This window comes from Vulpes lagopus, chromosome 21 (genome assembly GCF_018345385.1).
Source record: "Vulpes lagopus strain Blue_001 chromosome 21, ASM1834538v1, whole genome shotgun sequence".
Taxonomy (NCBI): domain Eukaryota; kingdom Metazoa; phylum Chordata; class Mammalia; order Carnivora; family Canidae; genus Vulpes; species Vulpes lagopus.
In genome coordinates, this window is record NC_054844.1 from 9,381,863 (window position 1) to 9,433,050 (window position 51,188).

General features: G+C 37.5%; 1 protein-coding gene and 1 pseudogene across 1 annotated transcript; both read right to left on the bottom strand.

Moving 5' to 3' along the window:
- Positions 1–1,801: 1,801 nt before the first annotated feature.
- On the bottom strand, positions 1,802–41,478 carry LOC121480112 (annotated as a pseudogene).
- Positions 41,479–48,239: 6,761 nt separating this feature from the next.
- Positions 48,240–49,158, bottom strand: LOC121479675 (ferritin light chain). Its single transcript, XM_041735400.1, has one exon. The coding sequence runs from the start codon at positions 48,948–48,950 to the stop codon at positions 48,423–48,425; it is 528 nt and encodes a 175-aa protein (XP_041591334.1). The 5' UTR covers positions 48,951–49,158; the 3' UTR covers positions 48,240–48,422.
- Between the last annotated feature and the right edge of the window lie 2,030 nt (positions 49,159–51,188).

Consider the following 51,188-nt stretch of genomic DNA (forward strand, 5'->3'; position numbering starts at 1 on the left):
CCTTTTATGAACTGAGTATAACACTGATACCCAGATCTGGCAAAGATAGCGTAGTGAGGAATCTCACGCAGGAATATTGATAACATGTCTTAAGTGAAAAGTTAGTAAACGTGATCCAACAGCACATCAAACAAGTACTGATTTTATATCATGATCAAGTTGATTTCATTTCCACAGATGTAGGAAGAGATTGAAAGATATCCATTCTTTGTAAAAACTCAGTAAAAGAATAATGAATGATTAATTCCACAACTACATATATATATATATATATATATATATATATATATATATATATATATATGTCTTTTCCTGAAAGCAGATATCATGCTTAATAAGAAAAGATTAATGTATTTGCAATAAGGAAGAAAGAAGACAAAAATCCTATCTCTACTACTCTAAGTTTGTTCTACACATTTCAGCAAATACAACAGAGATATTAAGTATTAAAGGAAAAGGTGAAATGATTATTTGCATATGAGATAATTTATACCTCAAATATATAAGAGAACCAATTAAGAAACTACATCAAACAATAGAAGAATCAGTAAATTATCTGGACATAAAATTAGTGGCAATATTTGTCAATATAGAAAGCATCTATCTATCAAAACTAAATCACAAAAAAACCCTATAACTGCACAATTCATTTGAATCAGCAATTCTATTTCTAGGAATTCAGTCTGCTGTTTTATTAGCACTCTTGCAAAATGTTGTATGTTCAAGATTATTCATTGCAGTACTGTTTGTAGTGGTAAAAGACTGGAAACAGCCCAAATTGACATCAATAGGCAGCAGGTTAATAAGATGTGGGACATGCATACAATATAATGCTGTGAAGCTGTGAAAAAATCTCTATTGATACGGAAACATGTCTAAGATATATTGTGTGAAAACAAAAAGTGAGTTTATGCTACCTTTTTATGTTAACAAGGTGGAAAGAAGAATGAATAAGCATATTGGTTTGTGTATTGACCATTTTTTAATGAAGTTGTTTTCTTGTTAGTGAGTTTTAAGAGATTTTTAAGAAAATATTTTGGATAAGTCCTTTATCAGATACGTCTTTTACACATATTTTCTCCCAGTCCATAGCTTGTCTTCTCATTCTGTTGACAACATCTTTTACAGAGCAGATTTTTAATTTTAATGAAGTCCAGCTTTTCAATTATTTCTTTCATAGATTGTGAGTTTGCTGTTGTGTCTTAAGTCACCGCCATATCCAAGGTCACCCAGATTTTCTACTGTGTTATCTTCTAGGTTTTTATAGTTTTGTATTTTACATTTAGGTCTATGATACACTTTCAGTTAATTTTCGTGAAGAGTATAAGACCCGTGTCTAGATCCTTTCCTTTCTATTCTCCTCCTTTTTCCCTCCTTCTCCTTCCCCCAGATCCATTCTTCCTTCCTTCCTTCCTTCCTTCCTTCCTTCCTTCCTTCCTTCCTTCCTTCCTTCCTCCCTTCTTCCCTCCTTCCCTCCTAGTCTTCCTCTTTCTTTCTTTTGTTCATTCATTCGTTCATTCTTTCGTTCGTTCTTCTTTCGATTTTATTTTTTTTTATTTATTTATGATAGTCACAGAGAGAGAGAGAGAGAGAGGCAGAGACACAGGCAGAGGGAGAAGCAGGCTCCATGCACCGGGAGCCCGATGTGGGATTCGATCCCGGGTCTCCAGGATCGCGCCCTGAGCCAAAGGCAGGCGCCAAGCCGCTGGGCCACCCAGGGATCCCTCGATTTTGGATTAAGTAATTTTTAGATGTCAGTTATATCCAGTTAACTGATGGTGCTGTTGAGTTGAACTACATCCTAACCGATTTTCTGTCGGCTGTAACTGTCCATTTCTGATAAACGGTTGTTAATGTCTTCAACTATTGTAAAGCCTGAACAGACAAAGCAATCTTGAGCAAGAAGAATAAAGCAGGAGGCATCACCCTTTCTGATTTCAAACTATATTACAGAGCTACAGAGTTTTAGTAGCTCATCTTCCTCTTTCTGTGTCTCTCTTGAATAAATAAATAAAATCTTAAAAAAAAAAAGACATTCTGCTAAAGGAAATAAGCCAGACACAGAACAAATAATCTATTGTCTTATCAGAAATCAGAAACAGTGAAATTCATAGAGGTAGAGCGTAGAATAGTGCTTACCAAGGGTTAGGGGCATGAAGAATCAGAAAGATGTTGGTTAAAGAGTTTATAGTTTAGGGACGCCTGGGTGGCTTAGAGGTTGAACGTCTGCCTTTGGCTCAGGTCATGATCCTGAGGTCCTGGCATCAAGTCCCGTATCTGGCTCCCTACAGGGAGCCTGCTTCTCCCTCTGCCTATGTCTCTGATTCTCTCTCTGTGTCTCTCATGAATAAATAAATATAATCTTTTAAAAAAGAGTATATAGTTTTACTTACCCAAGGTGAATAAACTTTAGAAATCTGTATAGTATAGCGCATATAGTTAACAATATTGTATTGTATGTTTAAAGTTTCTTTTTATTTTATTTTAATTCAATCAAGTAACTTACAGTGTATTATTAGTTTCAGAGGTAGAGTTCAGTGATTCATCAGTTGCATATAATACCCAGTACTCACTATATCACATGCCTCCTTAATGCCCATTACCCAGTTACCCCATCCCGCACCCATCTCCACTGCAGCAACCCTGTTTGTTTCCTGTAGTTAAGTGTCTCTTATAGTTTATCTCCCTCTCTGATTTCATCTTATTTTACTTTTTCCTCCCTTCCCCTATGATCCTCTGTTTTATTTCTTAAATTTCACATATGAGTGAAATGATATGATAATTTTCCTTCTCTCATTGATTTATTTTGCTTAGCACAATACACTCTAGTTCCATCCACATCATTGCAAATGGTAAGACTTCATTTTTTGATGGCTGAGTAATATTTCATTGTATGTGTGTATACCATATCTTCTTTATCTATTCATCTGTTGATGGACATCTGGGCTTTTTCCATAGTTTGGCTATTGTGGACGTTACCACTATAAACACTGGGGTGCAGGTGTCCCTTTGGATCACTACATTTGTATCTTTTGGGTAAATACCTAGTAGTGCAATTGCTCGGTTGTAAGGTAGCTCTATTTTTAATTTTTTGAGGGACCCCCATACTGTTGTCATGTCTGCACCAGCTTACATTCCCACCAATAGTGTAAGAGAGTTTCCCTTTCTCCACATCCTTGCCAACATCTGTCATTTCCTGGCTTGTTAATTTTAGCCATTCTGATTGGTGTGAGGTGGTATCTCACTGTGGTTTTGATTTGTATTTTTTTTTAAAGATTTTTTTTATTTATTCATGAGACACACACACACAGAGAGAGAGAGAGAGAGAGAGAGAGAGAGAGAGAGGCAGAGACACAGGCAGAGGGAGAAGCAGGCTCCACGCAGGGAGCCCGATGTGGGACTCGATCCCGGGTCCCCAGGATCATGCCCTGAGCTGAAGGCAGCGCTAAACCGCTGAGCCTTTGGGCTGCCCTTGATTTGTATTTCCCTGATGCCCAATGATATTGAGCATTTTTTCATGTGTCTGTTGGCCATTTGTATATCTTCTATGGAGAAATGTCTATTTTATCTTCTGCCCATTTCTTGATTGGATTATTTGTTCGTTGGGCATATGTTTGATGAATTCTTTATAGATTTTGAATACTAGCCCTTTATCAGATATGTCATTTGCAAATATCTTCTCTCATTCTGTCAGTTGTCTTTTGGTTTTGTTGACTGTTTCCTTTGCTGTGCAGAAGCTTTTTATCTTGATGAAGTTCTAATAGTTCATTTTTGTCTTTGTTTCCCTTGCCTTTGGAGATGTGTCTAGGAAGAAGTTGCTGTGGCTGAGACCACAGAGATTGCTACCTGTGTCCTCCTCTAGGATTTTGATGGATTCCTGTCTCAGATTTAGGTCTTTCATCCATATTGAATTTATCTTTGTGTATGGTGTAAGAAAATGGTCCAGTTTCATTCTTCTACATGTGGCTGTCTGTAAAAAGTTTCTTAAAAGAGTATCTTATGTTAAATGTTCTTATCAAAAAAGAGGGAAGGAAGAAACTGATGACAGTTACATTTATAGCATTTATAGCATTGTATATGGCAACTCTTTCCTTCTTGCAAGAGACTTCTTTCTCTTCTTCAGGAGCACCTAGAGTAAGTAATTTGCTCAGTAGTCAGGGCTTTCACAAAGTTATCTTTAAGTAACCTCTGCTTCTGACCCTGACAATTCTTAAGGCAAAGGAACACAAGAGTCTGGCTATACTTTTGAAATAGCGGAGGGATAAACAAGGGATTATAATCAGCATAGATCACATTTTTCCTAAATCCTTTTTAGGAGTGAAAACAAAACACTAGTTGATATTTCAGTAAGTTATCTTTCCATGTTATTCAGGAAAGGAAGCAGGGAAACTGAGAAATATTTCACATATTTTGGGAAAAGAGAAATGAGCACGTATAGTTTCAGTTCAGGTATGTGTATATATGTGTGTGTGTATATATATATATATATGTTTTTTTTTGAAAAAAGATAAAGGAAAAGATAAAGGAAGGGGAGAACAGTGTAGTTATTATTTTGGTAATTTCCATTTTAATATATATACCTCCATAACCTCACATTGTTGGGTAAAAACATGCAAAGACTTTTGGTGCTAAACTCCCATGTATGATTTTCTTATACAGGAGTGGATAATTTACCCTCCCCCCCAATTTCTTCTTTAGCCTATATTTGATAATGCCATTACCGCCCACTCATATATTCTTCTTGCTTGTGCAAGCAGAAATATGATTCTAGAAATATGGAGTTTTAATCCCAGGATTTAATAAAGAGCACTAACATTAAAAGACTTAACCTCTTTTTCTGGGAATAGTGAAATGTTGGGAAAATGTGTTAATCTCTTTTTATTACCTCTCCCATTCGTTATGTATAAATGGATCAGCAATACTTGGCCTCATAAGAAAGGGATCAAAATTCATAGTGACAAATAGCACTGTCTGCATCATTTGAAAGAAGGGACTAATGCAGTTTATTCTCTTCTCTTTGGAAAACCTACGGTGAAATCAAAAAGTGGTCTGGATTAAGGAGAGGATTTTTTAGACTCCTAGTTGACCTGCCTTCCTGTCTTTCCTCTTGTTTTCCCTTCTAATCCCTGTGATTGAGAAACTTCTTGTTTCTGACAAAATTCCCACATTCATTTGGGATCATATCTTTTGGGTCATCTTTAAAGATTTCTTCTAAATTTTCCATTTTGAAATATGTTTTTGATTCTGAAGAAGACCAAGGAGAATGATTTTTCATACAGCTTCTTAGCTTTTACTCAGGAATAGAGAATTAGATTTGATTATTTGGGAGTGCTACTTCCTAGGAAATATTATATGCATCCCCCAATATGCACCTAATATCTAATTATTTCTCTCTTTGTGATGTTAGCAATTGTTGGTGTTCAAGACCTAGATAGGTTATTTTATTATGAGTTGCAAACTGGTTTAGATAATATGAGATATATAGAAAAGTCTCTGAGATGTTTAAAATGCTATGCAAATATAGAATTACATCATATTAGATTTTCTTGAGAAAAAGGAGGAGGAGGAAGATTAGTGGAAGAAGAGGGGTAGAAGGGGAGAAGGAGGAGCAGGGGGAGGTGGAGACCTTGGAGAAGGAGGAGCAGGAGGGGAAGAATGCAGGGCAGGGGAGAAAGAGAGGAGAGGTGGGGAAGGGAAGGAGGAAGAGAAGACTCATATAAATTAAAAATAAAAAGTAAATAAATTTTCTCCACAAAAATGTTTGTAGATTGAGAATTCTTTCACCAATGGGACAGCAACTGCAAGATAATTTGGCTTCTGAATAAAATGTAGGTCCATTTACCTCCTTTCCTCTTCCCAGTCACCCATTTAAAGGATGTTGAAGACAGCAAGAAACCTGCAGTAGGGCTGAAAATGAGAGGGGACATCATCAGGTAAGAATTCTGCACCATCACCCTACACAAAAATTGATTTTAGTAGTTATGGATGAGAGTACCCTGGGGGAGTTGGGGAGTCCAGTGGGGAAATCACAACACACTTGGGGGGATAATTCAAGAATAGATGCACCGAAGAGTGTAAGAGAAATACCTTTTTTTTTTTTTTTTTTTTTTAATGATAGTCACAGAGAGAGAGAGAGGCAGAGACACAGGCAGAGGGAGAAGCAGGCTCCATGCACCGGGAGTCCGATGCGGGACTCGATCCCGGGTGTCCAGGATCGCGCCCTGGGCCAAAGGCAGGCGCCAAACCACTGCGCCACCCAGGGATCCTGAGAAATATCTTTACTTTGCTTTCATCACCTTCCCCCAAGGTGGCACAGTTTGATGCCAGGACAGACCCTCATGGCCTGTGATTTTTTTCCCTGAGGGAAAGTGAGAATATACTGAGTGAGTGCCCCGTTAAAGTTTGGCTTGGTCATATGACTTGCTTTAACCAGTGGAATGCAAATGGAAGTTATATACTTTTCATTTTAGTCAAAACTAAAAGTCACTCTATTATTCCCGTTTCTTTGTGAGGAATCTGAAGCAGAGAGGTTAACTGTCCTCCTTATTCAGTTGGTGAGACATGGATGGAACTGAATTTGTCTCTAGGCAATCTGGCTTCAGTGTCTAGACTTTAACCATTGCACAATATTGCCTTTCTCCAGCACATTTTAGTCTCTTATGAAGTCTGTTTTTGATGTCTTAGCTTAGGGACAAAGACAAATGTTTTCAATATTTCAAATAATCAGTACTACTTACTTATCTGTCTCTAAGCAAAGGCTTCCTAGACTAATGGATGAGTTTTTTTCCTGAGGCCTCTCAGAATATAAACTATCACCATTTAATCCCTGTTTGACTTTATATGTAACATCCACAGCTGAACTATAAGCAGATTTGTTACACATTTGTTCTTCACATTATTTAAAATAATACAACTCTTTATGTGAACATGTAATTAACATTTTATAAGTGAACGACTGGACAAATGATAGCTTGACCAGAAACATATATTTATTCAACAACATGAGACTCGATCCCGAGTCTCTAGGATCAGGCCCTGGGCTGAAGGCAGCGCTAAATTGCTGAGCTGCCTGGGCTGCCCTTCATTTCTTTTAAATAGAAGTACAGGACAGGCAATCCAGCAAAATATGTAGCCTACATATGGTTCTCCAACATTGCCATGCTCTGCATCTATAGAGAAAAGAGAAAAATAGGAAGATTACGGGGTTTCCTCAGGAATACTCCCTCAGTTGAGCCTGGGCAGCAAGCCGGCTAGAGCAGAGTTTGGCATATGGCATTAGAGGCCATATGGTAAGTATTTTGGATGTTGCAGGCCATGTGACTTACGTCATAGCTACTCAACTTATGAAAGAAGCCATAGAAAAGAATTTAATGAGTATGGCTCTGTTTCAATAAAAGCTGCATTTACAAAAATAGAGGTTGGCTACATTTGGCAAGAGTATTAAAATTAGCTGACCCTTGGGTTGAAGGAAACGAATTAGTTGTGATGTAAAATGTTGCCTATTTGCGATAGCTATCCTACCAACAAACAAGCAAAACTTATTGACTTTACTCGTAAAGGTGTGAACATCTGAGGTCAGAGTCCACCTACAGAATAAGTGCTCTTCGCCATAGCTTTCTCTTTGTGTGAGAACGTGTCCTATGAACTGTCTTGGATCTAGGAAAAGACTTATAGGGAATTTTAAATTTAGGAGAAAGTTTCAGGAGCGTAGTTAATGTGGAATGATGATTGTCCTGGCATGTGATCTCTTACCTACGCTGCAGGGAGTGATGTACTCAGCAATGGCAGGCTCATCTGAAAGAATTGTTGAATGAAAGGAGACAAAAAAATTAATAAATCTATAAATTGGAGCCCATATTAAGTTTGTTTACTTTACTTTTGAAGAAATGTACATCATATTAGGATTGTCAAAACTGTGTAAATACACAAGTGCTGAACAGGATAGTTAAAATATCTCTTAACATTCATTTTTCATAAACTGCTTTTCCTCCTTATCTTTTTAAGTGTATTACATTCTCTATGTCTCTAAACTATTTGAGAGCTGGACTCAATATCTTTTTCAATTTCTCAATTTCTGACTCAGTAGATATTGATAAATCTGTTCTGTTAATAGTTTCTACAATATGTATCTCTGAGCAAAGAGACAAACAGATGTACTACTGACTGATGGATTAAAGCTAGGATCTACTGTAACAATAGAATCCACTTCTTGGCTCTGGGTTGAGATTCTTTAGCTGTTTCAGTTTCCTTTGACTTATCTGTCTCATAGTAATTGTAGACTTGAACAGTTGCTGGCTTGAGGTCTCTTACTGGGATGTCTCGCAGAACCATGAAGGAAAAGCTGAGTGTCTAATTTGTTACCTAAAAGACAAAGTGGGAGTAATGAAGAGGCTTGAAAACCTTCCTTCTTCCTTGAGTAAATTATACTCTTTATTGTTCTCTGATTCTTATGCACCTGGTGTCTTTTAGGTGAGCATTTATAAATGACAAGATGGGTTTTATTTTTTATTTTTTAAAAATATTTATTTATTTGGGAGAGAGAGCTCGCCAGCACATGAGCAAGGGAAGGGGCAGATGAAGAGGGACAATCCCAAGCAGACTCCCCACTGAGCACAGAGCCTGATGTGGAGCTCAATTTCAACCCTGATATCATGTCTTAAGCCAAAATCAAGGGTTGGGTTCTTAACCATCTGAGCCACCCAGGGGCCCCCAGGATGGGTTTCATTTATTTTTACTTTATTTTTAAAAAAGGATTTTATTTATTTATTCATGAGAGACACACAGAGAGAGGCAGAGTCATAGGCATAGGGAGAAGCAAGCTCCTGTGGGGAGCCTGATGTGGGCTCAATCCCAGAACCCTGGGTTTGCAGCCTAAGCCAAAGGCAGATAGATGCTCAACCACTGAGCCAACCAGGTGCCCCCAAGATGGGTTTTAAATACAACTTTGGAAACACTTTACCATGAACAAAATTCCCCAGATTTTCTCCTAAACAACTGAGACAATCCATATTTTCTTGTAGTCTTCTGTATGAGATTAACTCTCTGGGTCCATCTGAACATTTTCTAAGATGCAGAGACTTGTCTTTGTACCTTTTGTAATTATCAAACTATTCTTTTTGTGTGCTTATGTAAAACATTCTCTTTGCTTTCTAGTCAGATTTGAAGATACTCATGAGGTCTATATTTTATTTTATCTTATATAGTGATATATTAGAATGTTTACACTATCATTAACTAACCACTGTGGTATATTCATTATTTTGGGGAAGGTTTTTAAAATTAACAGATACAATCAACCTTTTGTTCTATTGTTTTCTACTTGAAATTTATGGAAATACATTCCAATTTCAACATAATTAAAGAGAGCAGAACATTCCATGGATCTAAAATGCGATTTTTTATTCTCTTAGAATAAAGGAATTTTCTGGAAGGATGCTATTAGTTACAGGTTTCCTCATATTACTCATTTTCTAGTGAAGAGACCCCATTAAGAGACCACCAATATGTATAGTGTCAGCCAAAATGTCAGAGCTCTTACCTGTTCTACATAAATGAGGATATGGTTGTTGCTTACCTCTGTCCTGCTCATATGGCTAGATCTTTCAAGCCGAGGAAAATCAGAAAAATTGAAAGCTAGAAAATGAGAGCAGATTGTAGTAAGAGTTGCAATGATGTCAGAGGTAAGACTCCTATAAATCATTTTCATGATTAAATAACTAGGGTACATTAAAGATATAAAAGATGAGAGAGAGGGAGGAATCATATTTGGATACAGTCTTCAGAATTGTCATGTTTTGACTGTGAAAAAAAATCACCTGACTTTCTATGAAGAGAAGGAAGCCAGGTATTTTCAGATCAGGATTTCTACCATGCTTCAATATCCAGGTAACACACTGCACCCTCTGGCATCTGTGATGATTCTAGTTCATACTGATTTTATCATTGTCAAATTTTTTAGGATATATCAGTCAATTTGGTACTTAATCATAGTCTGTCTTTCTAGTATTTTTTTTAAAAAGATTTTATTTATTTATTCATGAGAGACACACCGAGAGAGGCAGAGACATAGGCAGAGGGCTCCGCAGGGACCCCGGGATCATGACTCAAGCTCTCAAGCTGAAGGCAGATGCTCAACCACAGAGCCACCCAGGTGTCCCAGTCTTTCTAGTATTGTTATAGTAAACTAAAGTTACATGCCTGTGTGCTTTAAGTCCCCAGCTAGACTGTGAATGTCTCAAGGACAGGGACTCCTCTTGTGTTTCTCTGGTATCACACAAGTCCCTCAGCTTAGAGACAAACAATTATTGAATTTAATTTTCTTGGTTTGGGAAAAATATTTTTTGAGGCAGGCTGATATTGATAAGGCTTTGATATTGGTATGGTCTCAGTTGGAATATACAGAGCATCCTTTTATATGAGATCTGTTAGGCTTAAAATACACCTACCATTTTTACTGGTTTCAAGGGGATAAAACCAGACAGCATCAACAATCACCATACTGGAAGTGGGACAGCTCCCCATGTAACTGTAGTGTCAAAGGAAAAGGGAGTAAGGGCTTTGTATGTGAAACTAAGCCAGGCCCCTCCTCAAGACCAACCATAAATCTGCCTATCTTCATGAAGTTTTCTGTAACATTATAACTCCTAGAAATCTGTGTTACCTGGACATGTAGGACATTGATGTTTGGAACCCTGAATATACATCAGATCTATGGCTTATTACAATCACAGATATTTAAGTCCCAAAAATCAGAATCTTTGGGAATGGAGCTTGGCAATCTGCATTCATTAACACACTCCCAGTTTGGGGACACTCCATTTATACTATACATTTGTTATTTTGTAGGTATTACTTTTCTATTTTGAGTTAACTTGAATGTAGCATGTCTCCAGAGAGTCTCCAAAGTGTTGTGAGATCAGATAGGCTCTTAACACTTTATACTTTGAATAAATTGATGTTTACTAATTTGGTTGGTTGTCTGAAATACCATTTGTTTTACAATATCAATATCATTAGTAGTAGATACATAGTATCATATGCGGCTATGTTTTCTTAGGATTCCTATAAGTGTTTTTTTTTTTAAAGATTTTTATTTATTTGTTTGAGAGAGAGAGAGTGTGCAAGCAAGGGGGAGGGGTAGAGGGAGAAGCAGACTCCCAGCTGAGCAGGGAGTCACATTTGGGACTCAATCCCAGGACTCTGGAATCATGACCTGAGCTGAAGGCAGACACTTAACTGACTGAGCCACCCAAGTGCCCTGTGTTTTGTTTTGTTTTGTTTTTATTAAAGATTTTATTTATTTATGTATGTATGTATGTATTTATTTATTATTTTAGAGGGAGAGAGAGCACATGTGTGAGCAGGGGGAGGGGCAGAGGGAGAGAGAATTTGAAATGGTCCCTGTGCTGAGTGCAGAGCCTGACGCAGGGCTGGATCTCACACCTGCAAGATCATGACCTGAACCAAGAGTCTAATGCTCATCTGATTGAGCCACCCAGATGCCCAAAAATCCTATAAGTTTTTGATGGGTTATTATAAGGCAATTCTATATTTTTATATTTAATTTATACTTCTATTTATGATTAACATTTGCTATTTATGTATTTGATTAGAAAAATAATAAAAGAGAATTTAATTATTCAGAAAAGGTAAGGAAGACTTACTTCAACCTAAAGCATAAATCTCTGTGGAAAGTAATTTATTCTTCAGCAGTGAGTTGAACAAAAAGTAGTGTAAAAGTAGGAATTTATTAGAACGTTTGAATAATATACATTTTTTTTGAACAGTATACATTTTTATTTGACAGTTTGAGACCAGACTTTGCTTTTAAATGCTTCAAAAGTATTACTGAGGGGCACCTGGGTGGCTCAGTGGTTGAGCATCTACCTTTGGCTCAAGTCATGATCCCAGGGTCCTGGGATTGAGACCCCATGGGGAACTTGCTTCTCCCTCTGCCTATGTCTCTGATTTTCTCTGTGTTTCTCATGAATAAATAAACAAAATCTTAAAAAAAAGCATTACTGAAACTTTAAAACAAAAAAAATTGCTAGAGAAAAGGATCACTTTGTAATGATACAAGGGCCAACTTCATTAGTAGATATATCAATTTTAAATTATATTTGCCAAATAGCGTAGCTTCCAAATATATTATTAATTACTGAAGGTTCCAGGTAACATTTAAACTGAGGATTAGATGATTCAATCAGAAGTCTTACCTGACATTCAGTGAGATCTGGAAGCTGGTGTGAACTTTGGGTCCATCACAAGTATGGGGTACAGTCTGCATCTTTGAGGCAAATGGGTAGTCCTCCTTCTCTGGAAAAATATTGTATTTCATGGTGTCTGTGGAACACCAAGCACATCATCAGTTTCTCTCTTTACCTGGGACTCCTCACTGTTCCATCATTCAAGTTCTCTTGATTTGCCCTTCACGTGTCCAGGACGGAGAGATCAGAGCTCCCCTTTCATTTGGTGAGGTTAAAATTTCCAACATAACTGGAGTCTCACCTGAAGATACACACACCTGTCCCCAGCCACTGTTGCAACATATTCCCCAGGCAGCTCTGGCAATGAGACCTGATGCAATAATAAGGGGTTGTTGTCATCCACTTGAAAATTTGTAACAAATGTCAGGAATTCTGAATGGTTACCTGTGCAGCTTTCCCAGTCCTGGTGAATGTGGGTGTTCCATATCGGGACAAGGCCTGGAAAGCCACTACTGTGGCTCAGGAAGAGATGAGTGGAGGGCCCACCCACCCCCACAGAGTAAGTTTTGGAAGCAGGGATTTCCCCCCAAAGTCTGTGTTGGTTACCACAAGGGGACACTGGCTTTTTTTCCCCCTGAATTATACCCCTTTCATAGTTTTTCCTTTTTCTCTGCCTTTCAGGCATCATCAAAGTTATGCTACAGTTTCTGAAAATGAAATACAAGAGTATTGATGCCAATTAGCTTCACCATTTATTTTCCCTTATATTGGTTTTGTCCTAAGGGACAATTCTATCTATTGAGAAGTTGCAGCCTGATCTTTCTCATCAACAGTCCTCTTCATTACATCTTTCACAGATTGGGTTGAGAATTAGCAAGTTGGGAAAAAGAGTACTGTTGTTAATGTATACAGAAGAGTGAGATAAACTGGCTATGAGTGGTGATACATCTTAAAGGTCCAGGACAGCCCCATAAGAACAGTAATTATCTGGCCCAAAATGTCAAGAGCACTGATATTCAAAGACCCTAGAGTGTGGCCAATGACCTATGTGTATAAGCTTTATAGAGGAATGATGCTTATGGTAAGTAGCCAAATGTATATGATGTTAACATAGTGCTTAGGGAAAAATTTTGGGGAATGTCTTAGATCTTTTCATATTTCCACGGTCCTCAAATATCCCTAAATAATTCTCCCAAGATTTAACGGTCTTTTCTCTTTTCCTTGTTAACGATTGTATTTTCAAGCTTCCTGTGTGCTAAGTGAATCTGGAGGAGACCTAGGTGAAGGAGAAGCCCTCCTGGGAATTCTGTTGTTTGGTGATCCACTTCATGATGCGCGAGGCAGAAGTCAGCTCCTCTGAGGTCAGGGCAGGCTGGGCCATGAGGTAAGCCAGGAGCACATAGGACATCATCTCCACCTCAGCTGAGGGAGCCCAGGGTTGGTAAAAATGCTCCACTGGTGCCCTGGGTTTCTGAGGGCACTCCCACTCCCAGTGGACTGAATTATCTTAAGAGTGAGAAAAAGGAGAGAATCCTAATTATAAGTAGGTGATACTGAATACACATTTGTATCATATAGAGTTGAATATAATACAGAGATGAAGTAATGTCCTCTCTGTCATAAGCCCTGCAAATTCAGTAACATTTCCATGCTAATGTTGGTTTACTCCTATGGGGATAAGTTGAAGAATGTTCAATGCTTGGAGGCGGAAGCCTAGAGCATCCTTATCAGTCTCTCAAATTTTATTTTAATTGAATCAGGAAGAGAAAGCAACAGAGAGTTCCCTTATTGCTTGAGATATTTCCTGGAAACTGAAGGATAAATTGGAATATAAAATCCATCTATTGATCTCAGAGGACTTTTATGATAATCTCTGGCAAATAGAGATAAAAACACTTTGAGAATGTTATTGCACTTCCTTTAGTATGATTTTTGATTGTGCCTCTTTTTATCCAAGTAGGGAGACAGATATGTGAGATATATATATATGTAGTAGTTAGGAATATAATTCCATAATTTACTTGCAGCATTGTCTATTATGTTACACTCTGCATAACATATGAAATCACACAGAAGATATTTAAAAAAAAAGATTTTATTTATTTGAGAGAGTGAGAGCATTAGGGGGGAAGGGGCAAAGGGAGAAGGAGAATCTCAAGCTGACTCGCTGCTGAGCAGAGTATCCAACATGGGGCTTCATTCCACAAACCTGAACTGAAATCAAGAGTTGGAGGCTTAAATGACTAAGCTACCCAGGCACTCAAGGAGACATTTTTATAAGAGGTGCTCTGATTTCACAATATATGAGCTGGCTAAGGAATTCGGATGACGCTTGTTACTTTCAGTAGGAATATAGCTCCTCTCGTTTTGTAGTATCAGTGTAAGTGAAAGGGGAAATTTTTTGACCATTTGCTCTCACCTTCTTTCACAGCTTCCTCATCAAGAGACTTCAGTATTTCTCTTTTCTTATCTTGGTTTCCTACTAGGGCAAAAGCATAGGCCAACAGCGTCTTGGTAGAGCTATGGCTCCCATGTGTCCCCTCTTTTGCTGTGTTCTAGGTGGTCTCTAGGCAGAACAGGGCATTGTGGATAACAGTGTGCTGCAAAGAGTAAGTAGAGGATGGAGCAAACCTTGCGTTGGATATTGCTCGGCAGATGTTATTCATGGTTGCCAACCAGCCAGGGAGACAGCCAGATATCCACAATATTGAAATCGAAAAAATATTTTACAACTCTTAGTTTTATAGTTAAGCCTTAAAAGAATAAGGCTAGTGAGCCTGTGTTTTTAGGATTAGTTTTGGTACCTAGTCCAAGGGCATGGCCAGGCAAGTATAAGTTCCCCTTATTCAATTAACCAAAGAGCTCATCTAGCTGAGAAATGCCTCAGCATTGAGCAAAAGGAAAGTTGAGACTTGACTTTTAGTAGGGTGTGTTCCAGACATCAGGCCTGTGGTTTCCATGGTAGGAATTGGGGCTGAGATGAACCTTACACTGACAGCGAACCTTACAGTGTCCGGAAGAGGAATCTTCAGAAAAGCAATGGTAATATAGGCAGAGAGGGCCACTTCGTCTTCTACTTTTCCTTGTGGAGAGAGAGATAAGAAGAAATTTTTATTCACTCTACTCTCAGATTTTAATATATTCTCTTCTGTTGTTTCATGGAGACCCTCCTCAGTATCTGTCCCTATCAAGCAAAATAACATCCTCATGCAAAGCACCATTTCTTTCTCCTCTATGATTTTTGGGTTTAATATTATAGTCTTTCCCCAATGCCCTCTCACACTACTGGACTTCATCTTTGCAATTTCTCTGTGCCTTCTTTCTCTCCTCACTTTTGGAGGAACGTTAGAATCGGTGTATCACGAGGTTCAGGATAAGTACTCAGAACACCTAAACTTAATGGCATTGTTGAGCAGACACCCAGAACTCCTGAAACAGCCATTGTCCTTCAGCCTTTGGGAGAGCCTTTGGGCAATGTGTGCTTCATCAATAAAGATGTAGGTTCAAGCCTGGGCAAAAGTTTTCAGTACAAAGGCTGTGAGCCTGAAGGGTGAGGAAGCGTGGCGTGCTGTTTTCCATGCAGCACTCTAACACTCTGTTTTGCACACATAGATTCCTTCTCCCCCCAGTGTACCCTCATGACAGTCAGTGAGCTATTACTAAGAGTTTGGAGACTTTTTCTGTTAACCTGGCAGGTTCCATATCTGTTTTGTTTAGCTACATGCATTACCAGTAGGTAATACATTCTAAAGCATTTCTGTGTCACTTTAGAGATTCACGTGTCTCCCAGTGTTCTAGGTGGTTATGATATTTGCTCTCCCATCTTGCGCTTCCTGTCTTTCTTCTTTTCACAGGTTTCTTATCTTCTCTTTTGCAGCTAATGCTGTAATGAACTAACTCTTTTTAATGTCTTGCTTCAGTAAATATTTCCTCCACATCACCTAGCTCCTCCACCACTTCCTGGATCACTGATTTCCTCTTTTTAAAATTTTTTTTTTAAAGATTTTATTTATTTATTCATGAGACACACACACACACACACACACACACACACACACACACAGAGGCAGAGACACAGGCAGAGGGAGAGGCAGGCTCCATGCAGGGAGCCCGATGTGAGACTTGATCCTGGGACTCCAGGATCATGCCCTGAGCTGGAAGTCAGATGCTTAACTGCTGAGCCACCCAGGTGTCCCACTGATTTCCTCTTGTTTTCCTGTGTGGTCAGACTTATTCAGACAGATAGATAAACAGAGAGGTAGATGAGCAGATGGGTGGTCAGGCAGATAGATGGGATAGATGGGTGGACAAACAGAAACCAGACAGATGGACAGACGGATGGATAAACAGAGAGAGACAGACACACACATTGTCATTTAGTAGAAGGTAATAAAGTACACTCAGTTTTTCTAGCCTGTTTTTTAGCACTTTCAAGTGCTTGAGAGGGAAAATCACAAACTTACAATGGTCTCTTAGCAACATGAGACAGAAAAGATGCTTGGTGTATTAGATATAAAATGAATCAACTTCCAAGTTGATTATTAGTTGTTTATACCAGAGACGTAAATATTAATCCATGCTGAATGTGGTTTTCTCCTTTGTAAAATGAAGTGAATAGCTCTCACTTCACAGGATTGTTTAAAGAAGTAAAAAGACTAATATATGTACATGCTGTGAACTCATGGTCAAATCTCAGAATAGATTTTCTTTTCTCACCAAGTGTTACCCTGATTCCTGCCGTATTGCTCCCCAAAGGTGCTATAGGAACTATCTTGGTGTTTGTAGTTCAGCTGTCTCTGGTAACCTGGAATGAAAGATTCAACTAGTCAAGAAATGTTATATAGAAAGGCAGGCCACCCATAGGTGCAGGCTGATGCATCCAGAAGCCACAGACATTGTATGGTCTTCTGTGCATAGGATCTGACATAGTTTGAGGAATATTACAGATATGTCACAATATAACATCTATTAAATGGTTGGAAAATTGTCATTTCCACAAAAATCGCCATTATTAGCTTAATATCTGGTAATACAATTCAAGTTAAACCGGGAAAAGTCTCATTAGAGTAACAAAGTAAACTTTTGTCTCACCACTGATAAGATAACCAAGGGCCTTGGACTTGATCTCTGGAGTCAACTGTTGGGTTTCATTCAGATAGTTCAAGACATACATATTAGGAGAAAGCAGGACCATGTTTTGTTCTCCACAGCCACAGGGCACCTGGAGGAGATTCTGTATATTTTGCATAGCAGACATATTATGTCACCTGGGGAATATGAAAGATTAGATGTCAGAGTAATTAGATGTCAGCTCCTAAGTAGCCAACATTATTAAAGGCAAATTATTTTCATATTTAGAGTCACAGGCACTATCATTTAGGCAAGAGGAAATTTACATTTAGACAGTGAGACTTCCAGAATCCTGAAAGAAATAGATGCTATCGATAAGTGGAGATTTAAAACACAAGTATTGGGGTGCTTGGGTGGCTCAGTCAGTTGTACGTCTGACTTTTGGTGTCAGCTCAGGTCATAATCTCAGGGTCGTGAAGTGGAGCCCAGAGTCAGGCTCCGTGCTCAGCGAGGAGTCTGCTTGAAGATTGTCTCTCTCTGCCCCTCCCCCTACTTGCACACACACACACACACACACACACACACACACACACTCTCTCTCTCTCTCTCTCCCTGTCAAATAAATAAATAAATCTTAACCCCCTCAGATATGTAGATATATGTATATAGATATAGATGTATGATGACTGCTCTTTTGTCCAAAGTTTCCTGGTGCAAGATGACTTACCCGAAGCTGAGAAAGAGGCTCTGGCAGATTCTTTGACCACATTTGGTGGGAGCTTCAGGGATAATTGCTCAGATATTTCAGTACCTTTGAAAACAGACAACCCATATCAAAGTGCAACATCTCTTATAGCAACGTACTGTAGTGAGCCCTCCTGCCTGGGTCCAGCCCTGCCACTTACTAGCTATGTACTTTGGACACGTTACTTAACTTCCTCATAGTCTAACTTGCTCATGTGATGATTCAGTGGAAGAATGCATGTAAAATAAATGTGCTTTAGAACAGCATCTGCAACATCTTAAATCTCAATACATGTGAGCAGTTATTATTGTTGTTATGATTTTTTTTTAAAGATTTTATTTATTTATTCATGAGAGACAGAGAGAGAGAAAGAGGCTGAGACACAGGCAGAGGGAGAAGCAGGCTCCATGCAGGGAGCCCGATGTGGGACTCGATCCAGAGTCCCCAGGATCACGCCCTGGGCCAAAGGCAGGTGCCAAACCGCTGAGCTACCCAGGGATCCCCCTGTTGTTATGATTATATTTAGCAATATTATTATGTCCTCTAAATATGAAGGAGTTCAGGAATGCAGGGTCTGAGGAATAAGGACTTTGGCTTATGATGAGATTACTTTTTTTTAATAAATTAATTTTTATTGGTGTTCAATTTACCAACATACAGAATAACACCCAGTGCTCATCCCGTCAAGTGTCCCCCTCAGTGCCCGTCACCCATTCACCCCCACCCCCCGCCCTCCTCCCCTTCCATCACCCCTAGTTCATTTCCCAGAGTTAGGAGTCTTTATGTTGTGTCTCCCTTCCTGATATTTCCCAACATTTCTTCTCCCTTCCTTTATATTCCCTTTCACTATTATTTATATTCCCCAAATGAATGAGAACATACACTGTTTGTCCTTCTCTGATTGACTTACTTCACTCAGCATAATACCCTCCAGTTCCATCCACGTTGAAGCAAATGGTGGGTATTTGTCGTTTCTAATTGCTGAGTAATATTCCATTGTATACATAAACCACATCTTCTTTATCTATTCATCTTTCAATGGACACCAAGCTCCTTCCACAGTTTGGCTATTGTGGACATTGCTGCTAGAAACATCGGGGTGCAGGTGTCCCGGCGTTTCATTGCATCTGAATCTTTGGGGTAAATCCCCAGCAGTGCAATTGCTGGGTCGTAGGGCAGGTCTATTTTTAACTCTTTGAGGAACCTCCACACAGTTTTCCAGAGTGGCTGCACCAGTTCACATTCCCACCAACAGTGTAAGAGGGTTCCCTTTTCTCCGCATCCTCTCCAACATTTGTTGTTTCCTGCCTTGTTAATTTTCCCCATTCTCACTGGTGTGAGGTGGTATCTCATTGTGGTTTTGATTTGTATTTCCCTGATGGCAAGTGATGCAGAGCATTTTCTCATGTGCATGTTGGCCATGTCCATGTCTTCCTCTGTGAGATTTCTCTTCATGTCTTTTGCCCATTTCATGATTGGATTGTTTGTTTCTTTGGTGTTGAGTTTAATAAGTTCTTTATAGATTTTGGAAACTAGCCCTTTATCTGATACGTCATTTGCAAATATCTTCTCCCATTCTGTAGGTTGTCTTTGAGTTTTGTTGACTGTATCCTTTGCTGTGCAAAAGCTTCTTATCTTGATGAAGTCCCAATAGTTCATTTTTGCTTTTGTTTCTTTTGCCTTCGTGGATGTATCTTGCAAGAAGTTACTGTGGCCGAGTTCAAAAAGGGTGTTGCCTGTGTTCTCCTCTAGGATTTTGATGGACTCTTGTCTCACATTTAGATCTCTCATCCATTTTGAGTTTATCTTTGTGTGTGGTGAAAGAGAGTGGTCCAGTTTCATTCTTCTGCATGTGGATGTCCAATTTTCCCAACACCATTTATTGAAGAGACTGTCTTTCTTCCAGTGCATAGTCTTTCCTCCTTTATCAAATATTAGTTGATCATAAAGTTCAGGGTCCACTTCTGGGTTCTCTATTCTGTTCCGTTGATCTATGTGTCTGTTTTTGTGCCAGTACCACACTGTCTTGATGACCACAGCTTTGTAGTACAACCTGAAATCTGGCATTGTGATGCCCCCAGCTATGGTTTTCTTTTTTAAAATTCCCCAGGCTATTCGGGGTCTTTCTGATTCCACACAAATCTTAAAATAATTTGTTCTAACTCTCTGAAGAAAGTCCATGGTATTTTGATAGGGATTGCATTGAACGTGTAAATTGCCCTGGGTAACATGGACATTTTCACAATATTAATTCTGCCAATCCATGAGCATGGAATATTTTTCCATCTCTTTGTGTCTTCCTCAATTTCTTTCAGAAGTGTTCTATAGTTTTTAGGGCATAGATCCTTTACCTCTTTGGTTAGGTTTATTCCTAGGTATCTTATGCTTTTGGGTGCAATTGTAAATGGGATTGACTCCTTAATTTCTCTTTCTTCAGTCTCATTGTTAGTGTATAGAAATGCCACTGACCTCTGGGCATTGATTTTGTATCCTGCCACACTACCAAATTGCTGTATGAGTTCTAGCAATGTTGGGGTGGAGGCTTTTGGGTTTTCTATGTAGAGTATCATGTCATCGGTGAAGAGGGAGAGTTTGACTTCTTCTTTGCCAATTTGAATGCCTTTAATGTCTTTTTGTTGTCTGATTGCTGAGGAGAGGACTTCCAGTACTATGTTGAATAGCAGTGGTGAGAGTGGACATCCCTGTCTGGTTCCTGATGTTAGGGGAAAGGCTCCCAGTGCTTCCCTATTGAGAATGATATTTGCTGTGGGCTTTTCGTAGATGGCTTTTAAGATGTCTGATGAGATTACTTTTAATTGTCCAGCTCTTCTTGGTACTGTATGGCTTCTAAAGTCCTTTCCCCTCTCACTTTATTATGTTCTGTGAAGCTGTACATGGTGGCTTTCTAAAAGAGGCCTGGGAACTGGTGGGGGGCATATAGATCTTTAATTTGTTTATATAATTCTCCCATTATTTGTTCTCTGATTTTATACTCTAAATTGGTCCTTCTCAAGTGACAAAAACAGTGTCATATACACTATGGAGGTAGAACTAATACTAATGTGGTAATGTAATTTAGAAGCAACAGCTATTTCTTTCTTTCTTTTTTTTTTTTTTTTTTGCAAGAGCTATTTCTTAATGATATGATAAAATCCTAATGTAAAGTGGTAAGTTTTTTTTTTTTTGTTGCCATGAAACATTTTTGCAGGAAGATGAGTACAAAATGCCCCATGTTTTATCATTCTTTTAGAGAATATTACGGTCATTCAAACTTATCAATGATTCTGCTCTCTTTCTACCTAAACTATGACACTCTAAGCTACTATGTCCTGACTGATTCATGAGCAGCCACTGGGCTGTGGAGATAAAAGCTAAATGTGAACTGAGCAAGCCCCAGCACTAGTCTTGTCTGCACCCCTAAGCCACATTAATGCACTCTCTTGTGCTCAGTGTCCTCTTCTGTAAAATGCATATAAAGAAATACTTATTTCAATGCCAAGTTTAAGGGAACATTCTAAAAATAAGGGAGGCAAAATGTATGGACATGTATTGTAACTTGACATATATATCCCTGTGGGGCATTATTCTCACTATGATTATGAAGATGAACTCTTACCTGAAGTGCAGGTCATAGAGTTGAAAGTCTTTTCTTGCTCAATACCTTCAGGCTCTGCTGAAAAAAAAAAAAGGAGAAAAGGGATAAATGTCCAGGTTTTTGAAGGACAATCACAGATTCATTTGAAGGGTGGGGTTTACACTAAACGACCTTAACACCCTACTTACTATCAAATTATTATAAATCCATAAAACTGAAGAACCATGGAGATCAGCAGAGGAGAAAATGAGGGATAATAAAGAAAGAGAATCAATGGTAAACGGTGTAAGAAATAAATGGATCTTAGAAGAGATGGAGAGGTCAGGAAAAGGGAATAGCTCTGAAATAATTTGTGAGAAAAAGTATTTATGATAAGCTAAAAAGGTTAGCTAAAAAAGTTTACTATAATACTTTTAGGACAAGAAATTCCATCTGTCTTATCGGGTGGATTGTGGGAGTATGGTATTAATTATTCTTTTTTATCTCAGGAATATGGTCATACTGCTTTTCATTGTTACTATTCTTAGAGTCTCAGAAAAATAGTGAAGTGGTCTTGACCGACTTACCTCCACCAACTTACCTCCACAGCATGTCTTTTCTCCCAATCTCAGGGACCTCAGCAACCTCATTTCCACACAGTGCTAGGAACTGCACTGCCTCTGCACTTACTGAAAAGTTCACATTCCCTAAAACAGAGAATGTAGAAAAAAATGAGCATCCATGTTGATAGCAATCTAAGCCATCCCTAATAGTTGAAAATGGCTTTGTGCTCTGTAGTCATCCGAAGGGCTGCACTTTAACCTTACTGCTGGATAGAATAGGAAATAAAGCTGAAAAAGACCCTCAAGGCTAATGTACACTGAGTAATCGGTGTCCAAGCACAGTGATTGTGGGGCCCAGGTGCAGTGGGAGTAGTGGGAGGAGACCATTGTGCATAGAAATCAAAAGAAGAAAAAAAACCCCCTCACTTTATGAACTATATTTGTGGGAAGCAAAAAAGTGAATATGATGTAACACTAGTTCAGATATCAACCACCCCTGTTAATCCGAGAACCTTTTGCAGGGGATGTCACTCACCCAGAGCTTTAGGAGTTATCGTCCAAGACAGGGTTTCCTGCTCATTTGCACAGATGCAATAAGACTCTCTTCTCTTTTCATTTTGGGATTGTGGGAAGGCTAAAGAAGCTTTCAGTTCCACTGACCTATCATTCGCAAGTGAGGCATGGGGAGAGAGATTATCAGGATAGGGAGAGACAATGCATGCGCAGAATTGGGGCCACATATGAGATGCTACACTAAATTGGAATTTGGAAAATGATGTCACCTTAAGTTCATGCATGCTTTGTGGAAGTATGAGTGTGGTGATTATACAAATCAAAGATGATTAACTTACTGGGAGGATCTAGTCTTTTCTTCAGGGTAAATTGGAGAAACCTGCACATGTGGCAGCAGTGGGTAGGAGAGAAAAGCAGCAATGGTATATTGCCCTTGGGGGCACTAGCTACTGGTTTCTGCTTGTTGGCTCCTACCCTTCTTGTGGATTTTCTTCCTTCTTACCTTTTCCCACTTCCTGCAACATATATCACATGTCTACTATGTATAAGGCATAGCAAATTATGAAGAGTATGTGGGAATTTCTTGACCTCGAGGATTTTGTGTTACAAAGGGGATAATCTATATACAAAACTCTGGGGCACCCGGGTGGCTCAGTGGTTGAGCGTCTGCCTTTGGCTCAGGTTGTGATCCCGGGATCTGGAGATCAAGTCCCACATTGGGCTCCCTGCAGGGAGCCTGCTTCTCCCTCCGTCTATGTCTCTGTCTCTGTCTCTCTCTCTCTCTCTCTGTGTCTCTCATGAATAAATAAAATCTTTAACCCCCCCCAAACCCCTCTGCCATTATTTACAAAAAAAGAGAGAAATTATAAGCATATTGTGGGAGTTTAAAGATGGGAGAACTTTAAGAATGGCACTCATGGAATTAAGAAAACTTAGTTTGTGTTGGCATCAAGATTTTTCCTGGTAAAAAGCCTATCCCATGCTAGAGGATTCAGGAAATTTTTTTTAAAAAAGCATGTGATTTGGAGATCCATGATTTCAGTACCTGTGGCTTAAACGTCATTGTGTGATCTTTCTGATCCTGTCCTGCCTTGCTTAGCACAAGCAGGGCTAACGCAGAATTCCCAGAATTATCCACAGTCTTGAAAACAATCAGGAGCTGCCTGACCAAAGAAGTCTTGATTCTATCCACTCTTTCAAACCTCCCTTGTTTTCTTTACCCGGATGCATTTGGAAAGGTAGTGGAAGATGGTGGCCTTAAGTGTGAAGGCTTCTCTGAGGATCGCAGAGTAGGGCATTGTGAGCTCCAGAAGAAGGGCTGGAAGGCTTGGAGGGAGGTGGGGAGAGAGAGACCACGTCCAGTGTCATTGGACAGGCAGAGGGCGGCCGCCTTCCACTCTGTGATGGTGTCAGGGACTGTCACTTCCACTTCAGCCACCCCTGATGAGCTGGGGAGGATAGAGATGTGAAGAACAGAGAGGAAGCAAATGAAACATCTTTTCTCCGTCTTTTTTTTTTTTTTAAGATTTTATTTATTCATGAGAGGCACACAGAGAGAGAGAGAGAGAGAGAGAGAGGAGAGAGAGAGAGAGAGAGAGAGAGAGAGAGAGAGAGGCAGAGACACAGGCAGAGGGAGAAGCAGTCTCCATGCAGGGAGCCCCACGTGGGACTCGATCCCGGGTCTCCAGGATCACACCCTGGGCTGAAGTCGGCGCTAAACCGCTGAGCCACCGGGGCTGCCCGAAACGTCTTTTCTCAAGTGAGAATCAATATATGCACTTATGGACATTAGAGTATTACTGGGAAACCGAGTTGAGAAAACAAAAGGTACTAAATGCTGCCTCTTTTTCTTATCAGCATGTCTGTACCTTAAAGAAAAATATTTAAATGTGATTTGATTTGGTCCTTAAACTTCCCTCACTGTTGTAACGATCCCATAAACCAGCATACTTAAGAATCATGATCCAACAAGCAGACCATTACATTTACGTGGCCTGATGTGTTTATGTGCACTTTTTTTTTTAATGCAGATGCATTCCACTTTTTTTAAAAAAGATTTTATTTATTTATTCATGAGACAGAGAGAGAGAGAGAGGCAGAGACACAGGCAGAGGGAGAAGCAGACTGCCCACTGAGCAGGGAGCCCGACGTGGGACTCGATTCCGGGTCTCCAGGATCACACCCTGGGTTGAAGGCGGCGCTAAACCGCTGAGCCACCAGGGCTGCCTTATGTGTACATTCTAATCTTGTTTATGGAAGGTTTCCCAATGGCATTAGGCAATCTATCATTTGGATACATTTATTTATTTATTATATTTTTTTTATTGGAGTTCGATTTGCCAACATATAGTGTAACACCCAGTGCTCATCCTGTCAAGTGCCTCCCTCAGTGCCTGTCACCCAGTCATCCCCCGCCCACCTCCCCTTCCACCACCCCTTGTTCGTTTCCCAGAGTTAGGAGTCTCTCATGTTCTGTCACCCTCTCTGATTTTTCCCACTCATTTTCTCTCCTTTCCCCTTTATTCCCTTTCACTATTTTTTCTATTCCTCATTTGGATAATTTTAGCACCCATATCTGTTTTCTGGCAGTCTCAGGAATAATTCTTTTAGAATTGCTCATCTCTGAGACAACTTTACTAATAATAAGCATATATAATAAAAGCATTTTCTTAGGCCCATTCTGAAAGGATGAGAGGTTGAGCTTCTCAGAAAGATTATCTTGGAGTTGAAAATGCTGGAGGATCCATATTCCCTCACCCAAGGCAAATTGGAGGAGAGTGAAGGTACTTACTTCACCACCAACTCCTAGATCCAGGTCTCAGTGTTTCAGAGATTGGCTCTAGACTTTGCATATTATTTTTGGACATTATATTAGATGAGTGAAATTGAGGAATATATGGACTTGCTGCCATTCCTGCTATTAAAATAAGGTAAAATTACAATTTAGTTAAAGAAAAAGCATCCATTCATTTCATGGTGCACGTGCAAGGCTTAGAAGAGCAAATTTTCAGTTTTCCTGCTCAGATAGTCTCCTAAGAGTTGCAGAATTTTGGAAATAACTTGTTAAGCCCTTATTCTTTGAGCAGACAGGAGTCTTTGTTAAAGGTAGAAATTCCATGTATCCTAGAGACAGCATAGTTCTATGTTGAGTGAGGCTTGTAGGACAAGATAACTTGGAGATGCATTTATGGTTTGTGGGAGAGATAGTGGGTTTTCTAGGTCGCAGAGTATTGTTTCCTCCATAAGAAGGATTGAACAGAAAATGTAAAACTCTCTTTAGGCAACATGTGTTCAGTTGTTTGAATTACCAATGTGGTGAACAGAATTTAATAATATCAACTCTTTGCAGTGTATTGAAACTTTTAAACTCATTGTTCTCTTGATAACAAGGCTAGAGCATTAGATCTTATTCTCTTTATATCTTGGGAAGGAGGAATGAAAAATTCAAGATGCCAAAGAGAGACATTTCCATTTGGTATAGCTCTATGATGGAGATAGAAATTATTTACAAAAGTGAGGGGGGTAGAGATCTAAACATGAAGCCTTTTTGGTTATATGTTGTGCCTGAAATCATGCTTATAAATTAAGTTTGAGTGAGGGTTTCCATCCAAGTACCCCATCTGATATTTCAGAATTGCCTTTGTGACAGTATATTTATAAGGAAAAATATTGCCAGACATTTTCCCTCAATACCTTGCTCAACTGTGAAAAGCATCAGTACTAATCTTTTTAAATAAATATCATACAACTTCTTTCCCTCTTGTCCTTCCAAGTGGTAGCCATCTCTATCTCTGACTTTGGTTTTACAGTGATATTGCTCTATTGTCTCTGTCTTTACTCTTATGTTGAATATGTAAGTGGATCATTACTACTCAAGTTTATCTAATTGATGCATCTAAATAAACCATTTTCTCTTTCCTGCTCCAGATGTCAAAACCCTTCAACTTCTCTAGCTATTGCAGTTAATGATGGCTTAATGTGTTATTTTTAACTCCATTTATTGGATGATAACTATATTTTCCTTATCATCTCATTGTCAAGGTCAACTTGACTTTCTACTGATCCTTTCACAGTGTTGACATTAAAATTCGATTCTTCCTTATGTCACAACTCATAAACTCTACTGTAAATGCCTTTAGAATAATTTTCCAAGACAAAATGTTATTATAATTTTGCTTCTTTTTCCCATCTGACTTCATCAAAATTGTATTGATCACTGGCCACTCCCACTAATATTTTATTTCCTTGCTGATCACAAAATACTTTCTACTGGACATTCTGTTCATGGCTATTAAAGGGCCACTCAACCCAGCTTTGTAATACTTGTATACATTTTTTTTTTGGCCATTGCTACTTTCAAGCAAAAAAGTATAAAAACTCAAAGTTTAATTTTCTTCTAAATGCAGTATTTAGTGTGATCCTTATAAGATCCTTAGAGATCACCTCACCACCCCTTCTGAAAGTCTTCCCATCTCATGTAGAGTAAGAGTTCAAATTCTTACAATGACTGAGAAAGCCCTCCACAATTTGGCCTCAATTATTCCATTGATCTCTCTCTCCAATTGCTCTCCCTTTATTCACTGTTCCAACCACACTGGTTTCCTTATTCTTAGAACATTCCAGCCAAGCTCTCATGTAGAGCCTTTGAGAGACAGAATAGCATAGAGGTTAGAAAACATGGATCTGGAGTCAAACAGCCAGGATTGAGTCCATCTTCATTCCATATCTTACTGGCTATGGCATCTTAATGGCCTGAGTTACTTAGCCTTTTTGAGTTCAGTTTTTCCATTTGAAAAGTGGTGATAACCATAAAAAAGAAATGGATTGACTTATTTTGCTTAGCACTTATTCTCTAGCTCCATCCATGTTGTTGCAAATGGCAAGATTTCATTTTTTTTAATGGATGAATAATATTCCTAAGGCAGTCAGACAAAGATGAATTTCACTCATATGTGGAATTTAAGAAACAGAACAAACAAGCAAAAGAAAAAAAAAAGAGAGAGAGAGAGAGAGACAAACTAAGAAACAGACTTAACTGTAGGGAACAAACTGATGGTTGCCAGAGGGGAGGTGGTTGGGGGGATGGGTGAAATAAATAATGGGGAGTAAGGAGGGCACTTGTGATGAGTGCAGAGTGATGTATGGAAGTGATGAAATCACTGAATTCTACACCTGAAACTAATATAACTGTATGTTGTATTAGTTAACTGTATGTTAACTAACTGGAATTAAAATAAAAACTTAAATGGAAATTTTGAGGTGATGGAAATTTTAGTTAATGCTGCGGTGATACTCATTTTGCAATATACAAGTGCATCAAGGTGCACCTAGATGGCTCAGTGGTTAAGTGTCTGACTCTTGGTTTTGGCTCAGATCATTATCTCAGGGTGGGGAGACTGAGTTCTGCATTGGGCTCTGTGCTCAGTGGGGAGTCTGCTTGAAATTCTCTCCCTCTCCCTCTGCCCCCCCCTTAAAAATAAGTGTATCAGATAAGCACCTTGTACACCTTAAACTTATATATAAAATGTTATATGTCAGTTACATCTCAATAAGGCCATCTATCATCTGTCTACATCTCATTGGTTTCCAAGACAGAGTAAGCACTCCACAGGCATTTTCTGTTATTGGTGTTGCTGTCTAAGACTGAAATACTCTTCTTCCAGAGGAGTCTCTTAGTTGTCTCCCTTCAAGTCTTAGCTCAAATTTCACTCTCTTGGTGGGATAGTCACTGAGCACTTTATTGAAACTTACAACTACTTTAATCTCAATATTCTATTTTCTCTTTTAATGTTTCCCATAGCTTTTATCATCTTCTAATAGACTATATAATATACTTGCTTATTTTGCTTATATTCCTTCTGTGCCCATTAGGACATAACCTTCAAAAAGGTGAAGATTTTTGTTCTCAATATTTGTTATATGTCCGGAAAGTAGGTCAGTAAGTGTTCAGCGAATATTCATGGAACACATGAATGAATAATAACTCAAATTTTTATAATTTCTTAATTTTTGCAGTTTCAGGCTCTAATCATTTCTATCATTGTCTAACATGATTTTAGTGTCTTTTTTTAGATGAACCATGCTCTCCCTCTCTCTCTCAGTGATATTTACAAAGGAAAGTAGTTTTACTGGTTTCATGGTTTGGGTCATAGTAATTAATTGATATCACTAACTAGATGTAGGTTATATCATTGTGCCCTGAAGGTAGGTACAACTGGATACTTCCTTTTTTGTGAATTGCAATGTACTCTACCTGTCCAAAGAAGGGAATTCCTCGTCTAAAGTGCGAATCCACTTTCACGAACCTGAGTCTGGTTACAATGTTTGTGATTTCACTGGTCTCATAACCAGTAAATACTGGTTCTAAAAATATGTAGAGAAGAGTAAGTATTCTTGGAAGTTACTTTAGTCTTAAAATTAATTTCCTTCCACCTTCCTGTGACCCTTATTTTGTTATGGAAAACAAACAAATGTTTATTGTTTCACTCCATATATTAATTTAGAGTTCAAACCTGTTCTCTCTTCTCTGGTCTTGGCTTCCACTCTAAGTTGCATTTCATAACCCATATTTTTAATCTGGAGTAAGTTTGATTTTACTTGTTGGGTGATGCAGCCATTGCTGTTAAGCTGAGAGAAATTAAAAAAAAATTGATAAATACCATACTGATTAAGACAATAGTCACCAAATCTATTATTTTCTTTCCGATGCCGAGATGACTTCTTTGGGTTAAACATGTTAATTTATCTTCAGAAGTTTAATATTCACATCTGCTTTATAATCTCTAAGGGTTAGTCATCAAAATGAGAATTTTATTGATAAAAAATAGAAATTCTTTTTCCTTTTTGGTGGGAAATATTTTGGGACAAGCTTACTCCAATGTCTTCTTTCCATTTAGTAAAATGGGGTAGCTCAATGGTTGTCAACAATGATAGTGCCTAGAGAGAACACTAAACTAAACTGTTGACTGAATTTTTCGCAGAATCTTGTTTTTGACAGTAAGCAGAATGAAATAATTTTCTGCACATGCTTACAGTCGCAAGTCCTGGGACAGGTTTCCCATAGGTGTATCTGTCACGTAAGAAATAAATCAGGAACTGAGGAAAGGTATCTACATTTTCCACTACTAATCCACCACAGCCCAAACAATTTCTTTCTGCAGTTCCTTGCACTTTTTTATTATTTTGGGCTCATATCAGTTGAAATATATCTGGAAAATATCTTTATCAAGAGGTACTACTCATTAAGGCATTTTTGCTTCAATGTACAATCAAATTTCCTTCATGATTAAAAAAAATTCTTCCTCTTAAACTATTTATTTTTTATTCTTATTATCAGTCTTTTTATTCTGTCATTATAAAATAAAAACTTGTTGTTTATACCAGGTGAGAAAACTTAGGTAATAAATTGAACATAGATAAATAAATAATAGAAATAATAAACCCAACATAATAACATGCACACGCACAGAAAGAGAGAGAGAGAGAGACAGAGAGAGAGAGTCCTGATAAAACCTAACAACCATAAGGCATATAAAAAATTGTGTGTGTGTGTATACTCCATATTTCTCTTAGTTCTTTCTCTTAAGAGAACAATTAATAATTGGTTTGCTTTGGGCATTACTTTTCTCTTTGTAAATGCATCCAATATCACTTCAAATAAAAAACATAATCAGAGCAACTTATTCTGAAACCCTTTTCTAAGATACAGATATCAGTACTCAGATGCCATTAAATTAGACAAATAATTCCTTGGTCATTACTTCAAGACAGAATTGAGGCAGAGGTCCAGATGCTTTGATGCTTTCAGTATATAATATTTAGATGGGCATATTTTTTGTTTTGTTTTGCTTTGTTTTCTGTTTTTTTTTTCCCCTGATGATTTGTAGGAAATGAGTTTTAATTCTCAAAGCTGAAACGAACTATATAAGAGTTATTTGCAATTGCAAAAGGTTAAAGAAGGGAATGCTACAAGACAGAAAACATTTTCAAAACTAACATTAGTAAGTCTTTCACTATCAATAATTACTTTAAATGTAGCAGATTAAGTTATCCAGTAAAAAAATAGGGTAAATGGATAAAAATACAAGATCCAACAATATGCTACATACAAGAGAAACACTTTAGATTTAAGGACACACAGAAGATGAAAGTGAAGGGATAGAAAAAGATGTTCCATAAAAATGATAACCAAAAAAGATCAGGGGTGGTTATACTAACATCACACAAAATTGACTTTAAGTTAAGAACTATCACAAGAGACAGAGAAGAAATTATACAATGATAAAAGGGTCAATTCGCCAAAAAGATGTAGCAATTATAAATATATATGCACCCAGCATCAAAGCACTTAAATATATGAAGCAAACACTGCGGAACATAAAGGAGAAACAGGCAACAATACAATAATACTGCAGTATTTCAATAATAGACAAGACTATCCAGATAGGAATTCAATAAGGAAACAGTGAGACTGAACAACCTTAGAGACTGTATGGTTTTAAGAGAGATATTTAGAATATTATACCCCAGTGTTGGCAGAGATTTGGAGAAAAGGAATACTTGTGCACTCTTGGTGGAAATGCAAATTGGTACAACCACTGTGGAAAACTATGGAGGTTTTCAAAAAAATTAAAAATGGAATTACCATGTGACCCAATAATTCCACTACTGGATATTTATCCAAAGAAAATGAAAATACTAATTTGAAAAGGTATATGCATCACCATGTTTATTGCAGCATTTTCTTAAATAACCAAGGTATGGAAGCAACCCAAGTGTCCATCGAGAGATGAATGGATAAAGAAGATGTATGTATATACACAGTAGAATATGACTCAGCCATAAAAAAGATGAAGTTTTTTCATTTGCAATAGCATGTTTGAACCTGGAGGGTATTATGCTAAATGAAATATGTCAGACAGAGAAAGAGAGATTCTGTATAATTTCATTTATAAATGGAATCTAAAAAACAAAACAAATGAATAAACAAACAAAAGGCAGAATCAGACTTACAAAACGCAGAGAACAAATTAATTATTGCCAGACGGGATGGACAAAATGGGTGAAAGGAAATGCAAAATGCAGTCTTCCAGTTATGGAATGAATAAGTCATGGGAATAAAAGGCACAGCACAGGGAATATAGTCAATGGTATTGTAATAGTATTGAATGGTGACGAATGGTAGCTGCACTGGGAGTGAGCACAGCATAACATATCAATGTTGAATTCCTGTGTTGTACACTTGAAACTAATGTTACATTATGTGTCCACTCAACTCAACTCAAATAAAAAAAGAAACACATACCAAAAAACAAGTCATCCAAATCAGAAAAGAAGTAAAACTTATCACTCTTTGCAGAGGACATATTATATATAGAAACCCCTCTAATGACTTCATAAAAAAACTATTAAACTAATAAACAAATCCAATAAAATTTCAGCATACAAAATCAACATACAAATCCAAATATGTTTTTGTACACTAACAATGAGCTACATGAAAAAGAATGAAGAAAACAATCCTATTTATAATAGCAACAAGAAGAAGACTTAGTAACATACTTAACCAAGGAGGTGAAAGACTTGTTCACTGAAAACTACAAAACATCAATGAAAGTAATCACAAATAAATGAAAAGACATCCTATGTTCATAGTTTGGAAGACAATATTAAAATATCCATATTATGCCAAAGCAATCTCTATATTCGATACAATCTCTATCAGAATCCTAATAGCATTCTTTACAGGAATTGAAGACATCACACTTCCTGGTTTAATACAGTATGGTCCTGGCATGAAGATGGATATGTAGATCAATGGAACAAAGCCAAGAAATAAATTCATTTCTATAAATTAAATTGTTTTTTTTTAAATTGGTTTTTGATAAAGATGCCAAGAATACACAGTAAGGAGGAAAGGATAGTACCTTCAACAAAAGTATTGGGAAGACTGGATATCCACATGCAAAAGAATGAAATTAAACCCTTATGTTACACCATACACAAAAGTTGGTTCAAAATAAAGACTTAAATGTAAGATCTGAAATGATAGCATTTCTATCAAAGCTATGGGGGGAAAGCTTTATGGGGTACATATGAGTCATAGTAATCAAAAGCCAAATGAGTAAACACTATTCTTAGAAATATTGAGGGAACTTGAGTGTAAAATAAGGATTAGTATTGGAAAATTACTTTTAATTTTGTAAGGTGTGATAATGGCATCATGACTATGTAGGAAAATGTTAGCAATTTTTAGAGGTACATAGTACTGCATCTAGGGCCCACAATTCATGATCTTTGTAGTTTATCCTGAAATGTTAAAGCAAAAAAAAAAAAAAAAAGATACAGCAAATATAGACAGATGTTAATTGTTAAATCATGATTAGGATGCCTCTATTCTTTTGTGTATTTGAAATTTTTAATAATAGGCGGTCAAGATAAGTCATTGAAATAATTTTTAAAATTCTGTGGAAAATTGATTTGTATTATGTACCTGGCCAAGTAATCTCTCAAAATTGAGGCAAAATATGAAATTTCAGACAAAAGCAATTTAACTCACATCCTATGTACTGATACATTCACTTTTTCATCCAGGATATTGATTATCTTTGGCATCTGAACTTTGACCTCAAACTTGGGAAGTACTGTTGATAGAGATAATGGAAATAGGGAGGCTGGTAAACATTTAATGGAAATACAAATATCTCATGTCTATAACATTTCCCAAAATAATACCCTGAAATGCTGGATGCTTTTTTCAAGTGCCAACTTTAAGATGGTAAATTTTAACAATTCATGCAAAATTATCTGACTTTGTGGTCACAGCAGATCTTGATGACACTAACAAAAGATGCTGGCTCCACTGAAATAAGAATTTTGATACTTGGCAAAGTGTAACTCGCTACTGAAAATCAAGCTCTTGTGAGCTTCTGGTTATGAATTTCAATGGCTTTACAAACAGCTCAAGCTGATTCTAAGGGTCACCTGGGTGTCTCAATGGTTAAGCGGCTGCCTTCAGCTCAGGGTGTGATCCTAGAGTCCTGGGATCAAGTCCCACATCAGGCTCCCTGCATGGAGCCTGCTTCTCTCTCTGCCTCTCTCTTTGTGTTACTCATGAATAAATAAATAAAATCTTTACATAAAAATAAACCATGCTTAATATACCTATGGGAGATAGAGAAAGTCTAAGTGAGTGCATGGTATGAACCAAAAAGTTATGGCCTTTTCATTTTTCAGTATCCATACCAAATTCTACGGTAAAGGGGTGCTCTGTCCTTTCGTCTGATTCCTTCTGTACCACCACCTTATAAAAGCCCTGAATGGGCTCACATGAGAGGGTAAAGACCAGCTGTTGGAGGCCACTCTCCAACCTGAGACTCTGCAGTTGTCCAACTCAATTTCTCTTTTGGGTCCTGGAGGTAAACAAGGAGCATGGGGAATAGTTATGCAGCCATAATAATCCTTAAAGCAAACAAATGACTTTGGGGTTGGTAACTGGCATTGTCTTCAGAAGAGATAAACACAGAAAAAAGATAAAACAGAATAAACCTGACACCTGGGAGTTGGAAATTTTAGATCTGAAAGATTTTTTTAATAGTGATTCATCTGTAAGGAATGTCAGAACTTGTAACCTTATATGTGCTGATTTCCATTACAAGACTCTCCATTGCTTACCTCAAGGTATATCAATGGAATCTATCTGAAAAAAGGAAAGAAGAGATGTGATTAGAATTTCACCAAAGGCTATGATTTCAGACTTATGATCCAATAGCGTACTCAGGAAAAATAGTATCTGTAGTAAGATATAACAGAATTTAGCCTGAAATATTGAAGAAATAAAATTGCTTAGGGAAACCAGTAAATAGTTCTAAGAAAAGCATAAATAATGTATTTCCACAGCAATCATTGTGTTGCTATTTCTCTGGAAAATATTATTGGCGAATAACTTGTATTAATTTCATAATATTTATTAGCTTATTAATATTATTTACCAGTAATATATAGTAAAGAACATGACTATATTGTTTACTTATATAAATTAGGAAATTGATGTTAATAGATATTAATAGAGTGATATGTCATTATAATTTAGACCAAATAGGGATAGAATTCCAGAATGACTTGGTTAACAGTTAACTAAGCATATTTTATCTAACTTAAAAATTGCTTTTTAATTTAATTTAATTTAATTTAATTTAATTTAATTTAATTTATTAAAAATTTTTATTAATTAGAGAGAGAGAAAGAGCAAAGAGCACAAGCAGGGGGAATGGCAGGGGGACAGGAAGAAGCAGACTCTTCACTAAGCAGGGAGCCCAATGTGGGGCTTGATTCCAGGATCCCGGGATTATGACGTGAGCCAAAGGCAGATGCTTAACCAATTGAGCCACCAGGTGGCCCCTAAAATTGCATTTTTAAAGAAGCTTTGTTTCCTTGCTTTGTTGAAAGCTAACTAGAAGAAGGGACACTTGATCAGCAAAACCAAGATATTTATACATAATATATATTCTATACTATATCTATGTTACATTATATATTAATATACTTTATACAATCTGTTATGATATTGTCTATTGTATGTGTATATCTATATATCTATATATATTCAGAATCAGTGAAACTCTTTGTGCTTTAGTCATAAACTTCTTGAGAGTATGGGTATGGATAATCTAACTTTTTATTGTGTCTCTTCATTATGTTTAATGTATTGTGCTCATGGCAATAAATGTAGCTATTGTTGAATGATTAGTTAGTATTATAAGAGAAACAGCTTCCGCATCTCTCACCCTTCAATTATGCCTTACACAAGAATCTAATTCTGTGGTGCGGCTGGAGCCCAGGTTCCTAAAGGAATGTCTTGCTTTTCCTGGACCTTCCTGCACCCTTTTGGATGAGTACTCCCATCCTACCCCCCACCAAAACCATAACTCTTGAGATACTTACCAGTTCATTTAGGGGATGAAAGTTCTCATCCACAGAGACAATACAGAATTTTGCTGAAAAACAAATTCCCTAGTCAGACTCATACATGATAAAGCAGGTAATGTGAGTAATAAGGCAGGAGGCTCAGAGATAGGGATTTTGATGACTGGTTGCAAAACCTGCTGAGAGGTGGCCTTTCTTCCTCAGTGTTGCCCCAAATAGTGGAATGTCCCTACATACCTTTCTGTCCTAGTTCATAGATGGGTTTGTCTGTCTGGACAAAGATCAGATTTGAGTATTCTTTACCAACACTGTGCTCCTCTTCCTTAAATATTGTGTTGGTCCCTTTATCTGGACAGTGAGGAATGCCACCTCTGAAGAGGACAAGATCCTTGGGAGCTAACAAACGAAGAATATTGCTGAGGAATTACACAGTCTTCTCCCTCCAAATCTTTTATTCATTACTGTTTTTAAACTCTCTTTCAGCTTCACAAAGGGCTAGATTAGTAAAAATGTTTCTACAATATGACTGAAGATAATAATATAAGATATAGGGGAGATATATCAGTGAGAGCAGCCATAAGTGGGACCCATATCTTCAGAGAGTTTACCTGGAACTCTAGTTATTAAATCATAGTTTTATTTATATATATATATATATATATAGTTATTAAATCATAGTTATATATATCGTGAAGGAATGGAAAGAAGCCTCTGTAAAAACGTGGGAGAATATGATAGCTGAATATCTCGAGCTGGGCAAACTTCAAGAGGTACTGGATGTTTACCTTGAGCATCTTGCACCATTTATACATTCAGAGGACAAAGACACCTAATGTCTCACTACAGGAGAAAAGTTCTGCTACATACTGTCCTACCATGAGACTTTTGTATAATCTCTTTCTAGGTATTGGCCTACTCTGGCCTTAATGACATATCAAAGCTAGAAAATCTCTCTAAGTCATATGTTTTCTATAGCTGATAGGATTTTTTTGAACTTAAATTGAATTTTAGCATTAGAAAAATATTTGTCTCCTATGCTGGTGGAAAATCCATGCTTTGTTCCTTTGTAGCTGAAAACTCACTCTTTTTAGAAGTCCTCCCTAACATTCTTAAAGTCATTCTTTGGGATTCAACATCAGCTCCCCATGATTCAATATAATGTATCAAACAAGGACAGGCAGATAGGATCACAGTGAAGGCGACCCAGTAGAATAAGTCCTTTTCCACCACCAGGTCAGTGAAGAGATTCTGGTTCCCCTGAGGGACTCCAAGGAAGCCCTTATAGACACTGTCTCATTCAGGTACCTCAGAAGGAGGCAGCCCTTCTCAGGGCTCCCAGTGTACATTCAACAGGGAGGGGACCACCACCACATACTACCTGGGAAAAGAAGAAGGCTATATATCAGAGAAAAATGGAGGACAGCAAGCATTTTCAACCATAAATGTGTTTTCCATAACATTATGTATTTCTTGCTACGATTGGTTCTATACCAAATGTCAATGGTAAGATGGAAGTTCTATCATTGCCTGGTGTAAGAATTTATATTTTTTCCTCCTGAGTAGTGCCTCACCCACATAGTCAATCTGCCAGAAGTTGGCTTCAAGGATGTTACAGTTTTATGGGTATCTTCTGTGTTAAAGAGCATTAATATCTGAATATCTCAGTATACATATATATCCATAAAAGTGTACATATATAATAAATTGCTGGCGATTATTCACTTTATAAAAAGATTTTCATTAAAATCTGTCCAAATAAACATCATTTGTGCATGAACACCATGACTGAATTTATATAAATTCAACTGAAAAAATTTCAGTGAACATATATCCATTACATAAAATAACTCATATCTATATTGTAAAGTAATTTTCTTTATAACATATAACACTGAAAACATATTTGCTGTTTCTCTAAGTTTCCTCAGATATGCCTTAGCCAAAATAAATAATTTTTTTATCAACAAGTTTTTATTTTTGTCAATAATTTGAATGTATTTAATTATTCAGAGGTATGGGCAATCTGTTGTGTGAGGTTACTTTCATTTTTTTAAAGATTTTATCTTTAAGTAATCTCTACACCCAATGTGGGGCTTGAACTTACAACCCCAGGATCAAGAGTCATATGCAGCCAGTCAGGCATCCCTGTGAGTTTACTTTCTTGACTTCATTGATAAGTTTCCTTTATCTATTATATTCTCACATATCCTACTCTATCCCCCCCCCCACATATTTCTAGTCACAATTCTACCCATTCTTTGGGGACCACCCCAAGTGACACTTTTGACACAACAGGTGAAGCAGCCATCTTAGTATAATCTCTCCATATTCCGAATTCCTATGAGCTAAAAGAGAATCTGTATTTCCTATGTATCTTCTACTTGCAAGGAATTGTGTTAAGCAGCCTCTATATTAATCCTTCTAGCAATCCTAAATGATACTATACATCACATTCTTCATGTTCATGACAGCTAAAACATGGGGTCCTCACCAGACCCCAAATTCTAATATACAAGAGTAAGATAAAATCCCTGCTTACTTATTAGATCAGCATAAAATGTGACTGCTCAAAACTTTAATGATTTAATAGCTGCAGGCTTAAGTCATTTATTTATAGAGTTAATTTACAATTAAGAAAAAAAGAGAGCTATTGTTTTCTTATATTATTTTACAATCCTTTCCCTTCTACTCCCACATGGACACTTAAAGATAACCAGGCAATTTGACATATGAAAAACTATCTTATTATTTTTCAAAGTTAATAGGTATGAGACTAGTAGAAGAGAGTAACAGAGACTGTTTAGTTGTGGAATCTGGAAGTTAAGTTTGGTTCGAACATTCTTCAAGTGGTCTGCTCCAGCCCATTAGTCATGCTGTATGTGTTTTGAGTTGTGCCTTGGCAAAACTATATGCCATGAAATTAAAATCTCAGATTTTTTTTATTGCAAAAATGCTAAGGTTTTGTTTCAAAGCAGAGAAGCTCAGAGTAGTTAAATACCATACCCATAATCATTCATATAGTACTTCTCATTTAATCCCTTTCTGGCATCTAGATATTTTTTATCTGAATCACCTACTCTTTCAAAAATGGTAAGTGATAAAAATGATCATTTTTTTTACCTCCTCATCCATATGTTTTTCCCTCCAGTTCTTTGATCTTCATAGGAAAGAAGGCATCAGGGTATTATAATTTTATTCAATATACTATTTTTATTATTATTAATTATAAACCTAGTTGATATCATAGTTCAAAAATTAATTCCATGTATAGTAGATATTTCAAACAACTATTTCATGAAGATTTGGTTAGTATTCATTCAATAGATATTGAAATTGGAATTCATTAAGGTTAAGTAATTTGCCCAAGATTTCATCTGTAAGTGAGCAATTAAACTATTAAAATATTATTTAATCATGGATGTTTGCATTTTAAATATTTGCCTTTGCAGGAGTGACTAAATTTTGCAAATATTAAACAGATAACTTTTAATTTTCTCTTTTTCTTCATGTTCCCGTGCCACCTCCGTCTCTCTGAAGGCAAAAGGAGAACAGTTACTGGGTCTTTTGGGTAATATCTCACATCAAGGGATAATAATGCTGGAGGGATATAGGATGTTTTCTGCATAATGAGAAGATATATCTTCTGTTCATGACAACCAGGCCATGAAGTTTGTTGTTCTTTATCAAATGGTGGACGTGATGTAAAGATATAATTTTCAGTGGGCAGAATGATCATATGTTGTGTTGGACTGAACACAGTCCACTTAATATTTCCAACCCCAATAATGCCACTTGCTTCATCCATTTAGCCTTTACTCAGAAATCTGAACAGTGCCTATGTATTTCCAGATGCTCTCTGGGTGGAATGCAGTGGAAGGTGGTACCATCCACAGTTGTACATGAGGTAGGGGAATGATGGCAGAAAAATGTACCCCTACCAGTTACTGGGAAATTGTGCCTGGAAGAAATTTGAAGAAGAAAGGAAAGCAAGTTGGTTCTGATTTCTGCTTCCTGTACTTTGGCCTGGAGAGGGCCAAGTGGATTAAGTGGATTAAGCTAACACAGAGAGAAGGATCCTTTGATCCCTCTGCACATTTAGAACTCTGGAGTCTCCTGTATTAGTCTGGAATGTAGCTACATTAAAGTCAGGAATACAGAGTGGGTAGGGTTCTGAACTACAAACGGGACTCTCCAGTACAGGTTGTATTGGAATAGCCACAGGATTGGAGGCAGGCTGCTGTCACAAACTGGGGATTCTATAGGATAAAAAAGAGCTGACATGAGTGAAGGTCAGCCTGAGAGGACTTCTGGGACTTCTTGGTCAAGGGACCAAGCTGAGACAAATGGCTGAAGATTCAAATGATGAATGTTGGCAGGTAAGGAGAAGCCAGATTAACCGTGGCCAAAGAAGACCAAGGACTCTCAGACCAAAGACTCTGAGCCCTTTTCTCCACCAGGAAGAAATGGAGGTCACAACCTTCTAGCTCCTACTTTGAGGAGGAACTGGGGAGAGGTGGAAGAGAAGTCTTAGATTATTGGATTTCACGAACTTTACAACTCAATAGTTTTCAATTATTCCCTTTCCCCCTCCCTGGTTGGCTAGTTACTGGGGTCTCTGCTGAAGGCTCAGTCATTATCAAAAAACAAAGGAGCCATACTTCCTCTACCCGTGTGATCTACAACAGGAATTAAATTGCACCCCACTATACACTATAACTATTTTTATAGCCAATGCTTTCCATCCCAAAGAACAATTCTGTGAAGGTGGGATTTGAGATTTCAGTGTCTAATCAAATCATGCCTTCTAGTGACCACTTATTCTATTTCTGATTATGATGACCCAAAGGAAAAAAATTAAAGTGTAGAAAAAAATGAAAGAAATAACCCCATTTATGATTCATCTCTTATGATTGGAAGGTATCTTAAGAAATGGAAGGGTAGCATTTAATGGGAAAGTCAAAGCAAAGATATAAAGAAGAGAGGGAGATAAATCACAGACTCTTAAGGAGGGGACTTTATTTTTATTTTTATTTAAAATTTTTTTTATTGGAGTTCAATTTGCCAACATTTAGCATAACACCCAGTGCTCATCCTGCCAAGTGCCCCCCTCAGTGCCCATCACCCAGTCACCCCAGCCCCCCGCCCACCTCCCTTTCCACTAGCCCTTGTTCATTTCCCAGAGTTAGGTGACTCTCATGTTTTGTCACACTCACTGATATTTTCACTCATTTTCTCTCCTTTCCCTTTATTCCCTTTCACTAATTTTTATATTCCCCAAATGAATGAGAACATACACTGTCCTTCTCCGATTGACTTACTTCACTCAGCATAATACCCTCCAGTTCCATCCACGTTGAAGCAAATGGTGGGTATTTGTCGTTTCTAATGGCTGAGTAATATTCCATTGTATACATAGACCACAGCTTCTTTATCCATTCATCTTTCGATGGACACTGAGGCTCCTTCCACAGTTTGGCTATTGTGGCCATTGCTGATAGAAACATCGGGGTGCAGGTGTCCCGGCATTTCACTGCATCTGAATCTTTGGGGTAAATTCCCAACAGTGCAATTGCTGGGTCATAGGGCAGGTCTATTTTTAATTCTTTCAGGAACCTCCACACAGTTTTCCAGAGTGGCTGCACCAGTTCACATTCAAGGAGGGGACTTTTTAAATTTTATTTTATTTTATTTTATTTTATTTTATTTTATTTTATTTTATTTTATTATTTTATTTTATTTTATTTTATTTTATTTTATTTTATTTTATTTTTTTAAGGAGGGGACTTTAAAAGAGACTTAGGGTTTTGCAGGGTCTGAAGCATTGGTAGAGAGCAGGACAAGAAGTAGCATGAAACATGAATAAGGAAGTCTGCCTTTCTGCATAGCGAGGGACAAATCTCAGCAACTATATTGAGCCCAACTCCCTGCCCTCAGCCTGCTGCCTGAGACATCTTAAATTTACCAAGCTTTATGTGGCTGCTATTTGCAAACAAGCTCCACCCCAAGGCCGCCAAATGGAGCTCAGAATTGGGCAAAGCTTCTCCCAAAAGGCCATTGCTCTCCGTGATTGCCTCATTACCCTCAAAGCTCTGACAGGCTCTGAGGTGTTTCCAGAGGATAAAATTCATATTTTAATTAGAATGAACTTTTTATTACTTTGACAGCAAAGCTCCTGGTGAGCAGCTCCTTAGAAGAGATTCATGCATGTTATTATGTATATATTAAACCAGTTGTATTTTGTTAGAGTAGAACACTTCTTGGTTATAATCAACCAGATGTTATGTTTCCACTCTCCTAGTGATAGAATCAAGATTGTCTCCATCTCTCTGACATCACAAATAACTCTTTGATAAATATCTTTTTAGCATGTTTTCTTAGACACTTAGGCCAAACTTTTTGGAGGACACATACACACATGTGGGACTGCTGGATCCAAGGCGTGTACTCAACTGACTAAACACTGCCAGATTACTCTCCAGAATGGTTGTATTACACTATAATTCCACCAGTGAGTGCATGAGATTTTCATAGCCTCAAATTTCTGCTGACAGCTGATCTTTACATCTTGCTAAACAAATGGGTGTGAAGTGGTGTTGTATCACTGTTTTAATTTGTATTTGTCTCACTATCAATGACTTCAGATGTTTTTTTAAATATGCTTTTAGTTTGTAAATTGCTTGTTCATTTCCTTTCCTAATTTTTAAAAATTATAGTTGCTATCCCAGTCTTGTTGATTTCCTGAAATTTCTTTTTCTTTTGGGGATTTTATTCATTTATTTATGAGAGACACAGAGAGAGAAGCAGAGACATAGGCAGAGGGAGAAGCAGACTCCTTGCAGGGAGTCCATGCAGTACTTGATCCTAAGACCTGAGGATCAAGGCCTGAGCAGAAGGCAGAAGCTCAACTGCTGAGCCACCCAGGTGCACATTTCCTGAAATTTCTTGTATAAACCTAGATAGCAATTCCTTGCCATTTTAGACCTTCTGAACATTTCTTTCATTTTTCCATCTATAATTCTATCCATAGTATCCTTTATTTCTTAATGTTGACTGATCAACTTCAACTTCTTTTCCTTATGATTTATGCTTTCATATCTTGGTTATTTTTTATAAATCTTGGTTATTTTTATAAATATCTTGGATATTTTTTCTTGGCCCAAATTTGACTGACCCTTCTTTAAGTGTATCAGCAAACTATCTGTATTCTAACTTTGCATGTAGTTTTCTTTACAGATCCAAGTTGTGTGTGTTTTTTTAACCTTTAATTTTCCTAGCCCCTTGTATTAACGATCTTTTTAAATGCCATAGATTTGTGGTGCCACTTGTATGTCTGTTATAGTCTCACATATACATCAATCTATCTCTGAACTCTTTATTTCCTACCCGTTCATTCTTGCACCAGTATCCTTCCCCACCTACGTGTAACTTGAGCTTATTCATTTCATTATCTAAGTATTTGCTTTCTTGCTTTGTTTTGTTTTGTTTTCCTCTGCAGCATCTGTCAGTTGCTGAGAGGGACAGTTAATATTTATTTTGAATTTAAATTTATTTTCACTTTTGTTTGTATAATTTTAATGACTATGTATGGACAATGGGCATAGCTTCCTGCTTTGTATTTCTTTTAAAGTATATAATGTTCCTCATAGTCTCTTCTGATTTTATTTTTCCTTAAATTTAATTTTGATAGATATAAGATAAGATTGCTACCTGAGGTAGCTTTTCTTTGGTTCATATTTATTGCTTTATCTCATTGCACATTTTCTTTTTTCAAACTTTTTTCTTTTTTTAAGAATAGACAACAGATTGCTAAATTCTCCCCCCTTTTATCAGCTAGTTTAATAGTTCCTTCATTTAGTTGTTAGGCTTAATATATTTACAGTTATTGTAATTTCTGGAAGTTTTATTCATCTGATTTAAAATATAAAAATTCTGTTTTGTCTTAGGATTGTTGCTATTAACAAAGATGTATACTCATGTTTATTTATTCCTGTGGTAGCTTAGGCTTTCCATATCTTCCATCTAATAAGGCAGGTATTTTAGAAGTTTCCTATGTACATTTAGTCTCTTATACATCTATCCCACTTCCCATATACTTTTTAAAAAAGATTTTATTTATTTATTTATTTGAGAGAAAGAGATTGTGAGCATGAGCAGGGGGGAGGGGCATGGGGAGAGGAAGAAGCAGATTCTCTGCTGAGCTGGGAACGTGATGCACAATGCCATCCCAAGATTCTGGGATCATAACCTGAGCCAAAGGCAGACGCTTAACCAACTGAGTCACCCAGGTGCTCTCCTATATACTTTTTAAAAAAGTAATGAGTTATTGAAGTTTGTGCCAGTTACCAATTCAAAACCTTCCAAATCCATCCTTCATTGGCTACTTTCCTTTGTGGAGCTGGTATCTGAATTTTTATCCTTTGCCAGGATGTTAAACTTTTCTTCTTCTTCTTTTTTTTTTTTTAGGATGTTAAACTTTTCTAATAAAGAGTTCTAGAGGAACATTGGCAAAGGAAGAAATTTCTCTTCTTGGTTCTAAGGTACTCCTTCTGCAGGTGTGGTTTCTGCAGTCTCGGCCCGGCTCCTCTGGTGTGGTGGGCACCCATTTTCAGCACTGTGTTTGGCTTCTGCACTGCTACGCTTCTACGGTGTTCCATAGTCAGCAGCATGTGGCAACTTCCTGTGGGTGACTTTCTCCGACACCAACCGAGGTGTTTCATAGCAAGACTGCCACCAGCCCAGTACCTTCCCTTGTCATCTGGTTTCAAAGCCTTGGTGAACTTCTCTATCATCCAGTGAGCCAGGGTTGCTCCCTCTCCAACAAAGTTCAGTACTTAGCATTGAGCAGTTCCTCTGGAGGCACTTCAGTTCTGTCTTTTCCTTGGTGCACTATTTCAGCCCAGGAATAGTGTCTGCTCCAAATAATCTCTCATTATCCTGATCTGTTTTTGTTTATAACACTTTATACTAAATTCCCTCTCTTCAAATTACAATGCGGTTCTGATCCCCTGACTGTGCCTTGCCTGATACAAAATTATACTATCTCAAGTTTCTTTCTTACCTATTTTATTTAAAGAAATCCATAAATAGCATTAATACTTTAAATCATTATTGCTTTCATATCTTTTATAGCACACCTTGGTTTATTTATCTTTTTTGTCTGCAGACTATCTCTTGAATGCTCTTCATTGGAGGGCTCTTGTCTAGCAAAACTTCTGAGGCTGGGTATACATGAAAATATTTTTATGTTCTCACATTTAAGTCATGATTTTCTTGGACATAAAGTTCTTCATTATTTAATTTGTTTTATTATTTTATTATTTGTTTTTTGGATATAAAATTCTTGATGTGAAGTTTTTCCTTAGTGCCTTTTTCTCTGGAATTATTTAGAATTTATCTTATAAAGATAAGTTTTTCTTTATCTTATAAATTTTAAAAGTTTAGTATATGTCCAGTTTTGTGTTTTTTTTCATCTCTTTTATGTTGTTATTCATATTTTTTTGATTCTAGGAAACTTATTTCTATTATGTCTTTATATTTTTTTCCTTTTCACTTCTACTTTCATTTCACCTCAGAAGTCTAAGATGTAGATGTTCATGCTTTTTCAATCTTTCATATTATTTAGCTTTCCATGAGCATTTTCTATGTATTTATTTAAACTTTTCTGCTGCTTTCTTGCAAAGTTCCTCAACTGCATCTTCAAGCTCATTATTTTGTTCTTGTTATACACATCAGAATATTAATCTCATAAATGTTGAACATTGTGTATTTATATCTAATGTTCTCATTTTTTGTACTATGATTTCTTGTTTTTGATATTTTGTATACCTTTTATTATCTACTTTAAATATTAGGATTATTTTATGTTATGTTTATTCTGGTAATTCTTCTTTAGATAATATATGTTGGCCAGTTTGCTGTGTTTCTTTTATAGGACTTGAACAGCCAACATTTGTTTAGTTATTTTGGTCTGTGTGCCCATTATTAATGGGTTACTTTGTCCAATAATATATGTAGGGGAAGAGCCAAAGATAAGATCCTTGTCTGTGATCATGCTAGTGACTTTAAAGTATAGGGAAGGAGAGTCCAGGGAGGAAATCCTCAGTCACCAAGTGATCACTTTTACTTGCTATGTTTTTATATTTGTAGGAGACAACAGTGAAAAGAGATAATCTCTGGAGTTTGGAGGGCTGAATAGGGGACAGAATGGAAAAGTGAACGCCTGACGTACCTGGTTATTCCACATCTGATTTCATTTTCATACTTGCAGAGCTTTTTGTCTAATAAGATTTTACTATAGGCTTTTGCTGCTGATTTCTGTGGTGAAGAGATAATGATCATCCCAAACCAGTTTGAAAGAAAGTCAACAGCAGAATTTAAATAACTTTCTTTTAATGTACCAAGTCAGCTATTTCCCAAATTCCTTTCTATTTGACTACCTCCTCCACTGCCACTTTCTTATCAGCTCTAGATTGCTTTCATATCCTACAGTTCTTTTATAATATTTTGTTGGTTCCTAAAACTTATGTTTCTCTCTTGCTTATATTGTTTCTCGAGGGTTATCTGGAAGAAGGAAGAAACAGTCTGTACTAGTTTTTTGTGTTGGAATTAAGTGTTAACTCTATTCTCTGCTTTTTGTATTTTTTTTACTTGTTTTTGATATTTCATTTAATTTTCTTATTCTCTTCTGCATTATGAGTAATTTCCTCAGATCTTACTACTAATTTATTAATTTACATTTTTTCCTCTGTCAGATCTACTGCTTAAACCATTAGTTGATTTCTCTCTCTTTTTTTTTTTTTTAACTTTAAAAAAAAAATAGGCTCCACACTCAGCCCAGAGCCCAATGGGGGGTCTGAACTCACAACCCTGAGATCAGGACCCGAATTGAAATCAAGAGTCGGACTTTTAACCAGCTGAGCCACCCAGGCACCCCTGATTTCTTTTTTATTTCAATGAATTAATTTTTTGTTTCTTGAATTATTTGCAGTTGGTGTTTTTTCAAATTAGCCATGTTTTCCTTGTGTTATGTGTTCTGTTGCTTGTTTTTACAACTCCAAACTGTGAAAAGTTGTGAAAGGGATAGGTGTGGCTGGCTGCAGAAAATTGGATTATATGTTTTCTTCAGAACTTTATTAGCCTGCTAAAGTAAAGTATGGAGATACTTCTCAATGATCCCTCTTCCAGTTGTCTTTCTGTATGTACAGCTAAAAGCTTTAATTATGAATAAGGAGAGATTATAGTGGGAACAGAAAAACACAATTTTGCAAAGTAATAGGCTGTTTCCCAAGGTTAAATGAGAGTATTTTTATTTTAAAATGCCTGGTTCTTTCATAATATGAAATGGAACAGTGAAAGAGAAAACCGGAATGAATGTAGAACAAGGTCTGCAGGAAATGCTTTTTTTTTCCTCTTTCATTTCCCCCCCTTCAATGTTTATTTATAACAGTGAATCTGGGAAGAAGCAATACATCTTTTTCCATAGCTGGCACATTTTGGGAGTAATTTTTCATTTAAATGTAACTCAAATAACACAGAAGTCGTTTTCCAGTGTAAATTAAGTGACTTTAGTATATTCATAGTGTTAGGCAATCATTACCACTGTCTAATTATTAAATATTCCATTACTCCCAAAAGAAATGTATTTGCTCCTAATTTTTTCCTCCTCAGTTTTGGACAATCTTTAATCTATTTTCTGTCTCTATGAATTTGTCTAGTTGGACGTTTTAAACAAATAAATGGAATAATACCTTATGTGGCTACTTGTGTCTGGCTTTTTCACTTAGCATGGTATTTTCAAGGTTCATCACACTTGCTGCCTGTATCAGTATTTTACTTTTTAAAAAAATATTTTATTTATTTGTTTGAGAGAGAGAGAGAGGGTGCAAGAGAGAGTGAGCATGAGTGGGGTGGGGGGCAGAGGGAGAAGGAGAAGGAGGCTCCCTGCTGAGCAGGAAGCCAATGCAGGGCTTGATCCCAAGACTCCAGGATCATCACCTGAGCTGAAGGCAGACCCTTAGCCGACTAGCCACCCAGGCACCCCAGTACTTTACTTTGTTATATGAATGAAAGATACCCTTTTGTATGGACATATCATATTTTATCTATTATTCAGTTGATAAGACATTGGAGCTATTTCCATTTTTTGGCACTATGAATAATGCTGCCATGAACAGCTGTGGTAAAGTTTTTGTGTGAATATATGTTTTCAATTCTCTTTGGTGTGTAAGTAGGAGTAAAATTGTTGGATCACACTGGAACTCTGTTTAACATTTTGGGGAACTGCCAAACTGTTTTCCAAACAGCTGCAGCTTTTTACAATGCTGCATTCCATAAATGAGGCTTCTCTTTTCTCCACACTTGTCGTTTTGTTGTTGTTTGTTTATTTTATTATCACCATCCTCCTAGGTGTGAAGAGGTGTCTCATTGTGGTTTTGATTTGCATTTCCCTAATAACTGACAATGTTGAAAATATTGTTATGAGCATGTCTTCTTTAGAGATGTTTCTACTGAATTCCTTTACCATATTTTAATTTGATTGTTTGTTTTCTTATGGTTATTGTCTTTCTTATGTGTTCTGGATCCTAGATCCAGTTTTGGAAATAGTTTTGAAATAGAGAAATAATGAGTCTGTCTTCTTCTTTTTCTTTTTTTTTTTTTTTTTTGCTGCAAAAAGCTTTATTGTCTCCATTTGGTCCACGTTTTGGGAAAGGGCTCCAGAATGGTTAAAAAGCTGCCTAGTGGCTGCATGGGAAAAGGTTCAGGCACAAGCCCTGGCACCGAGGGGTTGCCAGAGGAGCCCCTCAAAGGCTGCTGGTCTCCAGAGGATCCTAGTCGTGCTTGAGAGTGAGCCTTTCGAAAAGATACTCGCCCAGCCCAGCCTGGGGGGTGGCCAGCCTGCGGAGGTTAGTCAGGTGGTCGCCCATCTTCTTGATGAGTTTTACCTCCTCATCTAGGAAGTGGTTCTCCAGGAAGTCACAGAGATGAGGATCCGCGCGAGCAGAACCCAGGGCATGCAGATCCAGAAGGGCCTGGTTCAGGCTCTTCTCCAGAAGCAGGGCGGCTTCCATGGCGTCCAGGGTCTTCCCCCACTCATCTTGGGACGGTTTCTGCACGTCCTGGAAGAGGGCGCGGCCGCCGCGCTGGTTCTGCATCTTCAAGAAACGCTCGGCGCCCTCGCGCTTCTCCTCAGCCAACTCGCGGAAGAAGTGGCCCACACCCTCCAGAGCCACATCGTCACGGTCGAAATAGAAGCCCAGAGAGAGGTAGGTGTAGGAGGCCCGCAGGTGCATGTTGACCAGGCGGTTGACGGCGGCCTCCACCTCGGTAGAATAATTCTGACGAATCTGGGAGCTCATGGTTGATCCTGGACAAGGAGTTAAATTCAAACTTGGGTGTTCGCTGCCGGTGGCAGAAGATGGCCAGGAAGATGGCTCCGAAGGTTGCGACTGGAAAAAAGGTTGGAGGGTGGCCGTTGGCTGGTAGAAGGGGCGTCCCTGGGTCTGTTCCGTCCAAACACTGTTGAAGCAAGAGACAGATCCGCAGGACCGCCGAAAGCACCGCCCTGTCTTCTTCTTTTTCAATATGGTTTTGGCTAATTTAGGTTCCTTGCATCTCCAAATGAATTTCAGGATCAACCTGTCCATTTTTGAAAGAAAAGCCCTTGTAATTTTGGTTGAGCTTGCACTGAATTTATTGCACTGATCACTTTGAGGGATATTGCCATCTTAAGAATATCAATATATGAGTACACTAAAATTTAAATATTTCATTACTCTATGTCATATATTTTATATTAATCTATGTCTTTCAATCCATGAACATTTATTATTTTGGAGTTCCTTACCCTACACTTTTGCTGATGTTACTCTTGGCTCAATTTTGATGGGTTTATTAATTTTAAAAAACTTATAAAACTTTTACTGCAAAATGTTATGTTAATGCAAAACTAATTGAGTTTCTTTGTTAATGGCATATTGTTCTTATAAATTAAGTTGTGGTTAGTTTCTTGGAATATAGTACATATTATTATAAATACTGTGTTTTTTAAAGAATATAAGAAAACTTCTTTTTTTTTTTTTAAGATTTTATTTATTTATTCATGAGAGACACAGGGAGAGAGAGAGAGAGAGGCAGAGGGAGAAGCAGGCTCCATGCAGGGAGACTGATGTGGGACTTGATCCTGGGTCTCCAGGATCATGCCCTGGGCCGAAGGCAGGCATTAAACCACTGAGCCACCCAGGGATCCCCAGAAAAGTTCTTTTTATTTCTTTTTATGCTATATCTAACTCAATTTAGTAGGTTTTGCTCTCAACAGTGGTTGAGATTATTATTTATTTTCTTTTTTAATGTGTCCAGATAGCAACTATTTAATTTTGCACCAGAATATTTTTCTTTGCTTTTCATTAACTTTACAATCATGTTATCTTTCTTCTCTTATGTTAACTTTAAAATATTTTCACTTTGATTAAGCAATAGGTAACAAAATATCATTTTCCCTATTTAAGCTAGTCACCAGGTATAATTTGGCTCCTTTCTTTGGATGGAATCCTAAATTAAAAAAAAATTATAAAGTCAGGATATTTTTCATTATATTTATTAATTATCAGTGTTGTAAAATCTACTAAAATTCAAAGAATGATCCAATTGGAAGATATAGTCAGCTTTCCCTAGGTTAAACTTGCACAGGCAAAATGTCAATATAAATATTTCAGAAATCGTACCTTTTATATGAAGACACTGGGGATTTGTCAATGTCTTCACTGTTCATAGTATATTCTCACTTTTTTTCTTAAGATTTATTTGTTTATTTGAGGGAGAGAAGGAAGGAGAGCACAAGAGGGAGGGGCAGAAGGAGAGGGAGAGAGAATCTCAAGCAGATTCCAGGCTGAGTGCAGAGCACAATGTAGGACTCAATCTCATGATCCTGTGATCATTTCTTGAGTCAAAACTAGGAGTTGGTTGCTTTAGCTGAATGGGCCACCCAGGCACCCCTATAGTTACTTCTAAGAAAACATTGATCAAACCCTTGTGAAATAGCTCTGTATAGTATGTCTATAGAGAAATTTACCCTCTTTTATTGTGATGTTATTGGTTATTGTTATAAATTTTAACCAATTTTGCTATAAAGCAGGTATCTACTTTTTTTTTTTTTTAATTTTAGAGTCGGGGGAGGGGCAGTGGGAGAGGGAGAGATAATTTCAAGCAAGCTCCGTGCCCAACTTGAGCCCATGTGGGGCTGGGTCTCACAACTCTGAGATCCTGACCTGAGCCAAAATCAAGAATTGGACACCTAACCAACTGAGCCACCCTGGTGCCCCAGGTGTCTATTTCTTGATTCTTGCTGAATGCTTCTGGAAAGTCCTGTATTAGATACTATGAACATTGATACTTCTTGGATCAGTTTTCTGAGCTGTTCTTCCTTAGACAACTTTCAGATTGTGCTAATGGATTAGCCAAGATATCCTGGACTCTTTTTAGTTTAGAAGCAAATATATTCCATGAAAGAAGAATGCTTAACATAAGATCAAGCAGAATAAAAATTACTAGAATTGAATAAACCAAGGAGGAAATTAAAATGTCTAACGACATTTAAT

Bases quoted from the DNA above. Each gene is read 5' to 3' on its own strand.
- LOC121479675 (XM_041735400.1), bottom strand. From the start codon at position 48,950: ATGAGCTCCCAGATTCGTCAGAATTATTCTACCGAGGTGGAGGCCGCC.